Raw genomic sequence first — 60,551 nt, 5'->3', positions numbered from 1 at the left:
GGGGAACTGGGGGGGACTGGGGGGCACTGGGAGGGACTGGGGGGCACTGGGAGGGACTGGGGGGGAACTGGGTCTGCGCTGGGCCATACTGGGCCGTACTGAGAGGCACTGGGATGTGCTGGGCGTTCATTGGCCTGCACTGGGCTGAACTGGGCTGTACTGGGATGTACTGGGCTGTACTGGGATGTACTGGGCTGTACTGGGCCATTCCAGGATGTGCTGGGCTGTACTGGGCTGTACTGGGCTGTACTGGGCTGAAATGGGATGTACTGGGCTGTACTGGGCCATTCCAGGATGTACTGGGATGTACTGGGCTGTACTGGGCTGTATTGGGATGTACTGGGATGTACTGGGATGTACTGGGCTGTGCTGGGCTGCACTGGGCTGTACTGGGCTGTGCTGGGCTGCACTGGGCTGTACTGGGATGTACTGGGCTGTACTGGGCCATTCCAGGATGTGCTGGGCTGTACTGGGATGTACTGGGCTGTACTGGGATGTACTGGGCTGTACTGGGATGTACTGGGCTGTGCTGGGATGTACTGGGATGTACTGGGATGTACTGGGCTGTGCTGGGCTGCACTGGGCTGTACTGGGCTGTGCTGGGCTGCACTGGGCTGTACTGGGATGTACTGGGCTGTACTGGGCCATTCCAGGATGTGCTGGGCTGTACTGGGATGTACTGGGCTGTACTGGGATGTACTGGGCTGTACTGGGCCATTCCAGGATATGCCGGGCTGTGCTGGGGTGTACTGGGCTGTACTGGGCTGTACTGGGCTGTAATGGGCTGTGCTGGGCTGTACTGGGATGCACTGGGCTGTACTGGGCTGTACTGGGATGTACTGGGCTGTACTGGTCTGTACTGGGCTGAACTGGGATGTACTGGACTGTACTGGGCCATTCTAGGATGTACTGGGATGTACTGGGCTGTATTGGGATGTACTGGGTGTGCACTGGCCTGCACTGGGCTGTACTGGGATGTACTGGGCTGTACTGGGATGTACTGGGCTGTACTAGGCCATTCCAGGATGTACTGGGCTGTACTGGGATGTACTGGGTGTGCACTGGCCTCCACTGGGCTGTACTGGGATGTACTGGGATGCACTGGCCTCTACTGGGCTGTACTGGGCTGCACTGGGCTGTACTGGGATGTACTGGGCTGTACTGGGCCATTCCAGGATGTGCTGGGATGTACTGGGATGTACTGGGATGTATTGGGATGTACTGGGTGTGCACTGGCCTGCACTGGGCTGTACTGGGATGCACTGGGCTGTACTGAGATGTACTGGGCTGTACTGGGCTGTACTGGGCTGTACTGGGCCATGCTGGGATGTACTGGGCTGTACTGGGCCATTCCAGGCTGTACTGGGATGTACTGGGCGTGCACTGGCCTGCACTGGGCTGTACTGGGATGTACTGGGCTGTACTGGGCCATTCCTGAATGTACTGGGATGTACTGGGATGTACTGGGATGTGCTGGGCTGTACTGGGCTGTACTGGGCTGTACTGGGATGTACTGGGCCATGCTGTGCCATGCTGGGCTGTACTGGGTTATACTGGGCTGTGCTGGGATGTACTGGGATGTACTGGGCCATGCTGGGCCATGCTGGGTTGTACTGGGTTATACTGGGCTGTGCTGGGCCATGCTGGGCCGTGCTAGGATGTACTGAGATATACTGGGTTATACTGGGCTGTACTGGGCTGGACTGGGATGTACTGGGCTGTGCTGGGATGTGCTGGGATGTGCTGGGCTGTACTGGGATGTGCTGGGCTGTACTGGGATGTGCTGGGATGTACTGGGCCGTACTGGGCCATGCTGGGCTGTACTGGGATGTGCTGGGTTATACTGGGCTGTGCTGGGCCATGCTGGTGTGTACTGGGATTTATTGGGCCATAGTGGTCCATACTGGGCTGTGCTGGGCCATGCTGGGCCATACTGGTCCATAGTGGTCCATGCTGGGATGTACTGGGCCATACGGGGCCATGCTGGGCCATGCTGGGCTGTACTGGCCCATACTGGTCCATGCTGGGATATACTGGGCCGTACGGGGCCATGCTGGGCCGTGCTGGGATGTGCTGGTCCGTACTGGGTTGTACTGGTCCGTACTGGGCTGTACTGGGCCATGTTACCCTGGAATGGACCCTGTGGGGGATGCTGGGCTGGACTGGGCCGGACTGGGCTGGACTGGGCTGAACTGGGATGAACTGGGCCATGCTGGGCTGAACCAGCTGCTCAGCTGGTCTGTATTGGTCTCTACTGGTCCATACTGGTCTGTACTGGTCCATACTGGTCCGTACTGGTCTGTACTGGTCCATACTGGTCTGTACTGGTCTGTACTGGTACGTACTGGGTCCATACTGGTCCATACTGGTCTGTACTGGTCTGTACTGGTCCGTACTGGTCTGTACTGGTCCGTACTGGTCCGTACTGGTCCGTACTGGTCTGTACTGGTCCATACTGGTCCGTACTGGTCCGTACTGGTCTGTCCCCTGTCCCCACAGGCCCCACGGCGACGCCTGGACAGGACCAACATGGAGCCCTGAGAGGAGGTACTGGGACAACTGGGATCTTACTGGGATCACTGGGATCTTACTGGGACAACTGGGATCTTACTGGGACAGCTGGGATCTCACTGGGGTCTCACTGGGATCTACTGGGATCTCACTGGGGTTTCATGGTGTGCTGTGGGATCTTGCGGGACAGGCAGGATCTACTGGGATCTACTGGGATCCACTGGGCTCTGCTGGGATCCTGGGGATCTCCTGGCATCCTCTGGGGGTCTGTGGGATCTCAGGGGGCTCCGCTGGGATCTACTGGGATCTGTTGGGATCCTGGGGATCCCCTGGGCTCTGCTGGGATCCACTGGGCTCTGCTGGGATCCACTGGGCTCCCCTGAGCTCTGTTGGGATCTGCTGGGATCCTGGGGACCCCCTGGACTCCCCTGGGATCTGCTGGGATCCTGGGGATCTCCTGGGCTCTGCTGGACTCCCCTGGGCTCTGTTGGGATCTGCTGGGATCCTGGGGCTCCCCTGGGCTCCGCTGGGATCCCCTGGGCTCTGCTGGGATCCCCTGGGCTCCCCTGGGCTCCGCTGGGCTCCCCTGGGCTTGGCTGGGATCCCCTGGGCTCCCCTGGACTCCCCGGGGCTCCCCTGGACTCCCCTGGGCTTGGCTGGGATCCCCTGGGATCCCCTGGACTCCCCGGGGCTCCGCCGCGCCGCCCGTGACCCGCCGTTGTTTCCCGGCGCGCAGGCGTGGCCGCGGGGATGGCGAAGCTGCTGGTGCCGCTGGTGATGCTGGGCGCCGTGTCCGGGGCGGGGGTCCCGGTGTCGCCGCCGTCGTCGCCGCGCTGCCCCCCGCGCTGCCTGTGCCCCGCGGCCGCGCCCAGCCCCACGCTGCTGTGCGCCCGCACCGGGCTGCTGGCCGTGCCGCCCAGCCTGGACCGCGGCGCCGTGGAGCTGCGCCTGGCCGACAACTTCATCGGCGCCGTGGGCCGCGCCGACTTCGCCAACATGAGCAGCCTGGTGCACCTGACGCTGTCGCGGAACGGGCTCCGCCGCCTCGCCCCCGGCGCCTTCGCCGACCTGCGGGCGCTGCGGGCGCTGCACCTGGACGGGAACCGGCTGCCGGCGCTGAGCGGGCCGCAGCTGCGCGGGCTGGCCAGCCTGCGCCACCTCATCCTGGCCAACAACCAGCTGGCCGCCATCGACGCCGCCGCCTTCGCCGCCTTCGCCGCCACCGTGGAGGACCTGGACCTGTCGCACAACAACCTGCCGGCGCTGCCCTGGGACGCCGTGGCCGCCATGGGCAGCCTGGCCACGCTGACTCTGGACCACAACCTGCTGGAGCGGGTGCCGGCGGGCGCCGTGGCGCGGCTGCCGCGCCTGGCCCGGCTGGACCTGACGGCCAACCGGCTGCGGGCGCTGCCGCCGGTGCCGGGGCCGCCGGGGCCGGCGCTGGCGGCCGGGGGGAACCCGCTGCACTGCAACTGCGAACTGCTGTGGCTGCGCCGCGTGGCCCAGCCGGGCCGCCTGGAGACCTGCGCCACGCCGGCGCCGCTGGCCGGGCGGCTGCTGGGCGCCGTGCCCGAGGAGGAGCTGACCTGCCGGGCGCCCGCCGTCACCGCCGCGGCCGCGCACCCGCCCGCCGTCACCGAGGGGCAGCCGCTGCGGCTGGGCTGCGCCGCCGTCGGGGACCCGCCGCCCGCGCTGCACTGGCTGGGCCCCGACGGGCGCGTGGTGCAGAACGGCTCCCGGCGCTCGGTGGGCGCCGACGGCTCCCTGGAGCTCCGCGTGGCCACGCTGCGGGACCACGGGGGCTTCACCTGCGTGGCCGCCAACGCCGCGGGCGAGGCGGCGGCGCGCGTGGACGTGGTGGTGGTGCCGCTGCCGGTGCCGCGGGGGGCGCGGGACGGGGACGGGGACGGCGCCGAGGCGGGGCCCGGCCCCTCGGATATGGCCCAGGCGGGCGGCAATGACACCTGGGGAGGGCCCGGGGAGCGGCGGGTGGTGGCGGCCGAGGTGACGGCGTCCTCGGCGCGGATCCGGTGGCTGCCGCAGCGCCACGTGCCCGGCGTGCGCATGGTGCAGATCCAGTACAACAGCTCGGCCGACGACGCCCTGGTCTACAGGTGGGCACCTGGGAGCCCCCGGGCAGGGGTCCTGAGGGGCTGGAAAGGGGCTGGGAGGGGTCTGGGGAAGACCTGGGGTGCACCAGGGGAGTCTGGGGAGAGCTCAAGTGGGTTTGGGGCAGTGCTGGGGAGGTGGGGGGGGGCTTCAAGTGGATTTTGGGGGCTCCAGGGTGGTCTGGGGGAAGCTCAAGGGGGCTTGGGGCAGTGCTGGGGAGGTCGGGGGGCCTTCAAGTGGATTTTGGAGGCGTCTTGGGAGCTCCAGGGTGGTCTGGGGGGCTCCCGGGGCAGGCTCAGCTGGGTTTTGAGAGTCCCTGTGGGGCTCCAGGGGGGATTTAGGAATGATGTGTGTGTCCTGGAGGGTTCAGGGGGGTATTGGGGGGTCCTGGGGGGGGCCTCTGAGGGAATCTGGGGGGTATCAAGGAAATTCTGCATGTCTGGGGGGCTTCAGGGGGGTCCCTGGCACGGTCCTAGGGGCGCTCAGGAGGGTCCTGGGGAGTCTTCGAGGTGTCTGGGGGGGGATTGAGGAGGCGTTTGGGAGATCCTGGGACTCTCTGAGGGGTCCTGGGTGGGTTTTCTGCTCCCTGCGGTGGGGGGGGGGGGCGAAAGGGGGGTGCCGGGGCCTCGCCCCTCCCCCGACTCCCCCTCACCCCCTCCCCAGGTTGTTGCCCCCCTCCAGCCGCACCTTCGTGCTGCGGGACTTGGCCCCGGGGCGCCAGTACGAGCTCTGCGTGTCCGCGCTGCGCGTGGCCGGGGACCCCCCCGCCGCCCCCCGCCCGCTCGGCTGCGTCTCCTTCGCCACGGCCGCCGCCCCTCCGGGCTGCTCGGCGCCGCCCCGGCCCCACTTCCTGGGGGGCACCGTCATCATCGTCATCGGCGCCGCCATCGCCGCCTCCGTGCTCGTCTTCATCCTCATCCTCACGGCGCGCTGGAAGGCGGCGGCGGGGGCGCGGCGCCCCCCGCCCGCGCTCACCAGCGTCTGCTCGCAGACCAACGGCGGCCCGCGGCCCGCCGAGACCCCCGAGCTGCCCCCGCTGCCCCCGCTGCCCCCGGCGGCGGCGGGCGGGGGTCCCGCGGCGGCGGGGGGGGGCGCGGGGGTTGTTCCCCAGCCACAGCTACCCCCGGCGGGCGCGGCCGCGGCGCCACGGGTCCCTGCCGCGGCTGGACGCGCCCGAGGGGAGCCCCCTGGGACCCCCCCTGCGCCCCTCCTTCGGCAGCACCCACTGGATGCTGGAGAGCACCGTCTGAGGGGGGGGGGGCGGTGGGAACCCCCCCGACCCCCTCTCGGCAGCACCCACTGGGACCCCCCCAAATCCTCTTGGGGGGGGGGCGGCATTGGGACCCCCCCTCCCCTCCCGGGTGGTCCCGAGTGACCAAACGCAGCCCCGGCGGCTCTTGGCGGGGGGGGGTTGGGGGCGTCCCGGGAGCCCCCCCGGACCCGTCTGGGGTCCCCCGTGGGTGCCGCCAGGTGTTCCCCCCGCCGCCCTGGGGGTACCTGTATGCAAACCTCCCCCCCGAAAATCCCGCCCGCGTGGGGACCCCCGGCACTTGCGGGCGGCGCGACACGCGTGGGGGCCGCGACGGGGACCCCCCCCCCGCCCCCAACCGCCCCCCGAATCGCGCGTGGCGTGTCCGGAAAATCCTGCGGCTCTCCCCACGCGTGTGTCCCCCCTCAGTCCCCCCGAGATGCGCACTTGGGACTTGTGTGTGTGCGCCCCAAAATTCGTGTGCCCCCCCCGCCCCCGCCCCACGCGCGTGCCCGGCCCGCCCCCCCCGCGGTGCCTTCGGCCGGGCCGGGGGGGCCCCGCGCACGCCCCCGACATCTCTGCACAGATGACACGAGACCCGCAGCCCCCTCCCCCCAAAAACCCCCCCCCGTGGGGATGGGGGGGGGCAAAAAAGGGGGGGGCCTCCCCGGATGCCTGGGGACCCCCCCCCGTGTGTCCCTCCCGTGGCCTCTGCCCCCCCCCCGCCCCCCAAAACTCGACCCGGGGGTTCCTATCTGGCTGGTCTGGATAACCCTGGGGGGGCGCCCCCAGCCCCCCCACCCATTTCCCTCCCAGCCCCATTTTTCCCCCCCCTCACCCCAAAATGCCTCAGCTCCTCCCCATGTCTCCCCCCTCCCCAAAACGCCGCCCCCCCACCAGCCGCCCCCCTCGGGCCCCCGCAGTGTTTAACACGAGTTTTTACATTAAAAACCTGTGGCCCCCCCGGGGCAGAAACACGAGTGTGAATTCGGGGGGTGGGCTCTGTATTTTGGGGCTGGGGGGGTGTCTCTGCTCGGGGCAGGGGGTTTCATTTCCTGGGGGGCGTCCCAGCCCAGTGCGAGCCCCCCCCAAGGCTCTCCCACCCCGTCGGTCCCCCCCCGCCAAAAGCCCCGCAATGTGGGCGGGCCAGAACTATGCTAATGAGGCAACAGTCCCCGCCCCCTGCGGTTGCCATGGTGACCGTCTCGTGGATCTCAGCGGCCCCAGGACGACACCATAAATATGCAAATAAGGGGCGGAGCATAACAGCAAAAATTATGCACTCATTTGCATACAGAACACTTGGGTCCCGGCCTGGCCTTGGGGGGCCGGGGGGGGGGGCAGGGGGAGGGGCTGCACACCTTGTACCCCCCCTCACCTGTGTCACTTCCCATGGTGGGGAGGGGGCTGCAGACCTTGGAACCCCCCCTCCTCCTTTCGTGTCCCTTCTCCCCACACCTGTGTCCTTCCCATGGCAGGGGAGGGGGGCTGCAGACCTTGGGGCCCCCCACCTGTGTCCCTTCCCACGCCGAGCAGGGCCGGGGGGCTGCACACCTGGGCTGCGCCCCCCATACCCGCGTCCCTTCCCGGGGAGCCGCCACACACACCTGCGTCCCCTCCCAGGTGCGCCCCGCCCGCCGGCCTTGGGCCGGGCTATAACCGCCGCAGCAAGGGGCAGGGAGGTGACAGCAGGGGACAGGAGGTGACAGCGATGCTGGCGCTGCTGGTGACGCTGCTGGCCGTGCTGGGGGGCCGGGGGGTGGGCGCGCAGTGCCCCTCGCCCGCCCAGCTGCGCCCCGCCAACGGCACCCGGCTCTGCGCGCTGCTCTTCGCCGACGACAGCCCCTACTACGACCGGTGCTGCGCCGGGGCCGCGCTGGAGGTGCCGCCGGACACCGACCTGCCCTACCTGCCCCACGGCTGGGCCGGCCGCGCCTCCTCGCTCGTGGTGGGCGCTCGCTGCGAGCTCACCGTGTGGTCGCGCCGGGCCAAGGAGGGCAACACGCGGCGCTTCGGCGCCGGAGCGGTGCCGCGGCTGCAGGAGGTGCGGCGGGGGCTCTTCCACGACTGGAACGACGCCATCCGAGCCCTGTACTGCACCTGCAAGTGAGGGCAGGGCGGCGGGGGGACATGGGGTGGTGGCGGCGGGGGACAGCAGGCTGCAGGAGGTGCGGCGGGGGCTCTTCAGGTGTTAGAGCGACGCCATCCGAGCCCTGTACTGCACCTGCAAGTGAGGGCAGGGCGGCGGCGGGGACACGGGTCAGCACGGGTCAGCACGGGCCAGTGTGGGTCAGCACGGGCCAGTGTGGGTCACCGTGACCCAACACGGGTCAGGATGTGCCAACACGGGTCACTGTGACCTGGCATGGGTCAGGACATGCCAGCGTGGGTCAGGACGTGCCAACACGGGTCACTGTGACCTGGCGTGGGTCAGGACGTGCCAGTGTGGGTCAGGACGTGCCAGCGTGGGTCACCGTGACCTGGCGTGGGTCAGGATGTGCCAGTGTGGGTCAGGACGTGCCAGCGTGGGTCACCGTGACCTGGTGTGGGTCAGGATGTCACCGCGAGCCAACACGAGTCAGCGCGGGTCAGCCTGAGTCAGCGTGGGCCGAACTGTCCTCACGCGGGCCAAGATGAGCCAACACAAACCAACGCTGGCACGGGCCACGATTCACCGTCAGGGGCCGAGCCAAGCCAAGCCGAGCCAAGCCGAGCCAAGGTGAGCCAGCACTGGCGAAGATTCACCATTAAGGACCAAGCCAAGCCAACCTGGGCCGACCCAAGCCAAGCCAAGCCGAGCCGAGCCGAGCCAAGCTGGGCCAACATGAGCCAGCACTGGCCAAGATTCTCCATTAAGGACCAAGCCAAGCCAAGCCAGGCCAACATGAACCAACCTGGGCCGAGCCAAGCCAAGCCAAGCTGAGCCGAGCCGAGCCCCCCCTGCCCCTCCTGCAGCCAATAAAGCCCTGAGGGAGCAGCAGCTCCTGCCTGGGGGTCCTTTATTGGGGAGGGGGTGTCTCCACGCTCCATGGGCATGTCAGGGGGGTCCTTTACTGGGGAGGGGGTGTCCCCACGCCAGAGGTGCCCCCCACCCCCCAAAGAAGCACACAGCACACGGCGGGTCCAAAAGGACACGTGTAATTTGGGGGGGCCCCGTGTCCCCCCGGGGCCCCCCCGTCCCGCGCGGTACAAAACCCGACCATATAAATATCACTTTGTTAAAAAACAAACCCGAGGGGGCACGGGGGGAGTTCCGGGGGGAAGGAACTGACCACAAACACCCCAAAATCAACAAAAACGGGCGAGGAAGGCGCGGGGGAGGGACACGCCCCGAATCAGTAGTGTGGTGTGGTGGGGGGAGGGGAGGGGCTGTAGTTTCAGGGACCCCCTCCCTCACAGAGATGTTGGGGGGCCACACCCCAGTGCCCGAATTGGGTAGAAAAGAGAGGGTTAAAAAAACACAAAAAAAAGGGGGGAATGCCCCAAAATGGGTCCCAAAGGCAGGAGGGACCAGAAGGAGCCCGAATCTCTGGGGGGACAGCTCCTCCCCTGCCCCCCCAAAATCTCTGCTTTGGGGGTCCCCAGCTCAGTAGTACAGGTTGGGGGGGGGCGGTGTCCCCCAGAACATCCCAGTCCTGCTCCAGTTTGGGGGTGCTGCTGAGGAGGAGGAGCAGGAGGGGGCCAGGGGTCTCCCCCGGGCCAGGGGAGGGTCTCCCCTGGCGCAGGGTGGCTCTCCCCTGGGGTTGGGGGGGTCTCCCCCGGCGCAGGGTGGTTCTCCTCCAAGGCAGGGGGGGTCTCCCCCTGGATGGGAGGGTCTCCCCCGGGGCAGAGGGGGGTCTCCCCTGGTGCAGGGAGGTTCTCCCCCGGGGCAGGGGGGTTCTCCCCCGGGGCAGGGGGGTTCTCCCCCGGGGCAGGGTGGTTCTCCTCCAAGGCAGGGGTGTCTCCCCCGGGGCAGGGGGGTCTCCCCCGGGGCAGGGGGGTCTCCCCCGGTGCAGGGAGGGGTCTCCCCCGGGGCGGGGGGGTCTCACCGCAGCCGGTGCTGCCGCATGAGGGGAACGATGCAGGCGGGGGGCCCCGCCACGCCCAGGAAGGGGTGGCGCAGCAGCTCCGGGGCGCTCGCCCGCTGCGCCGGGTCCCGCACCAGCATCCGCTCCAGGAACCCCTTCAGGGATGGGGACACCTGGGGGGACAAAAGGGGGGGTGTGAGACCACCCCCGGGGCTCCCCAGAAATGGGGAGGACCCCCCCCGAGTTACCTTGTGGCCGTTCTTGAGCCGGGGGGGAAGGTTGTCCCGGATCAGCTTCATGGCTTTGAGGGGGGGCTCGTTGAAGTAAGGGGGTTCCCCATCCACCATCTCGATGACCATCACCCCCAGAGACCAGATGTCCACCTGAGGGGGGCACAGTCACCCCAAATATGAGGAGGGGGTTATGGGGGAGCCCCTCAAACCCACTCCATGTCCCCACTCCCAAATATACAGCATCCAGATTGGGGGGGGGTCTGCTGGGGAGCCCAGTTGTAGCCCCTCAAATATATGCTGGGTACCCTTAAACCCACCCTGTTCTCCCTAAACCCACCCTGGGCACCCTCAAACCCACCCTGAGCAACCCTAAACCCACCCTGTTCTCCCTAAACCCACCCTGGGCACCCTCAAACCCACCCTGGGAAAAGCTAAACTGATTCCAAACCCACCCTGAGCACCCCTGAACCCGTTCCAAACCCACCCTGTTCTCCCTAAACCCACCCTGGGCGCCCTCAAACCCACCCTGGGTACCCTCAAACCCACCCTGAGCACCCTCAAACCTGTTCCAAACCCCCCCTGTTCTCCCTAAGCCCACCCTGGGCACCCTCAAACCCATCCCAACCTCCCCACAAGCCGCCTCAAGGTGGCAGAGAAAGCAGGAGATGAACCTGGGGACCCACACACCCCAAACCCCCCGAAACCCACCCTAAACACCCCCTAAGCTCCCCCAGACCCCCGACCCACCTCTGGGCCGTAGGGCAGGCGGGAGATGAGCTCAGGGGCCATCCAGTACGGGGTCCCCACCAGGGACTTGCGCCGTGGCACGTCCTTGTTCACTTGGGCACAGAACCCAAAATCCGAGAGCTTCACCTGCCAGCGGGGACGGGGCGGGTCAGGCCGGGATCCCAAAGGGTTGGGGGGATTTTTGGGGGGATTTTTGGGGGTCCCTACCCGCCCGTCGTGCGTCAGGAGGATGGAGTCGCTCTTGATGTCGCGGTGGATGACGCCCTGGGCGTGCAGCACGGCGAGCGCCCGCAGCACCGAGCGGCACACGGCCGCGATCTGCTCCTCCGACATCCTGGGGAGGGCAGCTGTCACCACCCTGCCACCACCCCCTGCCACACCGCCCCCTGCCCCCCTGCCACACCCACCTGGTGTGGGTGACGATGTCCGTCAGGGCGCCGCCCTCCAGGAACTCCATCACCACCCAGAGCTCGTCGCCCACCAGGTAACTGTTGTACATCTCCACCACGTTCTCGTGCTGGTGGTCCCGCATGATCACCACCTGCCCGGGAGGGGGACACGGGCATGGGGGCCTGGCACTGTCCCTGGGGGTCCCCAGGGCATCAGGAGGTCCCTGCTGGGCCACCAAGAGGGCTTTGAGGGGCTTGGAGAGGGTCATGAGGGTCTCCTGAGGGATCCAAGGAGCTCCGGAGAGTCTCTGAAGTTCCCTCCCCGAGGGTCCCCAAGGCTCTCAGGGGGTCCCCAAGGCTCTCAAAGGGTCCCCAGGGCTCTCAAAGGGTCCCTAGATCTCTCAAAGGGTCCCCACATCTCTCAGGGGGTCTCCAGGGTTCTCAGGGGGTTCCCAAGGCTCTCAGGGGGTCCCCAAGGCTCTCAGGGGTTCCCCAAGGCTCCCAGGGGTTCCCTAAGGCTCTCAAAGGGTCCCCAAGGCTCCCAGGGGTTCCCCAAGGCTCCCAGGGGGTCCCCCAGGCTCCCGGGGGTCCCCAGGGCTGCCCTCACCTCGTTGAAGAGCAGCTCCCGCCGCTGCTGCTTGCGCAGGTCCATCTTCTTGACGGCCACGAGCTTGCCGGAGCCGCGCACGGTGGCGATGCACACCACGCCCGTGGAGCCCTCGCCGATCTTGATGAAGTTGTCCAGGTAGGTGCGGGGGTCCCCGGGGTCCACCACCATCTGCAGCGCCGCCCGGAACTGCTCGTGGGACACGCGCTGCGGCCCCCCCGCCGGGGCGGGCGCGGGGCCGGGGGCGCGCGGCGGCGGCTCCGGGGCCGGGGGAGGCGGCTCCGGGGCTTTGGGGCGCGGCGGGCCGGGGGCCTGGGGGGCGCCCGTGGGGACCGGCCCGTTGGGGGTCACCTCCTGAGGGCGTCCCGTGTGGGGCTCGGCCTGTGGGGACGGGGGAAAGGGGGTGTCAGCCCCCGAATTCCCATGGGAATGTCAGGGGCTGGAGGGAGTGAGGAGGAGGAGGAGGAGGAGGAGGAGGAGGAGGAGGAGGAGGAGGAGGAGGAGGAGGAGGAAGAGACTCAGGAGGCACAGAGGCAGCACCGGGAGGGAAGCATGGAGCTGGGGGCCTCGAGGATGCCCCAATTCCAACGGGGACAAGGGAAGCTGTGAGGAAGAGGAGCTGCTTCTGAGGAAGAAGAGAAGAGGCAGAACGAGGAAGAGGAAACTGTTTGGGTGCCAAGGACGCAGCAGTGGCAGGGGAGGCGGTGGCACGTCCCCATTCTGGGGAGGAAGAGGAGCAGAGGAGCCGCTTCTGAGAAAGAACAGGACAAGCACAGTGAGGATGAGAAAGCACAAGAAGAAAAAGCAGAAAATGAAGAAGAAGAAGCAGAGGAAGAAGAAGCAGAAGAAGGAGGAGAAGAAAAAAAAGAAGGAGGAAGAGGAGAAGGAGAAGAAGAAGAAGAACAAGAAGAGGAAACTGCTCCAGAGCCAAGGACGAGGCTGGGGAAGGAAGCTGCTGCCAATCCCAGCGGAAGCCGCGAGGAAGAGGAGCAGAGGAGCCGCTCTGGAAGAGGAAGGAGAGCAGCAACAAGAAGAGGAAGAGCAGGACGAGGACAGGCCTGGGCACACCCCTTTACCTGGGCACTGCCCCCCGGCCCGGGGTCGGTGTCAGCACGGGGGTAGGTGTGGAAGGGGCGTCCGGGCGCCGTCTTCAGCCCCGCTCCGGGCGCGCCGGGGATCTCGGGGGGCCGCAGGTCGGGCCCCGAGAGCGGGCGCTGCTCGCGGGCCGGGGGCCGCGGGGGCCCCTCTCCGGCCGAGCTGGATTTGGGGCGGCCCCCGGGGGGGTGGGGGTGAGCGTGGGGGTCCTCCCGGGGCTGGGGCTGGGGGCTGGGCTCCGGCTCCCCGCGGCGGCTCTTGGTGGGCTCCGGGCGGGAGCGGGGGGCTCCCGGGGCCAGGCCGTTCTCCGGGGGGGGCCGGGAGGGGCAGGGGGGGCTGTCCCGGCGCAGGGAGTTGGAGCGGGACACGGACACGGCCGCCAGCTCGTCCAGGAGCCACGCCAGGGTCCGGTCCCGGCCCCCGGGGGTCCCATCCCGGGTGCCTTTGGAGCCGCGCACGATGGGCTGCGGGAAGGGGGGGAAACACACGGAGGGAAACGGGGGGAAAAGGGAAAAAAACAACAGAAAGGTGACATGGAACGGCTGCAGGAGGGTGGTGGGATGGGCAGAGGGGAGGAGGTTTGGCTGGGGAGAGTCCCAGAGCCCCACACGAGCCTGGGTGCTCCCCAGGGATTGGGGTGTAGCCTCGTTGGGAGGGTCCTAAAATATTGGGGGACTTGATGGGGTGGGAATTGGGGGGATGTGGGAATATGGGGGGATGTGGGAATGGGGGGGGATGTGGGAATGGGGGGAGATGTGGGGATATGGGGGGATGTGGGAATGGGGGGATGTGGGAATACGGGGGGATGTGGGAATGGGGGGGGATGTGGGAATACGGAGGGATGTGGGAATATGGGGGGATGTGGGAATGGGGGGGGATGTGGGGATATGGGGGGATGTGGGAATATGGGGGGATGTGGGGATATGGGGGGATGTGGCGATATGGGGGGATGTGGGAGTATGGGGGGATGTGGGAATATGGGGGGAGATGTGGGAATATGGGGGGATGTGGGAATATGGGGGGATGTGGGAATGGGGGGGGGATGTGGGAGTATGGGGGGATGTGGGAATATGGGGGGATGTGGGAACGGGTGGGGATGTGGGAGTATGGGGGGATGTGGGAATATGGGGGATGTGAGAATGGGGGAACTAAACCACTGAGAACACACACAATGGGGAAGAGATCAGATGGGCTGGTTCCAGGTGTGGGGAAGGGTCCCACCGGGGGATCCCTGTCCTGGGGGACTCAGTCATCACCTCCCCTCCCTGCCCCCAGACCCCCAAATTCCTCCCAGTTTGACCCCAAAGAGCATCCAGGACACCCTTACATACTCCAAGACCCCAAATTCCCCCAAACCCACCCCAGGGACTGAATGAGCCCCCCCCTCCTCCCTCCCTGCACCAAGATCCCCAAATCCCCTGGTCCATAACTCCCCCAATTTGCCTTTTTGGGAGGCAGGAAAGACAAGGGGACCCAGCTCCACCTCCCTGACCCACAAATCCCTCCCAGTTTGCCTTTTTGGGATGTAGGAAAGACAAGGGGACCCAGCTCCACCTCCCTGACCCACAAATCCCCCCCCAGTTTGCCTTTTTGGGATGTAGGAAAGACAGGGGGACCTAGCTCCCACCTCCCTGACCCACAAATCCCTCCTAATTTGGCTTTTTGGGATGTAGGAAAGACATGGGGACCCAGCTCCCACCGCCCTGACCCACAAATCCCTCCCAATTTGGCTTTTTGGGAGGCAGGAAAGACAAGGGGACCCAGCTCCCACCTCCCTGACCCACAAATCCCCCCCCAGTTTGCCTTTTTGGGAGGCAGGAAAGACAGGGGGACCTAGCTCCCACCTCCCTGACCCACAAATCCCCCCCAGTTTGCCTTTTTGGGAGGTAGGAAAGACACAGGGACCCAGCTCCCACCGCCCTGACCCACAAATCCCTCCCAATTTGCCTTTTTGAACGTCTGCCAACCCGTTACCCGCTCCACACCCCCCAAATATTGAACAACCCCAAAACGCCCGTATCCCAAACCCCCCAAACCGCCCCCATTTCAACCCCAAAGAGCACCCAGCCCCCCAAGACCCCGTTTGGGCACCCCCCGACCCCCGACGCCCTCCGCACCTTGTGGGCGCCGCGGATGGCGGTGATGCAGGCGGGGTCCACGAGGGGCTTGGGGCGCCGGGCCGACTCCTCCAGCAGCCCCTGCCACTGGCGGGGCAGCCCCGTGAAGCGCTGCTCCGAGGGGTCGTAGCCCGTGTGCACCCGGTGCTCGAAGTTGGACGGCGCCGAGATCTCCACGCGCTTCTTCTTCTTGGAGAACATGGCCCGGGACGCGCTCCTGGCAACGGGAACGGGGCACAGGACCCCCGAGTCATGGGGTGGGGAACGGGGGCTGGCAGCAGGAATGGTGTCAGGCCCCGAAATCCAGCCCTGGGAACGGGAACAGCTCCTGAAATCTGGTCCCAGGAGTGGGATCAGTGCCCAAACCCCACAGTTAGAATGGAATAAATTGGGATTTATTCCGATCCCAAAAGCTGTTGGGATGAAACACGTTGGGATGGACGGGGCCAGCCCCAAAATTCCGCTGCTGGAATGGGTTTTGTCCATCCACTGACCGCTTCTGTCCGACATCCCCCTCTTTTATCCAATTACTTCCCATTTTTCCCCCGAGTCCAAGCTTGGAGACACCAGAAATTCCCACTTGGAAATGGGATTAACCCTTTAACCAGACCTGAGCCAACAAACGGATCTGAAACGCCCAAAAAGCCACAAAAAAATCTGCTTTTCCTGGGATCCCAGCTCTGGGGCACCATCCCAGGGTTTGGCTGGTTTCATTCCCTGTTTTTCCACGTTTTTCCTGCAGTTTCCAGGCCGAGAATGACCTGAGCTGGGAGGGTTTTGGGACTGTGATCCCAGTGGGGGCACAAATCCCATGGGAATGCCCCCAAAATCCCAGGGATCCTCGGTGGGTCCATTTTTCCCACTTTCACTGCTTTTCCTGGTGGCAATTTTCCCATTTCCTCCCATTTTTTCCCAGCTCCTCGGCTCTGTCCCATTTTCCAGGCTCCAGAATCCCACTGCTTCCAAGGTTTTCTCACTGCTTTTCCCAATCTTGGAGAGTTTCTTCTTAAATCAATGATCCAATCATGAAGTTTTTCTCCTCCTCCACTTTGAGGCCAGCCAAAAGCTGTCACAATTCCGTGTTTTCTCCGTTTTCCCTGCTCATCCCAAGCTGATCCCTCCTTCCACCTTCCTCGGACACCACTGGGATCCTCCCCGGATTGCCAAAATCCCATTTTTGGACGGGAAATTCCCCTGGTTTGGGGAAATTCGCAGCTGAGTTGGGAGTGGGAGGGTTAAAATCCGCTGCATTTGGGCTCTTCCTGCTGGAGCTCCATGGGAAATATCCGAGGATGCTCCAGGCCAGCCAGGATGTCGGGGAGCTGCAGTGTCTGGAGCTTCTGGAGACCGAATCCACGGGATTTCACCCCAAAACCCTTCCTTTTTTTTCAGATGGTTGTGGAAAAACTGGCGGCACTTGGCGGGGGCAGAGAGGTCCTGAGGAATTCCAGAGGGCGGGATGGGGGCCAGGAGGGGGTGAAATGATTCCCCAGCCCTTCCCAGGCTGCATTCCTGGGATCCCAGCGGGGTTTAATTAGTTACCAATTAACAAGGAACCCAACCCGCAACAGGCAGAAGATAATCTCCAGTTTTCCCCAAAATTCCCAACAAAATCCCACAAACTGCCCCCAAAATCGGCGGCATTCAGGTTGGGTCCTGGTGGGAATTGTGCTCCCCACAAAGGGGTCAGAATTCCCAGGAAAACTAGGCTGGGAAAGAGCTGGAATCCCAGGAAGGGGCTGGAATCCCAGGATTCCCACAAAAGGTCAGAATTCCCGGGAAAATGAGGCTGGGAAAGGGCTGGAATCCCGGGATCCCCACAGAGGGGTCTGAATTCCCAGGAAAGCCAGGCTGGGAGAGGGCTGGAATCCCAGGAAGGGGCTGGAATCCTGGGATTCCCACAGAGGGGTCAGAATTCCCGGGAAAATGAGGCTGGGAAAGGGCTGGAATCCCAGGATTCCCACAAAAGGTCAGAATTCCCGGGAAAGCCAGGCCGGGGCCGGAGCGGTCCGGCCGAGACAGGCGGGTTGGACTGGCCCAGCTGGATCTGCCGGAGGAGGAGGAGGAGGAGGAGGAAGAGGAGGAGAAGCGTCGGCCTTTGCCCCGGAGGAATCCCGGAATTCCAGGAATCTGGGGCCTCCAAAGCTCACAAAAACCCGGGAAGGGAAGCAGGAGATCCGAGGGAAACAAACGCTCCGAGCTCCCGGGAAAACCGGGACGGGAGGGAAGGGGGGAGAGGAAGGGGAAACGTGCAAAAGGAAGAGGAAAAAGAGGGATTCTGGCGGAATTCCGCCCTTTTCCTGCAGCAGGAAGCTTCCCCCGAGCTGGAAGTGCAGGGAGAGGGAGGGAGGGAGGTCGGGAATCTCTGGCTCGGGGCGAGGGAAAGGCCAATTAACGAGGATCCAATTAATCAGTAACGATCCCGTCCATCCATAACCACCCTGGCGCCCAAAAATTCCAGGAAAATGGCAAATCCCTCGCGAGGCTGGGTCGGGAGCACCTCCAGGAAACCCAGATATTCCTGCCGGGGCTCTCATCCCACGGGAAACGAACAAATTAAACGATCAGTCAAGGCCAGGGCCAGGAACATCCTTGGAATTTCTTCCTGGAAACTCTGCAGAAATCCCTGCTCGTCCCGTGGCTGCTAAGGAGATGCTGGTGGCCAAATTCCCAACTTTTTCACCCAAAACCCAACAGGGAATGGCGGCAGGGGGAACTTTTTGGCCATTTCCAGAGGATTGTTGCCTCTTTTCCCCGTCTGGGTATTCCCCACAAACCCAATTCCCACTTATTTCCAAGCCGACCGTGGGCCAACCACTCTATCCCACCATCACTTATTTCAAAATTCACTAAATTTCAGGCAAAACGCAACTAAAGCCCAAATCCTGAGGTTCTTTTTAAAATTTTTTCCCCCTACTTTGCCATTGAGGAACGGCGACAGGAGCATCACAAAAAAAAAAAAAAAAACAGTGGGGACGGCAATTTCCCTTCCTGCTGTGCCAAAATTGGGGGGAAAACGCTGTTTTTGAGGAGTTTGGACATTCCTGAGCAATTCCAGCGCCCCTCCGCCCCCAAATCCACAGGGAAAACCCATCCCAGGGCTCTGGGGCTGGACAGGGCCGTGGAGAGGAGACCCCCAAATCCCCGAGGGATCGGAAATTCCGGGAATTAACTCTGGCTTCGTTTCCTACCTTCCACCAAGGGAAAACTTTCCTGCCTCAGCTCCGCGTTCCGGGTCCTCCGCTCAAAGTGCTGCAGGGGAAGAAGTGAATTCCCTCAGGAGGAGCCCCGAGCTGCCCTTTTGGGGAGTTTTTTGGGTTTTTTTTTAGGGCGGGGGGCGCTTGGATCCATATCCCCAATCCCAGAGCCGCCCCAGGTTGCTGCTGCTGCCGCCCCTCAGGCAGTTTGGGGAGGCTCAAACTACCCCCAAGCCCACCCTCCTCCATCACCGAGTAACCCCTTGGCTTTGGGGGGGTCTCCCAATCCCCCCGAGATCCCCAAACCCGCCCCGAGCGCCCCCGGCCGCCCCCGGGCCCCCTCAGGCCTCACTCGGCCGCCGCCGCCGCCATGTTGGGATCCAGGTACATCCGGGTCCTCCCACGCCCGCGTCGCCGCGGCGACAGACCACGCCCTTGAGGGGCGGGGACACGGGCGGGTGGGTGGGGCGAGCCATATATGGGCAAGAGGGAGGAGAATGGAGAGCCAAATATGGGTAAGAGGCGTGGCCTAAGGTGGGGAACGGTTTTGGGGCGGGGTTTATAGAGGGAGGGGCGGGACCTAACGCGGAAGTTGCTGCTGAGGGGGCGGGTCTCTAACGATCTGTTGCTGTTGACCAATCACCGCGCGAATCGCGGAGATTGGCATCTCCGCTATCCAATCGCAGCGCGGTGTGCTGGAGCCTGGGCAAGATGGCGGCGCACTGAGGGGAACGTGGGGGCTCCGGTGCCGCTGCTCCCCGGTGCTTTTGAGGCGTTAGGACATTCCTGAGGAATTCCAGTGCCCCCGGGCCGTTTTGACCGCGCCTTCTCCCCTCAGAGCCTCGGAGATGTCGCTCCGCGCCGTGCTCAGGGCCGCCACCTTGCTGCCGCGCTGCAGTGCGTAAATTCCTCAAAATCCCCCAAACCCCAAAACTGGAGGCACTGGGAAGGGTCCTGGGGACACTGGGAGGGGTCCTGGGGACACTAGCGGTAATGGGAAGGGTGGTGGGGACACTGGAAAGGGTGGTGGGGACACTGGGAGGGGTGGTGGGGACACTGGGATGGGTGGTGGGGGACACTGGAGGCACTGGGAAGGATGGTGGGGACACTGTGAAGGGTGGTGGGGACACTGGGATGGGTGGTGGGGGACACTGGAGGCACTGGGAAGGATGGTGGGGACACTGGAGGCACTGGCGGTACTGGGAAGGGTCCTGGGGACACTGGGAAGGGTCCTGGGGATACTGGGAAGGGTGGTGGGGACACTGGCGGTACTGGGTAGGGTGGTGGGGACACTGTGAAGGGTGGTGGGGACACTGGGATGGGTGGTGGGGGACACTGGAGGCACTGGCGGTACTGGGAAGGGTCCTGGGGACACTGGGAAGGGTCCTGGGGATACTGGGAAGGGTGGTGGGGACACTGGCGGTACTGGGTAGGGTGGTGGGGACACTGTGAAGGGTGGTGGGGACACTGGGATGGGTGGTGGGGGACACTGGAGGCACTGGCGGTACTGGGAAGGGTCCTGGGGACACTGGGAAGGGTCCTGGGGATACTGGGAAGGGTGGTGGGGACACTGGCGGTACTGGGTAGGGTGGTGGGGACACTGTGAAGGGTGGTGGGGACACTGGGATGGGTGGTGGGGGACACTGGAGGCACTGGCGGTACTGGGAAGGGTCCTGGGGACACTGGGAAGGGTCCTGGGGATACTGGGAAGGGTGGTGGGGACACTGGCGGTACTGGGAAGGGTGGTGGGGACACTGGAAAGGGTGGTGGGGACACTGGGATGGGTGGTGGGGGACACTGGAGGCACTGGGAAGGATGGTGGGGACACTGGAGGCACTGGGAAGGATGGTGGGGACACTGGAGGCACTGGCGGTACTGGGAAGGGTCCTGGGGACACTGGGAAGGGTCCTGGAGATACTGGGAAGGGTGGTGGGGACACTGGCGGTACTGAAGGCACTGGGACGGGTCCTGGGGACACCTGGGAAGGTCCCTGTGGGGCCCTCAGGGCTCTCCCCAAGCCCCCGAGCCCCCTGCGCTGACCCCTCTCCACATCCCCTCCGCAGCCCCCGGCCCGCTGCTCCCGCCGCCGCCTCCTCCCGCGCCGCGGCCGCGCGCCATGGCCACCCTGAACCAGATGCACCGGCAGGGCTGCCCCGCGCCCCCTCCGCGCGAGCCGGGCGCCACGCTGGGCCGGCCGCAGCTCAAGGCCGTGGTGCTGCGCAACCTGATCCGCAAGCCCAAGAAGCCCAACTCGGCCAACCGGCGCTGCGTGCGCGTGCGGCTGAGCTCGGGCCGCGAGGCCGTGGCCTTCGTGCCCGGCGAGGGCCACAACCTGCAGGAGCACCACGTGGTGCTGCTGCAGGGCGGGCGCACGCAGGACCTGCCCGGCGTCAAGCTGACCGTGGTGCGCGGCAAGCACGACTGCGCCCACGTGCAGCCCAAGAAATGAGCGTGGAGCCCCGCGCCGGGGGCTGGGGGCGAGCCCGGTGGGGATGGGGGTGAGCCCGGTGAGGATGGGGGTGAGCCCGGTGGGGAGGGGGGTGAGCCCGGTGGGGATGGGGGTGAGCCTGGGCTGGGGATGGGGGTGAGCCCGGTGGGGATGGGGGTGAGCCCGGTGGGGATGGGGGTGAGCCCTGGGGTGGGGATGGGGGTGAGCCCGGGCTGGGGATGGGGGTGAGCCCGGGCTGGGGATGGGGGTGAACCCGGTGGGGATGGGGGTGAGCCCTGGGCTGGGGATGGGGGTGAGCCCGGTGGGGATGGGGGTGAGCCCTGGGCTGGGGATGGGGGTGAGCCCGGTGGGGAGGGGGGTGAGCCCGGTGGGGATGGGGGTGAGCCCGGTGGGGAGGGGGGTGAGCCCGGTGGGGATGGGGGTGAGCCCGGTGGGGATGGGGGCGCCGGGCGGGGATGGGGGTGAGCCCGGTGGGGATGGGGGCGCCGGGCGGGGATGGGGGTGAGCCCGGTGGGGATGGGGGTGAGCCCGGTGGGGATGGGGGTGAGCCCGGTGGGGATGGGGGCGAGCCCGGTGGGGATGGGGGCGAGCCCGGGCTGGGGATGGGGGTGAGCCCGGTGGGGATGGGGGCGCCGGGCGGGGATGGGCCCAGCCTGGGTGAATAAAGTTCGGAATAAAGTGTGGCGGTGAGGTGGAGCGGATGCAAGTGCGGGGGTTTGGTGTGGAGTGGTGGTGGGGAGGCTGGGAAGGGTGGTGGGGGTACGGAAGGTCCTGGGAAGGGTGGTGGGGGCACTGGGAAGGGTGGTGGGGAGAGTGGGAAGGGTCGTGGGGGTACTGGAGGCACTGGGAAGAGTCGTGGGGAGAATGGGATGACCCTGGGCTGTCATAGGGGTCACCAGGAGGTCACTGGGGGGGTCATGGGGGCGTCACCGGGAGATCACTGGGGTCACAGGGGTCACTGGGGGGGTCACTGGAGTCACTGGGGGGTCACGGGGGTCATTGGGGGGTCACAGGGAGGTCACAGGGGTCAGTGGGGGGTCACTGGGGGTCATGGGGAGGTCACTGGAGTCAGTGGGGAGTCACTGGGGTCACTTGAGGGGGTCACTGAGGTCACTGGGGTCACTTGAGGGGGTCACTGGGGTCACTTGGGGGGGTCACTGAGGTCACTGGGGTCACGGGGGGGTCACTGAGGTCACTGGGGTCACGGGGGGGGTCACTGAGGGTCACTGGGATCCCCAAACTGCGGTCGGGGGCGTGGCCAAGCCCGCCCGTGCGCGTGCGCGCCGCTCGCGCGCGTGCCCGGCCCCGCCCCCGGCTCCTCCCCCGCGTGACCCCACACGCCGGTGCCCAAGATGGCGGCGCGCCGGGCGCTGCTCGCGGCGGGGCGGGCGGCGGGCGGGCGGCGCGGGGCCGCTGCCGGGACCGCTGCCGGGGCCGGGGCCGCTCCCGGGGCCGCGGCGGGGCGGAGCCGGCTCTACGAGCACGCGCGCGAGGGGCTGAGCGCGCGGCCGCAGCTGGACGTGACCGCGCTCAGCGAGCGCGACGTGGAGCGGCGCCGCGGGCCGCTGGGGGGCGCCGCGCTCCGCGAGATCGTGAGTGGCGGGAACGGCGGGGCGGGGCCTGAGGGCGGGGGGCGCGGCTTGTGCTTGGGGTGGGCGGGGCCTGTGTGTGCAAACACACCCTCCCCAGTTTGGGTGTGGCCGGCGCGCCCACCTGAGCCACGCCCCCCCGGGCACGCCCTCAGGTGCGGACGTGGTCGCGACTGGGGAAGGTGCGCGATGGCATCGCCCAGCTGGAGGCCGAGAAGGGGCGCGTGGCCCAGGGGGTCCGCGAGATCATGGTGAGACCCCTGGGACCCACCAAGTGACCCCTTGGACCCCCCAAGTGCCCCCTGGAACCCCCCAAGTGCCCCCTGGAACCCCCCAAGTGCCCCCTGGAACCCCGCAGGATCCCCCTCCCTTTCCCCCTGACCCACTCCATGACCCCCAGACCCCTCCTGACTCCTTTCCTCCCCCAGGCCTCCCACGACAAGGCAGCGGCCAAGACGGTAGGAATGGGATTTTGGGGGGGCCCGGGGGGTCCTGGCCCCCCAGGCCCTCACGGTGGCCCTCTGGCAGCACCCGGGGCTGGCAGCGCTGCGGGAGCGGGGCCGGAGCCTCCGGGGGCAGCTCCGGGCGCTCGAGGCCGAGGAATCCGACCTGGAGCAGAGATTCTACCTGGGGGCCCTACAGCTGCCCAACAAAACCCACCCCGCTGTGGTGAGACCCCCAAAACCTCCCCAACATCACCCCAAACCCACCCAACTCAATAGAACCCACCCCGCTATGTGAGACCCCAAAAACCTCCCCAAAATCACCCCAAACCCACCCAACTCAACAGAACCCACCCCGCTATGTGAGACCCCAAAACCCTCCCCAAAATCACCCCAAACCCACCCAACCCATCAGAACCCACCCCGCTGTGGTGAGACCCCCAAAACCTCCCCAAAATCACCCCAAACCCACCTGACCTGACAGCACCAACCCCGCTATGTGAGACCCCAAAAACCTCCCCAACATCACCCCAAACCCACCCAACCCGACAGAACCCACCCCGCTGAGACCCCAAAGACCTCCCCAAACTCACCCCAAACCCACCCAACCCATCCGAACCCACCCCGCTGTGGTGAGACCCCAAAAACCTCCCCAAAAACCTCCCCAAAATCACCCCAAACCCATCCAACTCAACAGAACCCACCCCGCTATGTGAGACCCCAAAACCCTCCCCAACATCACCCCAAACCAACCCAAGCCGACAGAACCAATCCCGCTGTGGTGAGACCCCCAAAACCTCCCCAAAATCACCCCAAACTCACCCCAAGCCCACTCTGCTTTGGTGAGACCCCCCAAAAATCCCCCTGTCCCCCCTCGGTGGGGATTTGGGGTTCTCCAAACCCCCCTGTGCCCCCCCAGCCCGTTGGGGACCAGAGCCAGGCCCGGCTGCTCGAGGTGGTTGGGGAGAAACCAGGTGAGGGCTGGGGGGAGGTTTGGGGGGTCCTGGGGGGGTTTGGGGGGTTGGGGAGAAACCAGGTGAGGGCTGGGGGGAGGTTTGGGGGGTCCTGGGGGGGTTTGGGGGGTTGGGGAGAAACCAGGTGAGGGCTGGGGGGAGGTTTGGGGGGTCCTGGGGGGGTTTGGGGGGTTGGGGAGAAACCAGGTGAGGGCTGGGGGGAGGTTTGGGGGGTCCTGGGGGGGTTTGGGGGGTTGGGGAGAAACCAGGTGAGGGCTGGGGGGTGTTTGGGGGGTCCTGGGAGGGTTTGGGGAGTTCTGGGGGGGGTTTGGGGGGTCTGGGAGGTGTTTTGGGGGGCTGGGGAGAAACCAGGTGAGGACTGGGGGGGTTTGGGGGGTCCTGGGGGGGGGTTGGGGGGTTTTGGGGGGTCTGGGAGGTGTTTTTGGGGGCTGGGGAGAAACCAGGTGAGGGCTGGGGGGGTTTGGGGGGTCCTGGGGGGCATTTGGGAGGGTCGGGGAGGTGTTTTGGGGGGCTGGGGAGTGTTTGGGGGTTCCTGGAGGGTGTTTGGGGGGTCTGGGGGGGTCTTGGGGTTCTGGAGGATTTGGGAGGCGGGTTTGGGGGGTCTGGGGTCACCAAGGTGACAGAAGTGACCGAGGTCCCTCCCCCCTCCCCCAGTGTTTGATTTCAAGCCAAAGGGACACCTGGAGCTGGGGGAGGGGCTGGACATCATCCGGCAGAGGTGAGCAACACCTGGAGGGGACACACCTGGCCCGGCCCTGTCCCAGCCCTGTGCCACCTGTCCCACACCTGTCCCACACCTGGCCCAGCACTGTTCTACCTGTGCCACCCCCAGGCGCCTGTCCCACGTGTCGGGCCATCGCTCCTATTACCTGTGTGGGCTGGGGGGTGTCCCCAGGTGTTGCACACCTGCCTCACACCTGTCCCACACCTGTCCCCCCCCGTCCCGCCCCCAGGCGCCTGTCCCACGTGTCGGGCCATCGCTCCCATTACCTGTGTGGGCTGGGGGGTGTCCCCAGGTGTTGCACACCTGCCTCACACCTGTCCCACACCTGTCCCCCCCCGTCCCGCCCCCCAGGCGCCTGTCCCACGTGTCGGGCCATCGCTCCCATTACCTGTGTGGGCTGGGGGGTGTCCCCAGGTGTTGCACACCTGCCTCACACCTGTCCCACACCTGTCCCCCCCCGTCCCGCCCCCCAGGCGCCTGTCCCACGTGTCGGGCCATCGCTCCTATTACCTGTGTGGGGCGGGGGCCCTGCTCCAGCACGCCCTCGTCACCTTCACCCTGCAGAAGCTGCTCAGCAAGGTGGGGGGGGCCTGGGGGGAGCCTGGGAGGGTCTGGGGGGTCCAGGGAGGGTCTGGGGGGGTCCAGGGAGGATCTGGGATGGTCTTGGGGGATCCATGGAGGGTTTGGGGGGTCCAGGGAGGGTCTGGGATGGTCTTGGGGGATCCATGGAGGGTTTGGGGGGTCCAGGGAGGGTCTGGGGGGTCCAGGGAGGGTCTGGGGGGGTCCAGGGAGGGTCTGGGATGGTCTTGGGGGATCCATGGAGGGTTTGGGGGGTCCAGGGAGGGTCTGGGGGGATCCAGGGAGGGTTTGGGACGGTCTGAGGGGATCTAGGGAGGGTCTGGGGGTCCCAGGGATGGTGTGGGGGGATCCAGGGAGGTTTGGGGGGTCCAGGGAGGGTCTGGGATGGTCTTGGGGGGGGATCCAGGGATGGTCTGGGGGGGTCCAGGGAGGGTCTGGGATAGTCTGGGGGGGATCCAGGGTGGGTCTGGGATGGTCTGGGGGATCCAGGGTGGGTTTGGGGGGTCCAGGGAGGGTCTGGGATGGTCTGGGGGGGTCCAGGGAGGGTCTGGGATGGTCTGGGGGATCCAGGGAGGGTCTGGGATGGTCTTGGGGGGGTCCAGGGTGGGTCTGGGGGGATCCAGGTATGGTCTGGGGGGATCCAGGGTGGGTCTGGGATGGTCTGGGGGATCCAGGGTGGGTTTGGGGGGTCCAGGGGGGTCGGAGTCTCCTGATCCCCCTCTGTCCCAGGGATTCCTGCCCATGACGGTGCCGGACCTGCTGCGAGGAGCCGTTTTCGTGAGTGTCCCCCGAGCCCCCTGCCCCCCCTGCCCCCCCAGGGGTCCCGGGTGACCCCCCCTGTGCCCCCCAGGAGGGCTGCGGGGTCCAGCCCAGCGCCACCCCCTCCCAAGTTTACACCATCGACCCCGCGCGCTTCGAGGACCTGTGCCTGGCCGGGACCTCGGAGGTGGGAATTGCAGGTGGGAAATGGGGGAAAACGGGGGGAAATCGGGAAAACCCGGGGGCAGGGGGAGAACTGGGGGAAAATGGGGGAAAATACACGTGAAAATGGGGAAAACTGGGGGAGAATGAGAGAAAAATTTTAAAAAATAGGGGGAAAAGAGGGAGAAGGGGGGGGCAGATGGATTTGGGGGTGATTTGGGGGTGACCCTGTGTCCCCCCACCCAGGGGGCAGATGGATTTGGGGGTGACCCTGTGTCCCCCCACCCAGGGTATTTCATGGACCATGCTGTGCAGCTGCAGGACCTGCCTGTCAGGTACAGGGGGGCTCTGTCCCCCCCAGGGACCCCTCCCCTCGTGGAGATCCTCCCCCAATTCCCTGGGAGCGTTTTGGGGCCCCCTGAGCCACGTCCCCCCCCAGGGTCGTGTGCTCCAGCACCTGCTACCGCGCCGAGACCGACACGGGCCGGGAGCCCTGGGGGCTCTATCGAGTGCACCAGTTCACCAAGGTACTGGGAGCACTGGGAGGGAGCCCTGGGGGAGGGAGGGGCGGGGGGGTCACCCGTGTGCCCCCCCAAAGGTGGAGATGTTCGGGGTGACGGCGGCCGAGCGCGGCACGGAGAGCGAGGAGCTGCTGGACGAGTTCCTGGGGCTGCAGAAGGAGATTTTCTCGGACCTGGGGCTCCATTACCGGTGAGGGGGATTTGGGGGGGGTCCCCCCAATCCGTGGGACCCCCGAAATCCCTCCTAACTGTCCCCCCCCCGGGCCCCCCAGTGTCCTGGACATGCCCACGGAGGAGTTGGGGCTCCCCGCCTACCGCAAGTTCGACATCGAGGCCTGGATGCCTGGACGGGGCAAATTTGGGGAGGTGAGGGGGGGTCTGGGACCCCAACAATTCAGGGAGAGCCCAGATAACTTGGGGAGAACCCTGATAATTCGGGGAGAGCCCCAATAATTTGGGGAGAATCCAAACAATTCTGGGAAAGCCCCAAATTCCAGAGGCGCCCAGGATGGCGTCTCTCTCCCTGTTTATGGCCCCCTTTATTTTCACCCTTGCTGCCGGGTCAGGACCCCCCTTTTGGGGGGTCCCAGGAGTGGAGGAGGAGGGGGTGCCCCAAACCCCCTGACCCCTCTCCCCGCTCACCCCCAGATTTCCAGCGCCTCCAACTGCACCGATTACCAGAGCCGGCGGCTGAACATCATGTACAGCGGGGAGGGGGGCCGCCTGAGCCACGCCCACACGGTGGGTGCCCCCCCAAACCCCCGGGAGCGCCCCAAAACCGCGGGCTGGGGTTTCTCGGCCCCCCTGACCCCGCGCCCCCCCCTCAGGTGAACGGCACCGCCTGCGCCGTGGCCCGGATGCTGATCGCGCTCCTCGAGTGCAACCAGCTGCCGGTGAGTGATTTGGGGGGGGTCCCGCGGGGGTCTGGGGACTCCGGGGGGCTCACCCTGCCCCCTGTGCCCCCCCAGGATGGCCGGGTCCGGGTGCCCCCCGTGCTGCAGCCGCTGGTGGGGCGGGAGGTGCTGGCCCGGCCCCCCGCGCCCCTCCTGCGCTACATCGGCCCCAACCAGCCCGGGGGGGGCCCCCCAAAATGGGGAGGGGGCCCTGAGGGGAGGGGGCCCCACAGAGGAGGATGGAGCGCAGACGGAGCGGGGACAGCGCGGGACGGACGCGGGACAGGGGACACGGGAGGGCACAGGGGACTGTGACAGCCCCGCCCCCTGTCCCCGGGGTGTCCCCGAAGTGACAAAACCGGGAATAAAAACTGGAAATGCCCCCGGTCACAGGTGTGTGCTCTGCTCCAGGTGTGTGTGACAGGTGTCCCCCAATGTCACACCTGTCCCCCGCACTCACACAGGTGTGTGCTCTGCTCCAGATGTGTCTGGGACACAGGTGCTCCCCAGGGTCACCTGTGTCTCCTGAACACTCACAGGTGTCCCCCAGCGTCACACCTGTCCCCTGCACTCACACAGGTGTCCCCCAGTGCCACACCTGTCCCTTGCACTCACACAGGTGTCCCCACACTGTCACACCTGTCCCCTGCACTCACACAGGCGTCCCCCAGTGACACCTGTCTCCCCCACCCACACAGGTGTCCCCCAGTGTCACACCTGTCCCCTGCACTCACACAGGTGTCGTTCCCCCTCCCCACACATCGCCCCAGTGTCATACCTGTCCCCTGCACCCACACAGGTGTCCCCACATTGTCACACCTCTCCTTCCTTTGTGGCACAGCCTCTGCTTTATTTCCCACCGCCCCCCACAACCCCTGGGGCTCCCCCGGGATTTTAGGGGGTGAGCCCCCCTCTTGAGGGGGTCCCCCAAGTCCATCCAGGGAGGCTCCGGGGGGGCCCTCAGGCTGGGCAGCCCCTGCTGTTGATGACGATGTCGTCGTACTCGTCCTGGGGAGGGACAAAGGTTTGAGGGGGCTTGGGGGGGTTTGGGGGCCCTCCCGGAGCCCCCCGGTCTGCCCGGGGAGGGGTCTCAGGGGACAGGACGGGTGTGGTCCCGGACTGACCTCGCTGTCCTCGGCCCCGCCCTCGCTGTCGCCGCTGTCGCTGCTGTCGCTGCTGGGCGGGTCGCGGGCGCCGAAGCGGCGCAGGAGGGGCGGCAGGCGGGGGTCGGGGCGGCGCCGGGCGCTGTACAGGGGGGTGAACCCCGAGAACGTGCGGGGGTCGGGCCGCGCCCCCCCCCGCAGCAGGCACTCAGCCACCTCGGGGCTCTGCGCCTCCACGGCCAAGTGCAGGGGGCTGCGGCCACAGCTCGGCTCCTGGGGGGCACGGCGGGGTCAGGGGGCGGCGAGGACCCCCCCGGAGCCCCGGTTTGGGTTTGTTTGGGGGGTTTTTTGGGGGCACCCACCGGCCGGTCGGGGTCGGCGCCGGCGCGGAGCAGGAGCTGCACCAGCTCCGGGTCCCGGCGCAGCACGGCCACGTGCAGGGGGGTGTAACCTGTGGGGGGGACATGGGGGGTCCCAAAGCCCCGCCTGAGCACGTGGGACCCCCGCCCCAAGCCGTTCCCCTCCCTCCAGACAGCGCGACCCCCCCCCTTCCCCCCAAAAACCCAAAACCCACCTTCCTCCCAAAACGTAAATCCCAAACCTGTGTGATGCCCCCGAGCCGTGCCCCCACCCACAAAAACGTCGGAAAACCCCGGAAAACTGTAACCGCCCCCCCCCCCCCCCAAAAACCACGACGAGCCCAAACCCACATGATCCCCCCAACCCATGACCCCCCAAAATCGTCCCCCCACCCCCAAACCCGCGCCCCTCCTGCCGCCCCACCGTCGTAGTTGACGCTCTCCAGCTGCGCCCGCCGCTCCTCCTCCTCCTTCCGGGGGTCCCGGGGGGGGTCCCGGGGGTCGGGGGGTGCCCCCAGCAGGGCGCGGGCGCAGGCGGGGTGACCCTCGCGGCAGGCCAGGTGCAGCGGGGTGTGCCCGCCGCGCTCCCGCACGGCCACGGCCGCGCCCGCCGCCCGCAGCCGCCGCACGGCCCCGGCCAGCCCCAGCACCACGGCGATGTGCAGGGCGGTCTGCGGGGAAACGGGGTTAAACCACCCCAAAACATCGCCCCAAAACTCCAGCCCCAGCACCACGGCGATGTGCAGGGCGGTCTGCGGGGAAATGGGGTTAAACCGCCCCAAAACATCGCCCCAAAACTCCAGCCCCAGCACCACGGCGATGTGCAGGGGGGTCTGCGGGGGAAAAGGGGTTAAACCACCCCAAAACATCACCCCAGAACCCCAGCCCCAGCACCACGGCGATGTGCAGGGCGGTCTGTGGGGAAACGGGGTTAAACCACCCCAAAACATCGCCCCAGAACCCCAGCAGCGCCCCAAAACCCCAGCCCCAGCACCACGGCGATGTGCAGGGCGGTCTGTGGGGAAACGGGGTTAAACCACCCCAAAACATCGCCCCAAAACCCCAGCCCCAGCACCATGGCGATGTGCAGGGCGGTCTGCGGGGGAAACGGGGTTAAACCACCCCAAAACATCGCCCCAAAACCCCAGCAGCGCCCCAGAACATCGCCCCAAAACCCCAGCCCCAGCACCACGGCGATGTGCAGGGCGGTCTGCGGGGAAATGGGGTTAAACCACCCCAAAACATCGCCCCAAAACTCCAGCCCCAGCACCACGGCAATGTGCAGGGTGGTCTGCATGGGGAAATAGGATTAAACCACCCCAAAACGTCACCATCACCCCAAAACATCACCATCACCCCCAAACCCCAGCTGCAGATGTGCAGGACACTGGGGGGTGCAGGTGTGTCACACCTTGGAGGGGGGTCAAACCCCACCCAAAATTCCCCACCAGGCACCCCCCCCCCCCCAGCCCCCCTCCCTGCAGCTCCGCCCCGCTGCTGTGACCCCAAATTCCCTCCCAGCTCCTCCGGGGCCCCCCAAATTTCCCCCGTCCCACCTGGCCCAGGTCGTTCTGCAGGTCCAGGTAGGGCGAGTGCTCCGTGTGCCGCAGGATGGACTCCAGGAACTCCAGGTGCTCGTGGATCACGGCCAGGTGCAGGGCCCTGGGGGGGGCACGGGCTGGGCAGGGGGCTCCTGACACCCCCAGGCCCAAATGGGGCACCCAGTAAAGGACTGACACCCCCAGACCCAAATGGGGCATCCAATAAAGGACTGACACCCCCAGACCCAAATGGGGCACCCAATAAAGGACTGACACCCCCAGACCCAAATGGGGCACCCAAAACACGAATGACACCCCCAGACCCAAGGGGAGTGCCCAAAAAAGTGTGTGTGTGTGGGGGGGGGGGTTATTGGGGGTCCTGGGCCATTACTGGGGGGTTTTGGGGGTCCTGGGCCATTACTGGGGGGTTTTGGGGGTCCTGGGCCATTACTGGGGGGTTTTGGGGGTCCTGGGCCATTACTGGGGGGTTATTGGGGGTCCTGGGCCATTACTGGGGGGTTATTGGGGGTCCTGGGCTGTTACTGGGGGTCCTGGGGGGATTATTGAGGGTCCGGGGGGGTTTTGAGGCTCCTGGGCCGTTACCGAGGGACCCCCGCCTGAGGGCTGCGGCGCTCCCGGGGGGATCGCACCGGAACCGCGGGCAGAGGCAGGACCGTGACCCCCCCCAAGCCCAGCGTGTGCGCGGGGGTCCCGCCCGGACCCCGGGGGGGTTCCCTCGTCCCTGCCCGCCCTCACGTGTCGCCCTCCTCGGTGACGAAGCTCAGGACGTGCCGCAGCCAGGCCGCGGGGTCAGCGAGGGGCTCGGGGGACTCCGCCGCGGGGCTGGCGGGCAGCGGCGGCCCCAGCGGCCCCTCGCCCAGCGAGCCCAGCCCGCTGTCGCACCACTCGTCGCCCTCGGGGCGCTTGGCCTCGCCGGGGGCTGCCGGGGCCGCGGGGGCCGCGGCCGCCATCGCCGGGGCCGCCTCAGGCCGCGGCCGCCATCGCGGGCCGGGGAATCCCCGCCCCGGCGCCTTCCGGGACCCGTAGTCCGCGCCCTCGCTTCCGGGTGCTTCAGCCAATCAGCACCCTTCGTCTGGCTGCGCGTGCGTCCCCCCGCCCACAGGCGCCGCCGCGGGGCACGCCGGGAGTTGTGGTGCGGGCAGGCCGCGCCCATGGCGGACCGGGACGGTACCGGGGGCGGCGGGGCCGGCGGGGCCGGGAGCGGCCCGGGGGGTGCGGCTTCCTCTCCTCCCGCCCCCCTCGGGGACCCTCCCAGCGTCCCCGCAGCTCCCCGTGCCCGGCAGGAGGAGGCGGAGCAGGACGCCGAGTCTCCGGTAACGCCCCCGGTGTCCCCCCCGGTCCCCACCCCGGTGACCGCCTCCGGCACGCCGGTGACCCCGCGCACTCCTCCCCGCAGGTCTCGGAGCCCGAGCCGGGCGCTTCGGCCGACGCTGACAGTGGGTCTGGGGGCGCCGGGCTCCCGTGGTGGCCGCAGGGGCCCCGGGCTGGGCCTTTGGGGACACCCCGGGGACCCCTGGGGACACTTTGGGGACACCTCGGGGACGCTTTGGGGACACCCTGGGGACACCTCGGGGACACTTCGGGGACCCCCTGGGGACTCACGGGGACTCTTTGGGGACCCCCTGGGGACACCTCGGGGACACCTCGGGGACTCTTTGGGGACACCTCGGAGACCCCCTGGGGACACTTCGAGGACCCTTTGGGGACACCCTGGGGACCCTTTGGGGACACCTCGGGGACACTTTTGGGGACCTTCTGGGACAGGGTGGTCGGAATGAGACGTTTGGGGACATTGCGGATTTCCCGGAGGTCGCTTAAGGGATTTTTGGGGACACTTCGGGGGCCTTGGGGACATCTGGGGACACTCAGGGGGTCTCGCTGGCTGTCCCCCCGCAGTGGAGCTGCTGCGGTCGCTGCTGTCCCGGACCCTGGGGCTCGGCGGGGACAGAGCGGAGCCGGTGCTGGACGAGCTGAGCCTGGCGGGCGTCAGCCGGTTCATGAAGAGCGACCGCTGTACGGGAACGGGGATGGGACACCGGGGACGGGGATGGGACACCGGGGATGGGAACGGGAACAGGGATGGGACACCGGGAACGGGGACGGGACACCGGGAACGGGGATGGGACACCGGGAATGGGAACGGGAACAGGGACGGGAACGGGGCGTCAGCCGGTTCATGAAGAGCGACCGCTGTACGGGAACGGGGACGGGACACCGGGGATGGGACACCGGGAATGGGACACCGGGAACGGGAACAGGGACGGGAACGGGGCGTCAGCCGGTTCATGAAGAGCGACCGCTGTACGGGGAACGGGGATGGGACACCGGGAACGGGGATGGGGACGGGGATGGGACACCGGGAACGGGGATGGGACACTGGGAACGGGACACCGGGGATGGGACACAGGGGATGGGACACCGGGAACGGGGATGGGGACGGGGATGGGACACCGGGAACGGGGATGGGACACCGGGCATGGGACACCGGGGATGGGGACGGGACACCGGGAACGGGGATGGGACACCGGGGATGGGACACCGGGAACGGGGATGGGAACGGGGATGGGACACCGGGAATGGGACACCGGGGATGGGACACCGGGGATGGGAACAGGGACGGGAACGGGGCGTCAGCCGGTTCATGAAGAGCGACCGCTGTACGGGAACGGGGATGGGACACCGGGAACGGGACACCGGGGATGGGACATCGGGAACGGGGATGGGGACGGGGATGGGACACCGGGAACGGGAACGGGAACAGGGACGGGAACAGGGCGTGAGCCGGTTCATGAAGAGCGACCGCTGTACGGGGAACGGGGATGGGGACGGGGATGGGACACTGGGAACGGGGATGGGACACCGGGGATGGGACACCGGGAATGGGAACGGGAACAGGGACAGGAACGGGGCGTGAGCCGGTTCATGAAGAGCGACCGCTGTACGGGGAACGGGGATGGGACACCGGGGATGGGACACCGGGGATGGGACACCGGGGATGGGACACCGGGAATGGGAACGGGAACAGGGACGGGAACGGGGCGTCAGCCGGTTCATGAAGAGCGACCGCTGTACGGGGAACGGGGATGGGACACCGGGGATGGGACACCGGGGATGGGACACCGGGGATGGGACACCGGGAACGGGGATGGGACACCGGGAATGGGACACCGGGAACGGGGATGGGACAGCGGGCATGGGACACCGGGAACGGGAATGGGAACGGGGCCGGTTCCTCGGGAGCGGCTGCTGTAGGGACGCCGGGGATGGAATTTGGGGCGGGAACGCGAACGGGGCCGGTTCCTGAGGAGTGGCCGCTGTGGGGACACCGGGAACGGGGCTGGGAACGGGAATTTGGGGTGGGAACGGGACCGGGGCCGGTTCCTGAGGAGTGGCCGCTGTGGGGACACCGGGAACGGGGCTGGGAATGGGAATTTGGGGTGGGAACGGGACCGGGGCCAGTTCCCGAGGAGTGGCCGCTGTGGGGACACCGGGAACGGGGCTGGGAACGGGAATTTGGGGTGGGAACGGGACCGGGGCCGGTTCCTGAGGAGTGGCCGCTGCGGGGACACCGGGACCGGAACCGGGGGGCACCAAGAACGGGGAGGGGGCAGCAAGGAAACGGGGCACGGAGGGGGGACAGCGAGCACAGGGGGAGGATTCGGGGGCTCGCTCTGGGGGGAGGGGGCGGTTTTGGGGTTCTTGGGGTGAATTTGGGGTTCACCCCTTGGTGTCCCTCCTCCCCCAGGCAAGAACGTCGTGTGCATGGTGGGCGCCGGCATCTCCACCTGTGAGTGCTCTGGGTGGGGGGCCGGGGGGGGCTCGGGGACCCCCGCGGTGGGTCCTGACGCCCCCTGACCCCCCCCCCAGCTGCCGGGATCCCCGATTTCCGCTCCCCCGGCACCGGGCTCTACTCCAACCTGCAGAGCTACAACCTGCCCTACCCCGAGGCCATCTTCGAGATTGGCTTCTTCAAGGTATCCCCCCCTTCCTCCCCAAATTCTGGGGGGGGGCCCTGGGTTTCTCTGGGGAGCCCCCCCTGAGCTGCCTGTGCCCCCCAGAAACACCCGGAGCCCTTTTTCGCCCTTGCCCGTGAGCTCTACCCGGGGCAGTTCAAGGTAAAACACCCCCAAACCTCCTTCAAACCGCCCCCCCAAAATCAGGGGGCCCCAAGAGACCCCCCAACGACCCCCAAATTCCCCCCCAGCCCACGGTGTGCCACTACTTCATGCGGCTGCTGCAGGACAAGGGGCTCTTGCTGCGCTGCTACACCCAGGTGGGACAGGCACCCCCCTCTCCCCGGCTCGACGGGGGTCACGGGGATTTTGGGGACCCCCTGACCCCCCCGTGGGCCCCCCCAGAACATCGACACCCTGGAGAGAGTGGCGGGGCTGGACCCAGAGCTGCTGGTGGAGGCTCACGGCACCTTCTTCACCTCGCACTGCCTGCGGGCCTCGTGCCGCCAGAGCTACAGCCTGGCCTGGATGAGGGGTACGGGGGGCTCTGGGGACCCCCGGGACCCCCCCCAAGACCCCTGAGTGCCTGGCCTGGATGAGGGGTACGGGGGGCTCTGGGGACCCCCGCGACCCCCCCCAATCCCCCTGAGTGCCTGGCCTGGATGAGGGGTACGGGGGGCTCTGGGGACCCCCGGGACCCCCCCCCCAATCCCCCTGAGTGCCTGGCCTGGATGAGGGGTACGGGGGGCTCTGGGGACCCCCTGGGACCCCCCCCAAGACCCCTGAGTGCCTGGCCTGGATGAGGGGTACGGGGGGCTCTGGGGACCCCCGGGACCACCCCGCCCCCAATCCCCCTGAGTGCCTGGCCTGGATGAGGGGTACGGGGGGCTCTGGGGACCCCCCGGGACCCCCCCCCCCCCCAATCCCCCTGAATGCCTGGCCTGGATGAGAGGTACGGGGGGCTCTGGGGACTCCCCCCAAGCCCCCTGAGTCCCCACGGGGGTGCCCCCACCTGCTGCTCTGCCACGGGGTGGGAACAGCAGGTTGTTGTCCCCCTGAACGCCCCTGTGCCCCTCAGAATATCACACTGCCCCCCCTCCATGCTCCTGTGCCCCCCCAAATGCCCCCCTGCCCCCCCAAATGCCCCCTTTTCCCACCGAGCCCCTCCCTCCTCTTCCTCCCCAGAGCGGATTTTCTCCTCCCTGGTCCCTAAATGTGAGAAGTGCCAGGGACTGGTGAAACCTGGTGAGTTTTGGGGCTGGGAGGGGGGGGCTCAGCAGGAATTTGGGGGGGGTCTTCACCCCCCCCATCCACTGACCTGCCTCCCCCCCCCTCCCCAGACATCGTGTTTTTTGGGGAGAACCTCCCCTCGCGCTTCTTTGCCCTCCTGGAGTCGGTGAGTGGGGTCTGGGGGGCCCCAGCCCCACCCCCCAGACTGGATTTGGGGCCGGGGTAGGGGGTGAGGTGACCTGGGGACCCCTCCCCACCCGTGACACCCCCTCCCCCCTCTGCAGGACTTTGAGAAGGTGGACCTGCTGCTCGTCATGGGCACCTCGCTGCAGGTGCAGCCCTTTGCCTCCCTCATCGGCAGGTGAGATCCCCCCAGACCCCCTCCCGGACCCCCCCAGACCCTGGGGAGCCCCCTGTGACTGCCCCCCTCCTGCAGGGTCCCCACCAACACCCCCAGACTCCTCATCAACAAGGAGAAGACGGGGCAGGTGAGCTGGGGGGCACCTTCCAAATCCCAGAATTTTGGGGGTCCCCCTGCTCCCCAGACCTTTCTGGGAGGCACTGGGGGGCGCTGGGAGCAGCTGCCCCCCTTGTCACCCCCTTTGTCCCCCCCAGAGTGACCCCCTGATGTCCCTGATGGGCTTTGGTGGGATGGACTTTGACTCAGACAAGGCCTACAGGTATGGCCAGGTGGGTGGAGGGCTCTGTCCCCAGCCCGTGGTTTTGGGGGCCCCCAAAGTGGTTTTGGGAACCCCTCCCGTGGCTTTGGGAACCGCCAAAGTGGTTTTGGGGCCCCCCAGTGTGGCTTTGGGGACCCCCAGAGTGGTTTTGGGACCCTCAGGGTGGTTTTGGGGACCCCTCCCGTGGCTTTGGGGACCCCCAGAGTGGTTTTGGGACCCTCAGGGTGGTTTTGGGGACCCCTCCCATGGCTTTGGGGACCCCCAGAGTGGTTTTGGGACCCTCAGGGTGGTTTTGGGGACCCCTCCCATGGCTTTGGGGACCCCCAGAGTGGTTTTGGGACCCTCAGGGTGGTTTTGGGGACCCTTCCCGTGGCTTTGGGGACCCCCAGAGTGGTTTTGGGACCCTCAGGGTGGTTTTGGGGACCGCCAGAGTGGTTTTGGGACCCTCAGGGTGGTTTTGGGGACCCCTCCTGTGGCTTTGGGGACCCCTGAGGGTGGTTTTGAGGACTTCCATCGAAGTTTGGGACACCCCAGGGTGGTTTGGGGGCCACTCAAGGTGATCCTAGGGGCCCCCCCAGGATTTTTGGGGTCCCCCCGAGGTGACTGTGGGGTCCCTGTGTCTGCCCAGGGACGTGGCCTGGCTGGGGGACTGCGACAGCGGGTGCCTGGCTCTGGCTGAGCTGTTGGGCTGGAAGGTACTGCCCCCCACCCACAAACTCTGGGGGTCCCCCCTGCCCCCCAAAGCCTCGTGGGACCCCCCTGAACCCCCCGTGTTCCCCTCAGGAGGAGCTGGAGGAGCTGGTGCGGAGGGAACACGCGGCCATCGACGCCAAGGGGGGGGACAGCGATGGAGGGACCCCCAAAAAGAGCCTGGGGGAGGAGGACAAGGATGGGGGGACCCCCAAAAAGAGCCTGGGGGACGAGGGAAAAGCTCAGAGCGACCCCAAGAAGGGCCCGGGGGGCAAGGCCAAGGCTGAAAAGGATCCCAAAAAACCCCAGGGTGGCGAGAAGGCTCCAAATGACCCAGAAAAGTCACGGCGGGGCAGTGAGGACCCTCCCCAAAATTAAATGGTCACAGAGGAGTTTTTGGCTTCGTGTGGTCACTGGGGGGGCTGGAGGGGCTGGGGCTCTTTCTTTTCTTAAAGGAAGAAAGAAGAAAACGAAATAAAAATGCAGGAAAGGGGGGAAATAAGTTAGAAAAAGAAAGGGAGGGTTTGAGGGTACAGAAGGGTTTTTTTTCCCTCCCCTAAAAAGGGGTGTTACAGCTCCAAAAGGTGTTGGAATTCTTAGGGATGGTGTGGGGGGATGTGTGTGCAAAAGACTGAAACCTGTGGAGTTTCTCACTTTTATATCTACTGAGAACCAACGTTAATTTACAATAAAAAAACTGTTCCAAAACAAAGCTCCGTGTCTGCTGTGTGATACCTGGGGCTGAGGGGCAGCTGAGAGGGGGCTTGAGGGGTAAAGGAGAGGGGCTAAGGGTGACACACAGGAGCTGAGAGGGGGATTGAGGGGCAAAGGGGGGGCTCGAGGGTGACACACAGGAGCTGAGGGGCAAAAGGGGGGCTTGAGGGGCAAAGGAGAGGGATTCAGGGTGACACACAAGAGCTGAGAGGGGGCTTGAGGGGCAAAGGGGGGGCTTGGGGGTGACAGAGGCTGAGGGCTGGGGGGCAAAGGAGAGGGAATAAGGGTGACACAGAGGGGCTGAGAGGGGGCTTGAGGGGCAAATGGGGAGTGGCTAAGGGTGACATTCCGGAGTCGAGGGGCAGCTAAGAGGGGGCTTGAGGGTGACAGACAGGAGCTGAAAGGGGGCTTGAGGGGCATGGGGCAGCTGGAGGGTGACACCGAGGGGCTGAGAGGGGGCTGAAAGGCAAAGGAGAGGGAATAAGGGTGACACACAAGAGCTGAGAGGGGGCTGAGGGGCAAAGGGGGGGCTTGAGGGTGACACACAGGAGCTGAGGGGGGGCTGAGGGGCAAACGGGGGGCTTGAGAGTGGCAGAGGCTGGGAGCTGAGGGAGGAACAGGGAGAAGGGACAGTGGGTGACACACAGAGATGCTGAGGGTGGCAGGGGCAGCTGGAGGGTGACACCGAGGGGCTGAGAGGGGGCTTGAGGGGTATGGGGGGGCTTGAGGGTGACACACAGGAGCTGAGAGCAGCTGAGAGGGGGTGAGGGGCAAAGGAGAGGGGCTAAGGGTGACACACAGGAGCTGAGAGGGGGCTGAGGGGCAAAGGAGAGGGATTCAGGATGACTCACAGAAGCCGAGAGGGGCCCTGAGGGCCAGCATTTTAAGCGTTTAAATGTGCATTTCAGGGCACTTCATTCTGTACCTTAGGACCAGATAACTCAGAGAAGGGTGAGCCTGGCATCTCCTTCACCCTTATACTGCCAAGGAGGCTTTTATTTATTTATTATTTTTGTTCACAATATGGATAAACCTAATTAGCAGTCCCATGGAGGCTTACACTATTTCACATCACTAACATTCTTCTCCTTCTCAGTAGTCATCAAGGCTATCTGGGCGACGCCTATAGGAATAATTATGTAAGTTAGCAGCAAATTACCTGATTCACCTAGCTGTGCTTCCTAAGCACAAAGTTTCATTTCTTACCAGTTTTCTGAAGTTTTATTTCTTACCGGTTTCCTGAAGTTTTATTTCTTACCAGTTTTCTTCCCCAAGGAGTTGTGGCAAAAAAGAAAGTACTGTTATTTCTCTGAAGAGTTTTTTTTTTCTCTATCAAGCCCTTTACCCCCTGGAATCCAAGTCAGAGGAGCCAAACCAGCTGCAGCTGCTCCGAGGGCTTTTATACCCGGTGGGATTTGCCCCCTCCCTTTTCCTGGGTGTGGTGGGAACGAGGGGTGGGCACAATCAGGGGTATATTAACCCCAGTCTTGGGTAGGGGCTTCACTTCATCTTCAGGCTGTGCTGGGGTAAGTGCTGTCCTTTTATTTCTGAAATGAGGCTTTTTCTGCTTGTTTTCTGTAGGTGCTTTTGGGCATCTAAAGTCATAGAGGCTTTGAAGATCCTGGAAGAAAGCAGCATTGAACACAGGGAGTATTTAAGTTTATCGTTTTGGGTTGTGTGTTCAGGGGTGGTAAAGTGCTTTTGCAATTCCTGGTTTTGTTCTTATTTTGTTGTTTTTTATTTATTTTTTTCAGGAGGAGTGCAGCTTCCAGAAACTCCAGGTTGGGTCAAGTACAGCACGTTTTTCAGCAGATTCGTCGTGTCCCAAAAGGCATCTGCCCAGGGTCCAAGATGTTTTTTGAGATTGAGGCCTCAGGTGAGTTGAGGATTGTGAGGAGGAGAGGGAGGGTGAGCAGGTGTGTGGTTAGGAGTTATTGGGGGGGGTTGAAGGCAGCAGGGTGAGAAAGGGTGTCTGTTTGAGGGGCCCCCAAAGTGTTTTTACATGTGTAGTGGAGATATTCCCAGGTCTTAGAGCACACAAACTCCTCCACTGCACTCAGATGAATGCCATCTAATTTTCCTTTCTCTAACCCAGGTGCCACTCAGGATAACAGGCACAGCCTTGGAATCAGGATGCAGCTGGAGACTCAAGACCCAGGCACACTCAGGTGAGGGTAAGTAGCTGACTTGCTGGGATCTGGCCCACATAACCCTGAACTCATAGGTTGTTTTTGGTTTTCTTTATTGTAGCTGAGCCAGAGGCTAAGAGGCCATCACGGGGCCCTCTGAGGCAGGCTCATTTCAGGTCCAATTCACATCACCAGTCATCCAAAAGATAAGTTGGGGGCCACGGCCTGGAGGTGGGAGGATGGGAGAGTAGTGGGTTGGAAATTCCTGGGACAGATTTAAAAATTAGTAGAGGGTGAAGAGATGTCCTCTAAGAGGCCCCTTAGGACAGCTAAAGGGAAAGGCTCTGCTTTTGATTGCAGCTGTAGGGTGTGCAGTGCAGAACAGCTCCGGTCTGTGTTGTCTGTGTCCTGTGTTACCTCGTGTGTCTTTGGGGTACCTTGGATCAGATATCTCTGCCTTTTCCTCTTGAGGCCCTCACCAGGAGCATCAGCCATCATCTCTGGCTTCTCAAATGCTCGCACTTCTCGGCACAATGCCAATATAATTTGTTCTTTTACCTGTGGGCTCGGCCACATCCGAGTCACATCTCAGCAGCATCGAGTCAGGTGTGTTTTGAGGCTTTGTTTCCAGGCCTATCACCATCCATCCTTTCCAGCTGTGAGCTGTACATTCAGGGCCTTATAAGATGGTATGATATGGAGAGCATTTTAAATGTAGCATTGTCTCACAGGCATCTTGGTCATTGTGACCAACAGTTCTTAGGTCACTCTGTTCCAGTCTTTTCTTCTGCTCCTTAGTGGAGCTTCCTCCATCCACTGTCATCTTAGCATTGGTCATCTCCTTTTGCATCCTCTTGGTCCTTGCCATTATTAATCCTGCCAGGAACTGTTCCCTTATCCTTGTGTCCCTCTGTTTGTAGCATAATGTGTTGTTTAATGTCCCCTTGTTTGTCACGTTCTGTGTCACGGGTGTCTGCACATATTTGTGCCGGAGCTGCTCTGCCCTGCTGCATAGCTTGGTGGAATAGAAGTCCCAGAGACTTGATATTTGTAGTGTGGGGTTTAGTTGGACTCTAGATGGGATTTGTAGATGGACACAAGATGTTTGCAGCTGTGAAGTTATCCTGCAGCACTTTGACTTCTGTCCTCACTTTCTTTCAGATGCAGAAGGATAAAATCCAGGGCAGTGTGCCCCATCCTGGGTGAGGAGGTTCCCCCGAGCAGGTCAGTCAGTGTTTGTCTCTGCAGGGGGAGTGTAAATGGTGACTGTGTTACAGCACTGTTCTTTTTCTCTCTTTTTAGGAGGCAAATCTGGATACCAGCAGTCAAGGTGAGCAGTGGAGAGAAGCGGTTGTTATTGCTCAGGTCTCTGTTTCTGGTGCAGCTCTAAGTTTCCATTCTCATTTGTGCCCTTTAGGCAATCCACTCTGCCAGGCCCCCAGCACCGATCGGGTTTGCTGCTCCTGTGAGCCCTGTGGATGTGTTACAGGACTTGGTGATGAAGCCTCAGCCTTTTCAATTTACAGGTGCCACCCAGGTAGCCTTTGGCAATTTCCTTAGAGTTGTGGTGAGTCGGGGAGGTTGGGAGAAGGGGTGAGGCTCAACTCAGGTGTCAGCAGTGCCACATCACCTTGTCTCCCCTTAACCCAGGTGCACCCTGCCACAGTGGTGTCGGCCTCTGAGCACCCCTGAAGCCTGGGGCCCGAGGAGCTGGGCATTGTCAGGAGAATGGTGAGTAGCAGAATTGTGTTTTGGCCGCTGTGCTGCTGAGGTTGTGCATTGATGTTTGGTTTCCTTTCTCTTGGCAGACTCAGAGACAACAGAGTGCTGTCAGCAGCAGCTTCCTTGACGGCGTGCACCTGAGAGGGATCAGCATCTCCAGATGCCTGAGAGATAAGTCACGGGCTAGAGGGGATGAAAAGGCACCTCTGGGATGGGGCTGGCTGCAAGGGGTTTTGAGTCAGCTGTGGAGATGAGGATATCCAATAAGTGTCCTCGTAGGCTACATAAAGGGAAAGTGTCAGTTTTGATCAGAGTGCCAAGGTGCGCAGGGCAGAGCAGTCCCGGTGTGTGTCGTGTCACTTGTCTATCATGCATTCTGTGTTGTTTGGGTATGTCCTGTCTTTTACCTTAGGCCTTTGAGGGGCCTATCAGAAACCATTCCTAGCATCTGTGATCTGTGTTCTTTATCCTGGCATCAATGCCATAGAAATCCTGATTCAGGAGCTCAGACAGGCATCAGAATCTCTTCTCTCTTCAGAAGCATCCACTCCCATGTCTTCTGAGGTTCTTGTTCTGAGCTGTATGGGAGCTGTGCTCTGCAAGGATCCATTATGGCAGGTTAGGACATGTTAGAATGTGAGGTCAGGTAGAGGTTTCTGACTGTAGGATTCTCAGGCATCCATCTTTGCAGTTCTTGGAATAAATCATTCAGTTAGCATCTTCTTCCTCCAGGGTTCTCTGAGCCTCATCAGCCCACCATCAGTCTCATCTCAGTTATCTCATTTTGCATTCTCTCAGTCCTTGCAGTCATTTTCCTTGCCTCGTGCTTTCTGTCCCTGTTGTGTCTCCATTGTTTGTCATGTTGTGTCCTGTCCTGTTGTGTGTCACGGGTGTCTGCACAGGTTTGTGCTGGAGCTGCTCTGCCCTGCTGCATAGCCTGGTGTGATAGGAAAAGTCCTGGGGCCTTGAAATTTGTAGTGTGGGGTTTAGTTGGACTCTAGATGGGATTTGTAGATGGACAGAAGATGTGTGGAGCTCTTAAGTAATCCTGCAGCACTTTGACTATTGTCCTCACATTTTTTTCAGATTCATATGGATTAAATCTGTACCAGAGGGCCCCATCCCGGGTGTGGGGGTATTCCCTGAGCAGGTCAGTCGTTGTTGGTCTCTGCATGGGGGATGTAAATAGTGACTGTGTTACAGCACTGTTCTTTGTCTTTCTTTTCAGTAGGTAACCCTGGATACCAGCAGTCAAGGTGAGCATTGGAGAGAAGCGGTTGTTATTGCTCAGATCTCTGTTTCTGGTACAACTCTAAGCTTCCATTCTCATTTGTTCCCTTTAGGCAATCCTCTCTGCCAGGCCCCCATCCCCAGCTGGCCGATGGATCGGGTTTGCTGCTCCTGTGAGCCCTGTGGATGCATTAGAGGACTCCGTGATGATGCCTCAGCCTTTTCTATTCGCAGGTGTCACACAGGTAGATTTTGGCAACTGCTGAGGCGATGTGGTGAGTCCGGGAGGTAGGGAGAAGGGACGAGGCTCAACTCAGGTGTCAGCAGTGCCCCATCACCTTGTCTCTCCTTAACCCAGGTGCACCCTGCCACAATGGTGTCAGCCTCTGAGCAAGCCTGAAGCCTGGGGCCCGAGGAGCTGGGAATCCTTAGGAGAATGGTGAGTAGCAGAATTGTGTTTTGGTCACTGTGCTGCTGAGGTTGTGCATTGATGTTTGGTTTCCTTTCTCTTAGCAGACTCAGAGATAATAGCCTGGTGACAGCAGGGATTTCCCAGATGGCCAGGTGGCCTTCTTGTGCACCTGACACAGACTGGCGTCCCCAGATGTCTGAAAGATAAGTAGAGGGCCAAAGTCTCAGAGGGGATGAAAGTGGGGTGCTGGATTGGGACCCACCGGGAGGGGATTTTGATTTGGCTTTGGAGATGGAGGTGTCCAAGAAGTGGCTCCTTAGGGCACATAAAAGGAAAGTCTCACTTTTGATGACAGAGCTGAGGTGTGCAGGGCAGAGCAGTTCCAGTGTCTGTGGTGTCACTTGTCTGTCGTGCATTCTGTGTTGTTTGGGTATGTCCTGTCTTTTACCTTAGTCCTTTGAGGGGCCTATCAGAAACCCTGGCATCATTCTTAGCATCTGTGATCCCTGCATTCCTTGGCCTGGCATCAGTGCTATAGAACTTTTGACTCAGGATCTCAGACTGGCATCAGAATCTCTTCTCTCTTCAGAAACATCCAGTCCCATGTCTTTCCAGGTCTTGTTCTGAGCTGTCTGGACAGCTGCACCCTGCCAAGGATCCATTGTGGTGGGTTAGGACTTGTGAGAATGGTGAGGTTAGGTAGAGGATTCTGGCTGTAGGATTCTCAGGCATCCATCTTTGATTTATTCCGAGAACTGCATTCAGTTAGCATCTTCTTCCTCCAGGGTTCCCTGAGCCTCATCATCCCGCCATCGATCTCATCTCAGTTACCTCATTTTGCATTCTCTCAGTCCTTGCAGTCATGCTCCTTACCAAGAGATTTCTGTCTGTGTTGTGTCCCCATTGTTTGTCATGTCATGTCCTGTTGTGTGTCACGGGTGTCTGCACAGGTTTGTGCTGGAGCTGCTCTGCCTTGCTGCATAGCCTGGTGCAATAGGAGAAGTCCTGGGGACCTGAAAATTTGTAATGTGGGGTGTTGTTGGTCTCTAGATGGACACAAGATATCTGGAGCTTTTAAGTTATCCTGCAATACTTTGACTATTGTCCTAACTTTATTTTCAGATTGAGATGGATTAAATCTGTTCCAGCGGGCCCCATCCTGGGTGAGGGGCTATTCCCTGAGCAGGTCAGTCCATGTTTGTCTCTGCAGCACAAGTGTAAATGGTGACTGTGTTGCAGCACTGTTCTTTGTCTTTCTTTTTAGGAAGTAACCCTGGATACCAGCAGTAAAGGTGAGCTGGGCAAGGTGAGTAGTGTACCGAAGCAGTTGTTATTGCTCAGGTCTCACTTTTTGGTACAACTCTAAGCATCCGTTCTCGTTTGTGCCCTTTAGGCAATCCCCTCGTAGTGTGCCAGGCCTTGTCACCAATCGGCCGATGGACCAGGTTTGCTGCTCCTGTGAGCCCTGTGGATGTGTTACGGGACTTGGTGATGAAACCTCTGCCCTTTCTGTTGAAAGGTGTCACCCAGGTAGCCTTTGGTAATGGCTGAGGAGTTGTGGTGACTCGGGGAGGTCTGGAGGAGGAGCGAGGGTCCACTCAGGTTTCAGCAGTGCCCTGTCACCTTGTCTCCCCATAACCCAGGTGCACCCTGCCACAATGGTGTCTGCCTCTGAGCACCCCTGAAGTCTGTGGTCCGAGGAGCTGGGCATTCTCAGGAGAATGGTGAGTAGCAGAATTGTGTTTTGGCTGCTGTGCTGCTGAGATCACGCATTGATGTTTGCTTTCCTTTCTCTTGGCAGACTCGGAGACAACAGCCTGGTGACAGCAGGGATTTCCCAGATGGCGAGGTGGCCTTCTTGTGCACCTGACACAGACTGGCCTGCCCAGATGTCTGAGAGATAAGTAGAGGGCCAAGACCCACAGAGGGGATGAAAGTGGGGTGCTGGGGTGGGACCCACTTGGAGGGGATTTTGATTTGGCTTTGGAGATGGGGCTGTCCAAGAAGTGGCTCCTTAGGCCACACGAAAGGAAATTCTCACATTTGATGACAGAGCTGAGGTGCGCAGGGCAGAGCAGTCCCGGTGTGTGTCGTGTCACTTGTCTATTGTGCATTCTGTGTTGTTTATCTCATGTCCTTTACCTTAGGCCTTTGAGAGGCCTATCAGAAACCATTCTTAGCATCTGTGATCTGTGTTCTTTATGTTCTTTTTCCTGGCATCAATGCCATGGAACTCTTGACTCGGGAGCTCAGACAGGCATCAGAATCTTTTCTCTCTTTAGAAGCATCCAGTCCCATGTCTTTCCAGGTCTTGTTCTGAGCTGTCTGGACAGCTGCACCTGGCATAGATCCACTATGGCAGATTAGGACTTGTAAGAATGGTGAGGTTTGGTAGAGGTTTCTGACTGTAGGATTCTCAGGCATCCATCTTTGCAGTTCTTGGAATAAATCATTCAGTTAGCATCTTCCTCCAGGGTTCTCTGAGCCTCATCAGCCCACCATCAGTCTCATCTCAGTTATCTCATTTTGCATTCTCTCAGTCCTTGCAGTCATTTTCATTGCCTCGTGCTTTCTGTCCCTGTTGTGTCCCCATTGTTTGTTGTGTCCTGTCCTGTGTCACGGGTGTCTGCACAGGTTTGTGCTGGAGCTGCTCTGCCCTGCTGCATAGTGTGGTGGTATAGGAGATGTCCCTGGGACTTGAAATTGGTAATGTGGGGTGTAGTTGGACTCTAGATAGGATTTGTAGATGGACACAAGATGTCTGGGGCTCTTCAGTTATCCTGCAACACTTTGACTATTGTGCTCCCTTTTTTTTCAGATTCATCTGGATTAATCTGTGCCAGAGGGCCCCATCCCAGGTGAAGGGGTTACCCCTGAGCAGGTCAGTCCATGTTTGTCTCTGCAGCAGAAGTGTAAATGGTGACTGTGTTACAGCACTGTTCTTTGTCTTTCTTTTTAGGAAGTAACTCTGGATACCAGCAGTCAAGGTGAGCAGTGTATAGAAGCAGTTGTTGTTGCTCAGGTCTCAATTTCTGGTGCAGCTCTAAGCTTCCCTTCTCATTTGTGCCCTTTAGGCAATCCACTCTGCCAGGCCCCCATCACCAACTGGCCGATGGATCGTGTTTGCTGCTCCTGTGAGCCCTCTGGATGCATTAGAGGACTCTGTGACGAAGCCTCTGCATTTTTTATTCGAAGGTGTCACCAAGGTAGACTTTGGCAACTGCTGAGGAGTTGTGGTGAGTTGGGGAGGTAGGGAGGAGGAGCAGCGAGGCTCCACTCAGGTGTCAGCAGTGCCCCATCACCTTGTCTCCCCTTACCCCAGGTGCACCCTGCCACAATGGTGTCGGTCTCTGAGCAAGCCTGAAGCCTGGGGCCTGAGGAGCCGGGCATTCTCAGGAGAACGGTGAGTAGCAGAATTGTGTTTTGGTCACTGTGCTGCTGAGGTTGTGCATTGATGTTTGGTTTCCTTTCTCTAGGCAGACTCAGAGACAACAGCCTGGTGTCAGCAGGGATTGCCCACATGGCCAGGTGGCCTTCTTGTGCACCTGACACAGACTGGCCTGCCCAGATGTCTGAGAGATAAGTAGAGGGCCAAGACCCACAGAGGGGATGAAAGTGGGGTGCTGGGGTGGGACCCACCGGGAGGGGTTTTTGATTTGGCTTTGGAGATGGGGGCTGTCCACAAAGTGGCTCCTTAGGCCACATGAAAGGAAAGTCTCACTTTTGATGACAGAGCTGAGGAGCACAGGGCAGAGCAGTCCCGATGTGTGTGTTGTGTCACTTGTCTGTCGTGCTATCTGTGTTGTTTGGATATCCCATGTCTTTTACCTTAGGTCTTTGAGGGGCTTATCAGAATCCCTGGCATCATTCTTAGCATCTGTGATCCCTGCCTTCCTTGGTCTGGTATCAACTGTAGAACTCTTGACTTGTGAGCGCAGGCTGGCATCAGAATCTCTTCTCTCTTTAGAAGCATCCAGTCCCATGTCTTCTCAGGTCTTGTTCTGAGCTGTATGGACAGCTGTGTCCCACAAGGATCCACAATGTCAGATTAGGACTTGTTAGAATGTGAGATCAAGTAGAGGCTTCTGACTGTAGGATTCTCAGGCATCCATCTTTGATTTATTCCAAGAACTGCATTCAGTCAGCATCTTCTTCCTCTAGGATTCTCTGAGCCTCATCAGCTCAACATCTCTCCTCGCTCGGTCATCTCAGTTTGCTTTCTCTCAGTCCTTCTGGTCATTTTCCTTGCCTCGTGCTTTCTGTTCCTGTTGTGTCCCCATTGTTTGTCACGTCCTGTCCTGTGTCACTGGTGTCTGCACAGGTTTGTGCTGGAGCTGCTCTGCCCTGCTGCTTAGCCTGGTGTGATAGGAAAAGTCCTGGGGCCTTGAAATTTGTCATGTGGGGTGCAGTTGGACTGTATATGGGATTTGTAGATGGACATAAGATGTCTGGAGCTTTTAAGTTATCCTGCAGCTCTTTGACTGTTGTCCTAACTTTATTTTCAGATTCATCTGGATTAAATCTGTGCCAGAGTGCCCCATCCTGCGTGAGCAGCATCCCCCGAGCAGGTCAGTCACCATTTGTCTCTGCAGGGGGAGTGTGAGTGGTGACTCTGTTGCAGCACGGTTCTTTGTCTTTCTTTTTAGGAAGTCACGGCAGAGAGCAGCAGTGAAGTTGAGGCAGGCAAGGTGAGCATTGAATAGTGTGCTGAAGCAGTTGTAATTGCTCAAGTCTCATTTTCTGGTGCAAGTCTAAGCATCTCTTCTTGTTTGTGTGCTTTAGGCAATCCACTTGGAGTCTGCCAAGCCCCGTCACCAAGTGGCCGATGCTCCGGGTTTGCTGCTCCTGTGAGCCCTGTGGACGCATTAGAGGACTTGGTGATGAAGCCTCAGCCTTTTCTATTCGCAGGTGTCACCAAGGTAGATTTCGGCAACTGCTGAGGAGACGTGGTGAGTTGGGGAGGTAGGGAGGAGGAGGAGCGAGGCTCCCTTCAGGTGTCAGCAGTGCCACATCACCTTGTCTCCCCTTAACCCAGGTGCACCCTGTGACAATGGTGTCAGCCTCTGAGCAAGCCTGAAGCCTGGGGCCTGAGGATCTGGGCATTCTCAGGAGAATGGTGAGTAGCAGAATTGTGTTTTGGCCGCTGTGCTGCTGAGGTTGTGCATTGATGTTTGGTTTCCTTTCTCTTGGCAGACTCAGAGACAACAGCCTGGTGACAGCAGGAGCTTCCCAGATGGCGAGGTGGCCTTCTTGTGCACCTGACAGAGACTGGCATGCCCAGATGTCTGAGAGATAAGTAGATGGTTAAGACCCACAGAGGGGATGATCATGAGTTACCAGGAGGGGTTTTTGATTTGGCTTTGGAGATGGGGGTGTCCATGAAGTGGCTCTTTAGACCACATGAAAGGAAATTCTCACATTTGATGACAGAGCTGAGGTGCGCAGGGCAGAGCAGTTCCAGTGTGTGTCATGTCACTTGTCTGTCGTGCATTCTGTTTTGTTTGGGTATGTCGTGTCTTTTACCTTAGCCCTTTGAGGGGCCTATCAGAAACCATTCTTGGCATCTGTGATCTGTGTTCTTTATGTTCTTTTTCCTGGCACCAATGCCATAGAACTCTTGACTTGGGAGCTCAGACAGGCATCAGAATCTCTTCTCTCTTTAGAAGCATCCAGTCCCATGTCTTCTCAGGTCTTGTTCTGAGCTGTATGGACAGCTGTGCCCCACAAGGATCCACAATATCAGATTAGGACTTGTTAGAATGTGAGATCAAGTAGAGGCTTCTGACTGTAGGATTCTCAGGCATCCATCTTTGATTTATTCCAAGAACTGCATTCAGTTAGCATCTTCTTCCTCCAGGGTTCTCTGAGCCTCATCAGCCCACCATCAGTCTCATCTCAGTTATCTCATTTTGCCTTTTCTCAGTCCTTGCAGTCATTTTCCTTGCCTCGTGCTTTCTGTCCCTGTTGTGTGCCCATTGTTTGTCATGTCATGTCCTGTCCTGTGTCACGGGTGTCTGCACAGGTTTGTGCTGGAGCTGCTCTGCCCTGCTGCATAGTGTGGTGGTACAGGAGATGTCCCTGGGACTTGAAATTGGTAATGTGGGGTGTAGTGGGACTCTAGATAGGATTTGTAGATGGACACAAAATGTCTGGGGCTCTTTAATTATCCTGCAGCTCTTTGACTTCTTTCCTCACTTTCTTTCAGGATAGGAAGCATAAAATCTAGGGCTGCGTGCCCCATCCTGGGTGAGGGGCATCCCCCAAGCAGGTCAGTCAGTGTTTGTCTCTGCAGGAGGAGTGGAAATGGTGACTCTGTCACAGCACTGTTCTTGGTCTTTCTTTTTAGGAAGTCAAGGCAGATATCAGCAGTCAAGGTGAGGTAGGCACGGTGAGCATTGAATAGTGTGTTGAAGTGGTGGTTATTGCTCAAGTCTCTCTTTCTGAAGCAACTCTAAACATCTATTCCTGTTTGTGTGCTTTAGGCAATCCACTTAGCAAATGTCAGGCCATGTCACCAACTGCCCGATGGACCAGGTTTGCTGCTCCTCTGACCCATGAGGATGTATCAGAGAACTTGGTGCTGAAGCCTCAGCTTGGATTTAGCAACCTCGGTGGACTGTTCCTTAAGAGACTGTAAACCTCAGCGTATTCCCACGGGGATTAAAAGTCCTGTTACAGCAAGTGGACAATCAGTGGTGGCTTTATAGATTGGATGCTCGTCTGCCAGCATGGTGGGATTTACTATTCTTGTTGGACTTATTGATGCTGATTATACAAGAAAAATACAAATAATGGCACAAACGTTGTTCCCTTTGTTCATTCGGGCTGGATCACGAATTGCTCCCTTGGCTCAGTTGACCAGAGGAACTTTATCACTAGACAAGCAGCAACGGGGTGAGAGTAGTTTTGGCTCCACAAGAACAATGGCTTTGTTAACAGTGGACTTAAAGCATTGTCCTAAAAAACATATTGACGTTCAGTATCAAGGTCACACCAACACCCTGATTGCGCTCTTGGACGCCGGCGCAGACGTCAGCATCATAGGGACGCAGAAATGGCCACCTTAGTAGCCCACCCATGAAGGAAATGCTACAGTGACAGGAGTAGCAAGACTCACGCTTGCACGGACATCCCCTCTGCTGAAAATTCTTATAGAGGAAAGACTGTCACCTGTGCGGTTTCTGTAATACCACTCCCTGAGGGTGTCCACGCCTTGCTAAGCTGTGACCTGTGAGCACAATTAAGACATCTTTATAAAGACTGCCATTGCATGGACTTTCCTAATAGAAAACAGAAGACCGGGTGTGGGTTGAGCAATTGCCTTTAAAAAGAGGAACAAAACTATTTTAGCTTTGTACTGATAAATGATGCTTGTAGTTTCTAGTGATTTCTAGTATTTTGGTGGCTACTTAAAATATTTGCAAATAGAAGTTTATATAATTTGTGCTAACATCTGGTATTTTATAGGTGACTATAGAAAACATCTTTAGTAATTTTCGTATGACATAAAAAAAAAAAAAAGAGAAAGTTAAAAGACTATTTTGCAGATGAATACTATAAAGCCTATATATGATATCTGTGGGACATAGCAGGGAGGATTAGCTGACAGAGAGCATGTATACAGGCCTGACAGTCATCAGTCAGTGTCCAATGGTAAAGCTGGGTCATAGTGACCTTACTGCAACATGAAGAGGTAGGAGGATAATACCTTGCCAGAATAGTGAGATCAGTTTCAATAGTTTACAATAAAAACCTAGAAGATTAGTTTCAATAGTTTACAATAAAAACCTAGAAGATTGTAGAAGTAGATGTAACTGGATGATAAGTAAGCTAACCAATCCTGAGCTCAGCTTTTGCAATATGTATGAAGCTTATTAAGAAATGTATTTAACCTGCTGTATTCGCCTAATAAAGATGATCAAATGATGTCCGGTCTCCCTTCGTCCCAACACCCACTCATCGCCCCCTGCCGTCCTTCAAACTGCATTGCACTCACAGCGCCCCCTGCCGTCCTTCAAACTGCATTGCACTCACAGCGCCCCCTGCCCTCCTTCAAACCGCATTGCACTCACAGCGCCCCCTGCTGTCCTTCAAACCGCATTGCACTAACAGCTCCCCCTGCTGTCTTGCGTGGGGCGCTGCAGGCGCTCACTAATGATATAACCGATGCATCGTGCCTCAGAAAAGACCCCACGACATAGTCGTCCTGCCAGCTGCCCGACCGAAATGGCGATATAAAAACTGCTCCCTAAAAAAAACTTCCCGCGACACCGCTGGTCACTGGCGAAGCAGAGTAGCAGCACGTCTACCCGGGATGCGCAGAAAGCACAAAAAAGCACCAGAAACTGAGGCAAAAACATCTGTCCCGAAAACCGCCATTTTGTCCTGCATCAGGCAACTCCATGGGCACCGCCATCTTGCTGCGGACCACGTGACTCCCTGGGTGTCGCCATCTTGCCGCATACTACGTGACAAGAGGACACCGCCATATAGTCCTGTGTCACATGACCTACTGGGTGCCGCCAATTGGATGATAGGTAAGATTATTCTTCAGTGTTTATCAGCACGCTTAGGGTTTTTATTAGCATTTATCTGCAGGGTTAGGGTTACAGGTTAGGGTTTAGGGTAAGGGGCTAGGGTTAGGGTTAGGGGGTTAGGGTTAGGGGTTAGGGTTCAGCAAACTAAAAGGCCCAGAGCTGCGGGCACACTGTAGCTGCAAAGGGCATCCCAGGGGCATCGCAAAACTGCCACAACCTGGTCTCCTCGAGGGCTTTCTCCTTGGCACCTGCCCTAACCCTAGTCTGATTGGCTGCCCTGCCTAGGGTTAGGGCTAGGGTTAGGGTTAGGCCTAGGGTTAGGGTTCCGCAAACTAAAAGGCCCAGAGCTGCGGGCACACTGCAGCTGCAAAGGGCATCCCAGGGGCATCGCAAAACTGCCACAAGCTGGCCTCCTCGAGGGCTTTCTCCTTGGCACCTGCCCTAACCCTAGGCTGATTGGCTGCCCTGCCTAGGGTTAGGGTTAGGGTTAGGCCTAGGGTTAGGGTTCCGCAAACTAAAAGGCCCAGAGCTGCGGGCACACTGCAGCTGCAAAGGGCATCCCAGGGGCATCGCAAAACTGCCACAAGCTGGCCTCCTCGAGGGCTTTCTCCTTGGCACCTGCCCTAACCCTAGGCTGATTGGCTGCCCTGCCTAGGGTTAGGGTTAGGGTTAGGCCTAGGGTTAGGGTTCCGCAAACTAAAAGGCCCAGAGCTGCGGGCACACTGCAGCTGCAAAGGGCATCCCAGGGGCATCGCAAAACTGCCACAAGCTGGCCTCCTCGAGGGCTTTCTCCTTGGCACCTGCCCTAACCCTAGGCTGATTGGCTGCCCTGCCTAGGGTTAGGGTTAGGCCTATGGTTAGGGTTCCGCAAACTAAAAGGCCCAGAGCTGCGGGCACACTGCAGCTGCAAAGGGCATCCCAGGGGCATCGCAAAACTGCCACAAGCTGGCCTCCTCGAGGGCTTTCTCCTTGGCACCTGCCCTAACCCTAGGCTGATTGGCTGCCCTGCCTAGGGTTAGGGTTAGGCCTAGGGTTAGGGTTCCGCAAACTAAAAGGCCCAGAGCTGCGGGCACACTGCAGCTGCAAAGGGCATCCCAGGGGCATCGCAAAACTGCCACAAGCTGGCCTCCTCGAGGGCTTTCTCCTTGGCACCTGCCCTAACCCTAGGCTGATTGGCTGCCCTGCCTAGGGTTAGGGTTAGGGTTAGGCCTAGGGTTAGGGTTCCGCAAACTAAAAGGCCCAGAGCTGCGGGCACACTGCAGCTGCAAAGGGCATCCCAGGGGCATCGCAAAACTGCCACAAGCTGGCCTCCTCGAGGGCTTTCTCCTTGGCACCTGCCCTAACCCTAGGCTGATTGGCTGCCCTGCCTAGGGTTAGGGTTAGGCCTAGGGTTAGGGTTCCGCAAACTACAAGGCCCAGAGCTGCGGGCACACTGCAGCTGCAAAGGGCATCCCAGGGGCATCGCAAAACTGCCACAAGCTGGCCTCCTCGAGGGCTTTCTCCTTGGCACCTGCCCTAACCCTAGGCTGATTGGCTGCCCTGCCTAGGGTTAGGGTTAGGGTTAGGCCTAGGGTTAGGGTTCCGCAAACTAAAAGGCCCAGAGCTGCGGGCACACTGCAGCTGCAAAGGGCATCCCAGGGGCATCGCAAAACTGCCACAAGCTGGCCTCCTCGAGGGCTTTCTCCTTAGCACCTGCCCTAACCCTAGGCTGATTGGCTGCCCTGCCTAGGGTTAGGGTTAGGGTTAGGCCTAGGGTTAGGGTTCCGCAAACTAAAAGGCCCAGAGCTGCGGGCACACTGCAGCTGCAAAGGGCATCCCAGGGGCATCGCAAAACTGCCACAAGCTGGCCTCCTCGAGGGCTTTCTCCTTGGCACCTGCCCTAACCCTAGGCTGATTGGCTGCCCTGCCTAGGGTTAGGGTTAGGCCTAGGGTTAGGGTTCCGCAAACTAAAAGGCCCAGAGCTGCGGGCACACTGCAGCTGCAAAGGGCATCCCAGGGGCATCGCAAAACTGCCACAAGCTGGCCTCCTCGAGGGCTTTCTCCTTGGCACCTGCCCTAACCCTAGGCTGATTGGCTGCCCTGCCTAGGGTTAGGGTTAGGCCTAGGGTTAGGGTTCCGCAAACTAAAAGGCCCAGAGCTGCGGGCACACTGCAGCTGCAAAGGGCATCCCAGGGGCATCGCAAAACTGCCACAAGCTGGCCTCCTCGAGGGCTTTCTCCTTGGCACCTGCCCTAACCCTAGGCTGATTGGCTGCCCTGCCTAGGGTTAGGGTTAGGGTTAGGCCTAGGGTTAGGGTTCCGCAAACTAAAAGGCCCAGAGCTGCGGGCACACTGCAGCTGCAAAGGGCATCCCAGGGGCATCGCAAAACTGCCACAAGCTGGCCTCCTCGAGGGCTTTCTCCTTGGCACCTGCCCTAACCCTAGGCTGATTGGCTGCCCTGCCTAGGGTTAGGGTTAGGGTTAGGCCTAGGGTTAGGGTTCCGCAAACTAAAAGGCCCAGAGCTGCGGGCACACTGCAGCTGCAAAGGGCATCCCAGGGGCATCGCAAAACTGCCACAAGCTGGCCTCCTCGAGGGCTTTCTCCTTGGCACCTGCCCTAACCCTAGGCTGATTGGCTGCCCTGCCTAGGGTTAGGGTTAGGCCTAGGGTTAGGGTTCCGCAAACTAAAAGGCCCAGAGCTGCGGGCACACTGCAGCTGCAAAGGGCATCCCAGGGGCATCGCAAAACTGCCACAAGCTGGCCTCCTCGAGGGCTTTCTCCTTGGCACCTGCCCTAACCCTAGGCTGATTGGCTGCCCTGCCTAGGGTTAGGGTTAGGGTTAGGCCTAGGGTTAGGGTTCCGCAAACTAAAAGGCCCAGAGCTGCGGGCACACTGCAGCTGCAAAGGGCATCCCAGGGGCATCGCAAAACTGCCACAAGCTGGCCTCCTCGAGGGCTTTCTCCTTGGCACCTGCCCTAACCCTAGGCTGATTGGCTGCCCTGCCTAGGGTTAGGGTTAGGCCTATGGTTAGGGTTCCGCAAACTAAAAGGCCCAGAGCTGCGGGCACACTGCAGCTGCAAAGGGCATCCCAGGGGCATCGCAAAACTGCCACAAGCTGGCCTCCTCGAGGGCTTTCTCTTTGGCACCTGCCCTAACCCTAGGCTGATTGGCTGCCCTGCCTAGGGTTAGGGTTAGGCCTAGGGTTAGGGTTCCGCAAACTAAAAGGCCCAGAGCTGCGGGCACACTGCAGCTGCAAAGGGCATCCCAGGGGCATCGCAAAACTGCCACAAGCTGGCCTCCTCGAGGGCTTTCTCCTTGGCACCTGCCCTAACCCTAGGCTGATTGGCTGCCCAGCCTAGGGTTAGGGTTAGGCCTAGGGTTAGGGTTCCGCAAACTAAAAGGCCCAGAGCTGCGGGCACACTGCAGCTGCAAAGGGCATCCCAGGGGCATCGCAAAACTGCCACAAGCTGGCCTCCTCGAGGGCTTTCTCCTTGGCACCTGCCCTAACCCTAGGCTGATTGGCTGCCCTGCCTAGGGTTAGGGTTAGGCCTAGGGTTAGGGTTCCGCAAACTAAAAGGCCCAGAGCTGCGGGCACACTGCAGCTGCAAAGGGCATCCCAGGGGCATCGCAAAACTGCCACAAGCTGGCCTCCTCGAGGGCTTTCTCCTTAGCACCTGCCCTAACCCTAGGCTGATTGGCTGCCCTGCCTAGGGTTAGGGTTAGGCCTAGGGTTAGGGTTCCGCAAACTAAAAGGCCCAGAGCTGCGGGCACACTGCAGCTGCAAAGGGCATCCCAGGGGCATCGCAAAACTGCCACAAGCTGGCCTCCTCGAGGGCTTTCTCCTTGGCACCTGCCCTAACCCTAGGCTGATTGGCTGCCCTGCCTAGGGTTAGGGTTAGGCCTAGGGTTAGGGTTCCGCAAACTAAAAGGCCCAGAGCTGCGGGCACACTGCAGCTGCAAAGGGCATCCCAGGGGCATCGCAAAACTGCCACAAGCTGGCCTCCTCGAGGGCTTTCTCCTTGGCACCTGCCCTAACCCTAGGCTGATTGGCTGCCCAGCCTAGGGTTAGGGTTAGGGTTAGGCCTAGGGTTAGGGTTCCGCAAACTAAAAGGCCCAGAGCTGCGGGCACACTGCAGCTGCAAAGGGCATCCCAGGGGCATCGCAAAACTGCCACAAGCTGGCCTCCTCGAGGGCTTTCTCCTTGGCACCTGCCCTAACCCTAGGCTGATTGGCTGCCCTGCCTAGGGTTAGGGTTAGGCCTAGGGTTAGGGTTCCGCAAACTAAAAGGCCCAGAGCTGCGGGCACACTGCAGCTGCAAAGGGCATCCCAGGGGCATCGCAAAACTGCCACAAGCTGGCCTCCTCGAGGGCTTTCTCCTTGGCACCTGCCCTAACCCTAGGCTGATTGGCTGCCCTGCCTAGGGTTAGGGTTAGGCCTAGGGTTAGGGTTCCGCAAACTAAAAGGCCCAGAGCTGCGGGCACACTGCAGCTGCAAAGGGCATCCCAGGGGCATCGCAAAACTGCCACAAGCTGGCCTCCTCGAGGGCTTTCTCCTTGGCACCTGCCCTAACCCTAGGCTGATTGGCTGCCCTTCCTAGGGTTAGGGTTAGGGTTAGGCCTAGGGTTAGGGTTCCGCAAACTAAAAGGCCCAGAGCTGCGGGCACACTGCAGCTGCAAAGGGCATCCCAGGGGCATCGCAAAACTGCCACAAGCTGGCCTCCTCGAGGGCTTTCTCCTTGGCACCTGCCCTAACCCTAGGCTGATTGGCTGCCCTGCCTAGGGTTAGGGTTAGGGTTAGGCCTAGGGTTAGGGTTCCGCAAACTAAAAGGCCCAGAGCTGCGGGCACACTGCAGCTGCAAAGGGCATCCCAGGGGCATCGCAAAACTGCCACAAGCTGGCCTCCTCGAGGGCTTTCTCCTTGGCACCTGCCCTAACCCTAGGCTGATTGGCTGCCCTGCCTAGGGTTAGGGTTAGGCCTAGGGTTAGGGTTCCGCAAACTAAAAGGCCCAGAGCTGCGGGCACACTGCAGCTGCAAAGGGCATCCCAGGGGCATCGCAAAACTGCCACAAGCTGGCCTCCTCGAGGGCTTTCTCCTTGGCACCTGCCCTAACCCTAGGCTGATTGGCTGCCCTGCCTAGGGTTAGGGTTAGGCCTAGGGTTAGGGTTCCGCAAACTAAAAGGCCCAGAGCTGCGGGCACACTGCAGCTGCAAAGGGCATCCCAGGGGCATCGCAAAACTGCCACAAGCTGGCCTCCTCGAGGGCTTTCTCCTTGGCACCTGCCCTAACCCTAGGCTGATTGGCTGCCCTGCCTAGGGTTAGGGTTAGGGTTAGGCCTAGGGTTAGGGTTCCGCAAACTAAAAGGCCCAGAGCTGCGGGCACACTGCAGCTGCAAAGGGCATCCCAGGGGCATCGCAAAACTGCCACAAGCTGGCCTCCTCGAGGGCTTTCTCCTTGGCACCTGCCCTAACCCTAGGCTGATTGGCTGCCCTGCCTAGGGTTAGGGTTAGGCCTAGGGTTAGGGTTCCGCAAACTAAAAGGCCCAGAGCTGCGGGCACACTGCAGCTGCAAAGGGCATCCCAGGGGCATCGCAAAACTGCCACAAGCTGGCCTCCTCGAGGGCTTTCTCCTTGGCACCTGCCCTAACCCTAGGCTGATTGGCTGCCCTGCCTAGGGTTAGGGTTAGGGTTAGGCCTAGGGTTAGGGTTCCGCAAACTAAAAGGCCCAGAGCTGCAGGCACACTGCAGCTGCAAAGGGCATCCCAGGGGCATCGCAAAACTGCCACAAGCTGGCCTCCTCGAGGGCTTTCTCCTTGGCACCTGCCCTAACCCTAGGCTGATTGGCTGCCCTGCCTAGGGTTAGGGTTAGGCCTAGGGTTAGGGTTCCGCAAACTAAAAGGCCCAGAGCTGCGGGCACACTGCAGCTGCAAAGGGCATCCCAGGGGCATCGCAAAACTGCCACAAGCTGGCCTCCTCGAGGGCTTTCTCCTTGGCACCTGCCCTAACCCTAGGCTGATTGGCTGCCCTGCCTAGGGTTAGGGTTAGGGTTAGGCCTAGGGTTAGGGTTCCGCAAACTAAAAGGCCCAGAGCTGCGGGCACACTGCAGCTGCAAAGGGCATCCCAGGGGCATCGCAAAACTGCCACAAGCTTGCCTCCTCGAGGGCTTTCTCCTTGGCACCTGCCCTAACCCTAGGCTGATTGGCTGCCCTGCCTAGGGTTAGGGTTAGGGTTAGGCCTAGGGTTAGGGTTCCGCAAACTAAAAGGCCCAGAGCTGCGGTCACACTGCAGCTGCAAAGGGCATCCCAGGGGCATCGCAAAACTGCCACAAGCTGGCCTCCTCGAGGGCTTTCTCCTTGGCACCTGCCCTAACCCTAGGCTGATTGGCTGCCCTGCCTAGGGTTAGGGTTAGGCCTAGGGTTAGGGTTCCGCAAACTAAAAGGCCCAGAGCTGCGGGCACACTGCAGCTGCAAAGGGCATCCCAGGGGCATCGCAAAACTGCCACAAGCTGGCCTCCTCGAGGGCTTTCTCCTTGGCACCTGCCCTAACCCTAGGCTGATTGGCTGCCCTGCCTAGGGTTAGGGTTAGGCCTAGGGTTAGGGTTCCGCAAACTAAAAGGCCCAGAGCTGCGGGCACACTGCAGCTGCAAAGGGCATCCCAGGGGCATCGCAAAACTGCCACAAGCTGGCCTCCTCGAGGGCTTTCTCCTTGGCACCTGCCCTAACCCTAGGCTGATTGGCTGCCCTGCCTAGGGTTAGGGTTAGGGTTAGGCCTAGGGTTAGGGTTCCGCAAACTAAAAGGCCCAGAGCTGCGGGCACACTGCAGCTGCAAAGGGCATCCCAGGGGCATCGCAAAACTGCCACAAGCTGGCCTCCTCGAGGGCTTTCTCCTTGGCACCTGCCCTAACCCTAGGCTGATTGGCTGCCCTGCCTAGGGTTAGGGTTAGGGTTACGCCTAGGGTTAGGGTTCCGCAAACTAAAAGGCCCAGAGCTGCGGGCACACTGCAGCTGCAAAGGGCATCCCAGGGGCATCGCAAAACTGCCACAAGCTGGCCTCCTCGAGGGCTTTCTCCTTGGCACCTGCCCTAACCCTAGGCTGATTGGCTGCCCTGCCTAGGGTTAGGGTTAGGGTTAGGCCTAGGGTTAGGGTTCCGCAAACTAAAAGGCCCAGAGCTGCGGGCACACTGCAGCTGCAAAGGGCATCCCAGGGGCATCGCAAAACTGCCACAACCTGGACTCCTCGATGGCTTTCTCCTTGGCACCTGCCCTAACCCTAGGCTGATTGGCTGCCCTGCCTAGGGTTAGGGTTAGGGTTAGGCCTAGGGTTAGGGTTCCGCAAACTAAAAGGCCCAGAGCTGCGGGCACACTGCAGCTGCAAAGGGCATCCCAGGGGCATCGCAAAACTGCCACAAGCTGGCCTCCTCGAGGGCTTTCTCCTTGGCACCTGCCCTAACCCTAGGCTGATTGGCTGCCCTGCCTAGGGTTAGGGTTAGGGTTCCGCAAACTAAAAGGCCCAGAGCTGCGGGCACACTGCAGCTGCAAAGGGCATCCCAGGGGCATCGCAAAACTGCCACAAGCTGGCCTCCTCGAGGGCTTTCTCCTTCGCACCTGCCCTAACCCTAGGCTGATTGGCTGCCCTGCCTAGGGTTAGGGTTAGGGTTAGGCCTAGGGTTAGGGTTCCGCAAACTAAAAGGCCCAGAGCTGCGGGCACACTGCAGCTGCAAAGGGCATCCCAGGGGCATCGCAAAACTGCCACAAGCTGGCCTCCTCGAGGGCTTTCTCCTTGGCACCTGCCCTAACCCTAGGCTGATTGGCTGCCCAGCCTAGGGTTAGGGTTAGGGTTAGGCCTAGGGTTAGGGTTCCGCAAACTAAAAGGCCCAGAGCTGCGGGCACACTGCAGCTGCAAAGGGCATCCCAGGGGCATCGCAAAACTGCCACAAGCTGGCCTCCTCGAGGGCTTTCTCCTTGGCACCTGCCCTAACCCTAGGCTGATTGGCTGCCCTGCCTAGGGTTAGGGTTAGGGTTAGGCCTAGGGTTAGGGTTCCGCAAACTAAAAGGCCCAGAGCTGCGGGCACACTGCAGCTGCAAAGGGCATCCCAGGGGCATCGCAAAACTGCCACAAGCTGGCCTCCTCGAGGGCTTTCTCCTTGGCACCTGCCCTAACCCTAGGCTGATTGGCTGCCCCGCCTAGGGTTAGGGTTAGGGTTAGGGTTAGGCCTAGGGTTAGGGTTCCGCAAACTAAAAGGCCCAGAGCTGCGGGCACACTGCAGCTGCAAAGGGCATCCCAGGGGCATCAAAAACTGCCACAAGCTGGCCTCCTCGAGGGCTTTCTCCTTGGCACCTGCCCTAACCCTAGGCTGATTGGCTGCCCTGCCTAGGGTTAGGGTTAGGCCTAGGGTTAGGGTTCCGCAAACTAAAAGGCCCAGAGCTGCGGGCACACTGCAGCTGCAAAGGGCATCCCAGGGGCATCGCAAAACTGCCACAAGCTGGCCTCCTCGAGGGCTTTCTCCTTGGCACCTGCCCTAACCCTAGGCTGATTGGCTGCCCTGCCTAGGGTTAGGGTTAGGCCTAGGGTTAGGGTTCCGCAAACTAAAAGGCCCAGAGCTGCGGGCACACTGCAGCTGCAAAGGGCATCCCAGGGGCATCGCAAAACTGCCACAAGCTGGCCTCCTCGAGGGCTTTCTCCTTGGCACCTGCCCTAACCCTAGTCTGATTGGCTGCCCTGCCTAGGGTTAGGGTTAGGGTTAGGCCTAGGGTTAGGGTTCCGCAAACTAAAAGGCCCAGAGCTGCGGGCACACTGCAGCTGCAAAGGGCATCCCAGGGGCATCGCAAAACTGCCACAAGCTGGCCTCCTCGAGGGCTTTCTCCTTGGCACCTGCCCTAACCCTAGGCTGATTGGCTGCCCT

The 60,551-nt window shown here is 61.6% G+C and overlaps 7 protein-coding genes across 10 annotated transcripts; 5 read left to right on the top strand and 2 right to left on the bottom strand.

Annotated features, from left to right (window-relative positions):
* Positions 1-3,261: 3,261 nt before the first annotated feature.
* On the top strand, positions 3,262-5,870 carry LRFN1 (leucine rich repeat and fibronectin type III domain containing 1; the record flags this gene model as incomplete). The annotated part of the gene is given in 3 exon segments (XM_084227315.1): positions 3,262-4,625; positions 5,284-5,704; positions 5,706-5,870. Coding segments are annotated over 3 exon segments (1,950 nt in total).
* Positions 5,871-7,531: 1,661 nt separating this feature from the next.
* SYCN (syncollin) lies at positions 7,532-7,979 on the top strand (the record flags this gene model as incomplete). Its single annotated transcript, XM_084227316.1, has 1 exon — positions 7,532-7,979. The coding sequence occupies exon 1, from the start codon at positions 7,581-7,583 to the stop codon at positions 7,977-7,979; it is 399 nt and encodes a 132-aa protein (XP_084083442.1). The 5' UTR covers positions 7,532-7,580.
* Positions 7,980-8,991: 1,012 nt separating this feature from the next.
* On the bottom strand, positions 8,992-18,675 carry PAK4 (p21 (RAC1) activated kinase 4). 2 transcript variants are annotated; one of them, XM_084227313.1, is made up of 10 exons: positions 18,614-18,675; positions 18,256-18,316; positions 15,065-15,281; positions 12,929-13,411; positions 11,853-12,233; positions 11,264-11,397; positions 11,064-11,190; positions 10,857-10,982; positions 10,125-10,259; positions 8,992-10,049 (listed from the first exon to the last, which is right to left on the bottom strand). In XM_084227313.1, exons 3-10 carry the CDS (start codon positions 15,263-15,265, stop codon positions 9,894-9,896), a joined length of 1,743 nt encoding a protein of 580 aa, XP_084083439.1. In that variant the 5' UTR covers positions 15,266-15,281; positions 18,256-18,316; positions 18,614-18,675; the 3' UTR covers positions 8,992-9,893. The 2 variants fall into 2 exon arrangements, with proteins under 2 accessions (XP_084083439.1, XP_084083438.1); XM_084227312.1 differs by having other exon boundaries at positions 10,857-11,190.
* A 286-nt stretch (positions 18,676-18,961) lies between these two features.
* Positions 18,962-20,762, top strand: MRPS12 (mitochondrial ribosomal protein S12). Its single transcript, XM_084227314.1, has 2 exons — positions 18,962-19,158; positions 20,325-20,762. Exons 1-2 carry the CDS (start codon positions 19,110-19,112, stop codon positions 20,708-20,710), a joined length of 435 nt encoding a protein of 144 aa, XP_084083440.1. The 5' UTR covers positions 18,962-19,109; the 3' UTR covers positions 20,711-20,762.
* Positions 20,763-22,062: 1,300 nt separating this feature from the next.
* On the top strand, positions 22,063-27,735 carry SARS2 (seryl-tRNA synthetase 2, mitochondrial; the record flags this gene model as incomplete). Its single annotated transcript, XM_084227317.1, has 16 exons — positions 22,063-22,302; positions 22,455-22,550; positions 22,728-22,757; positions 22,828-22,968; positions 23,662-23,716; positions 24,371-24,434; positions 24,914-25,019; positions 25,749-25,796; positions 25,870-25,978; positions 26,230-26,275; positions 26,380-26,467; positions 26,539-26,651; positions 26,734-26,827; positions 27,110-27,202; positions 27,289-27,354; positions 27,430-27,735. The coding sequence occupies 16 exons, from the start codon at positions 22,063-22,065 to the stop codon at positions 27,667-27,669; spliced, it is 1,629 nt and encodes a 542-aa protein (XP_084083443.1). The 3' UTR covers positions 27,670-27,735.
* Positions 27,736-28,183: 448 nt separating this feature from the next.
* On the bottom strand, positions 28,184-31,382 carry NFKBIB (NFKB inhibitor beta). Its single transcript, XM_084227318.1, has 6 exons — positions 31,114-31,382; positions 30,373-30,478; positions 29,241-29,487; positions 28,820-28,908; positions 28,479-28,730; positions 28,184-28,362 (listed from the first exon to the last, which is right to left on the bottom strand). The coding sequence occupies exons 1-6, from the start codon at positions 31,326-31,328 to the stop codon at positions 28,315-28,317; spliced, it is 957 nt and encodes a 318-aa protein (XP_084083444.1). The 5' UTR covers positions 31,329-31,382; the 3' UTR covers positions 28,184-28,314.
* Positions 31,383-31,504: 122 nt separating this feature from the next.
* Positions 31,505-37,616, top strand: SIRT2 (sirtuin 2). 3 transcript variants are annotated; one of them, XM_084227320.1, is made up of 15 exons: positions 31,505-31,691; positions 31,775-31,814; positions 32,275-32,391; positions 34,124-34,165; positions 34,246-34,352; positions 34,437-34,493; positions 34,619-34,651; positions 34,737-34,866; positions 35,517-35,576; positions 35,672-35,727; positions 35,846-35,922; positions 35,998-36,049; positions 36,177-36,241; positions 36,870-36,936; positions 37,025-37,616. In XM_084227320.1, exons 1-15 carry the CDS (start codon positions 31,530-31,532, stop codon positions 37,307-37,309), a joined length of 1,350 nt encoding a protein of 449 aa, XP_084083446.1. In that variant the 5' UTR covers positions 31,505-31,529; the 3' UTR covers positions 37,310-37,616. The 3 variants fall into 3 exon arrangements, with proteins under 3 accessions (XP_084083446.1, XP_084083445.1, XP_084083447.1); XM_084227319.1 differs by having other exon boundaries at positions 34,583-34,651; XM_084227321.1 differs by lacking the exons at positions 31,505-31,691; positions 31,775-31,814; positions 32,275-32,391 and adding an exon at positions 33,421-33,446 and having other exon boundaries at positions 34,583-34,651.
* Positions 37,617-60,551: the final 22,935 nt, after the last annotated feature.

Source organism: Fringilla coelebs, assembly GCF_963513975.1.
Source record: "Fringilla coelebs genome assembly, contig: SCAFFOLD_343, whole genome shotgun sequence".
In the NCBI taxonomy this organism is placed as follows: Eukaryota; Metazoa; Chordata; class Aves; order Passeriformes; family Fringillidae; genus Fringilla; species Fringilla coelebs.
Note: the sequence above shows the minus strand (reverse complement) of the source record. Positions and strands in the feature narration are given on the sequence as shown.

Excerpts from the sequence above, each read along its gene's own strand:
- PAK4 (XM_084227312.1), bottom strand. The coding sequence starts at position 15,265 with ATGTTCTCCAAGAAGAAGAAGCGCGTGGAGATCTCGGCGCCGTCCAAC. Across the intron at positions 12,234-12,928 it reads GGCCGGGGGGCAGTGCCCAG|GCCGAGCCCCACACGGGACG; the intron begins GTAAAGGGGTGT and ends CCGTCCCCACAG. Across the intron at positions 11,398-11,852 it reads GGGAGCTGCTCTTCAACGAG|GTGGTGATCATGCGGGACCA; the intron begins GTGAGGGCAGCC and ends CCTCCCGGGCAG.
- MRPS12 (XM_084227314.1), top strand. The coding sequence starts at position 19,110 with ATGTCGCTCCGCGCCGTGCTCAGGGCCGCCACCTTGCTGCCGCGCTGC. Across the intron at positions 19,159-20,324 it reads CACCTTGCTGCCGCGCTGCA|CCCCCGGCCCGCTGCTCCCG; the intron begins GTGCGTAAATTC and ends TCCCCTCCGCAG.
- NFKBIB (XM_084227318.1), bottom strand. The coding sequence starts at position 31,328 with ATGGCGGCCGCGGCCCCCGCGGCCCCGGCAGCCCCCGGCGAGGCCAAG. Across the intron at positions 30,479-31,113 it reads GTCACCGAGGAGGGCGACAC|GGCCCTGCACCTGGCCGTGA; the intron begins GTGAGGGCGGGC and ends TGCCCCCCCCAG. Across the intron at positions 28,909-29,240 it reads GGAGAGCGTCAACTACGACG|GTTACACCCCCCTGCACGTG; the intron begins GTGGGGCGGCAG and ends TCCCCCCCACAG.
- SIRT2 (XM_084227319.1), top strand. The coding sequence starts at position 31,530 with ATGGCGGACCGGGACGGTACCGGGGGCGGCGGGGCCGGCGGGGCCGGG. Across the intron at positions 31,692-31,774 it reads AGCAGGACGCCGAGTCTCCG|GTCTCGGAGCCCGAGCCGGG; the intron begins GTAACGCCCCCG and ends TCCTCCCCGCAG. Across the intron at positions 36,242-36,869 it reads GACTCAGACAAGGCCTACAG|GGACGTGGCCTGGCTGGGGG; the intron begins GTATGGCCAGGT and ends GTGTCTGCCCAG.